Below are 64,452 nucleotides of genomic sequence, written 5' to 3'. Positions count from 1 at the left end.
ACCGGCCGCCCGGCAGCGCGCGCCGCCGCGGCTCCGTGCCGAGGGACGGGACGGGACGGGACGGGACGGAACGGAACGGAACGGAACGGAACGGCCCCCCCGCCCCTCGCCGCCCGCCGCTCGGGCGGCGCGGGCGACCCCGCTGGCAAACGCCGTTTCAAACTTTCCGCTCGCACGGGCGGGAGGGCGGGAGCTGTCACTGCCCCGCGGCTGGTGCCGCCCCGGGGGGCGTGCGGAGCTGCCTCCCGGGTGGGGGCAGGAGCACGGCCGACCCCAGCCGGTGCTGCTGCCGGTCCGTGATGCCCCTGCGGGACGGACCGGCCCGATGTGGCGGGCCACGGAGAATCAAACGGCTGAGCCCCTGCCGGGTCTGGGCACAAGCCCCGGAACGGGCCGGGGGGGTTGGGGGGGGAGGCGGTGACGGAGGTGGTGAGCGGGTGAGCGGGGACGCGGCGCTGGCAGAAGGGGGAAGGAAGCTGGATGGTGAACCTCACGCTGAATTAAAACGGTTTTGGTAAAACGCGTCCTCGATAAAATAAAGATCCAGTAAAAGGCTGGAGAACGCGGCGGGCAGGAGCAGCGGGATGTCGCGGGGAGGGTGGCATCTTCCAGCCGGCTGCGCCTGGGCTGGGTGCCCGGGGGACCTGGCAGGAGGAAGACTCGCCGGCCTGAGTCGCCCATCACCCAGCTTGCAGGACACCGTACAGCGCCTCGCTGGGGCGAACACCACCTTCCTCCTCCTCCTCGCTGCCCCATACGCCCCAGCACTGGGAACCGGTCCAGTCGTTAATCACGCGTGAGGTGCGTGGGAAGGGGAGGCTCCGTGGGTCCTTCAGGCGGCGATGTCGAGGATCTCTATCTACAGCTTTGTGAGCTCATCTCCGTTAGCTGTTCCATCACCCAGTGGCAGATTTTTCTTCTTTGTGAAAGCTTGGAGTACAACACGTAACGCAACGATGGGAGGTCGCGTTCTTGCTCCTCGCAGGAGTCTTGGTGAGGCTGGGGTCAAAACTTGGTCCTGTTTTTAAGGTACTGGGATTTCATTAGAATTTCTTCTTTTTAAGCCTGCCCAAAATACAGATGTGCAAAAATCTGTACAAAACACCAAGCGTCAAATCCAGTGAAGATAATCAATGCCATGTATTTAACTCACAGTTGATTAAAATATGAATTTTTATAGTGTAAGTCATAGGTAGTGCAGATAACAGAAAAAGGATGAAATGGGGAGGGGGGGAAACCAGTCAAAAAACCCAGCCTCAATAAAACATGCCTGTCTTTTAGGCAACATAGAACCCTTCCCATAGCCAGGAACACCTGTGGCACAGGGGCTCCTTTCAGATTTCCGTGCCTTCCAGTCAATACCTTAGCTATCGGAAGGCAGCGCTGCAACTCAGCTCATCAGAGCAGGGACTGACCAGCCGGGAAGCAGAGTCACGGACTGACTCTTTCTTTGGTAACCACCAGGTCCAGATAAAATTCAATTTCTCTTTCAGTTTTCCAAATATCTACTGGCTTTGTAGTGTCTTAGTAAGGAACCTACAGCAAATCACTGTCATGTGAACTGCGTAAACACATCGGAAAATTAATATACGATCTAGGAACAAAGTTTTAAAAGACGCAGGACTGCGTTCTGGCTAGGGAAATGCAAGAGTTTTTATTTCCTAACGTTTTTGTGTCGGAACACCTAAACTCTAAGAACTTGCCTTCCTGCATGGGCTATTTTCCCATTTTTCACTTCGTTGTGACCATCGAGCTAGTCACTTTGCGTCAGGCCTGCTGGTGCGGCCGTGGGGAAGGGCGCAGGGAGGGCTCGCGGAGGCACGGTCAGCCCAGCCGTTGCCGGCAACTGGAGCGACCACGGTTGGATCCTCGACTTTGGGGTGTTGGGATCCAGCATCCTGACGGAGCAGGCGAGGAGGCAGAGGCAGCTTTTCTCCCTGGCGTGCCGTGGTTCCCATGAGAAAACTCAATTGCGCATTGCCCGGCAAAAACCACAAAAATGTTCGCAGCGCTGCCTTCTCTCCTCCCACTCAAAATGTTTTTGCATACGCCTCTGGGCACTACAATCATGGTAATTAAAGCTGTAAAATATTAGTAGTATGGTGCTTCTATAGGCTTCTGCTCCTAAATGCTTTCTATACCATGTATCCATATCCATATATATATACACACACACCATTCCAGTGCAACAGAAACGCAACCTCTCCGCCGGAGAAAAGGAGTGGGGATAGCATGCGTCAAGACGGGAAGTCACATTTTCACCAGGGATGCTTGATGCAAGTCTCTCCTCTTGCAGTGAAGCTCCCAGGACACCTCCGAAGTCCCACCTTTGGGACTGGGGCAGAGATCCTGCGCACCCGGAACCATGCATGCTTGTCCTAGAACAGCTAACGTCACTTCTTCGGGAGCGTTCAAGTGGGTTTGCCAAGATGCTCACAACGCTTCACTCTGCTTCCGATGGCTGTCGGCGATCGAGGTGTAACTTGGCCCAGTCCTGGGCTACTGAATACATCTGGGCAGGTGCAGGAAAGGGCTGAGTAGGCTGCAAGTCCCTCCGTGGCACACGCTTAGACCAGGAATGGTGGCATATCTGCTCCAGTCTGGCATCTTGCGCTGGGGAAGAGGAATAGGACAAACGTGCTCCACTGTCTCCCTTCACCAGCAGATCTGAGAATGCCGGGCAAAAAGCCAGAGGAGGCCGACGAGACGAATTGAGACTTCCCCAGCAAAAAGCAGGGAAGTGTTTTTCCGGTAGTTTTTTTAGCACTGTCCTATCATTAAATTCAAACACTTTCCTGCCTGGGTAGTGTTTCTGTTTACATCCCACAGAGGACAAACCAGTGCCAAGTCTGATCCCTCTCCCAAATGCCCTGACATCTGGAGGTAAAAGTCTCCTTCAGAAGATGTCTGCCCTGCACAGATGGGAAGGGTGGGATGGAGAGAGTTCTGGTAATTTTATAGCTGTTTTCATGCTTTTTATTTTGATTTTGAAATGGTTGTAGAGTACTGGGAGCGGGTAAGTGGAAGCAAGAATTGTAACCCTAAGAAAGTGAATAAATTGGGTGGATCCAGTGATGGGGATAGCAGAACTTCAGCTCAGAAGACAACCTCTGTTTCAGACCTCCTTTCTTTCCTAAAATGCTTGCAAGCTAGGGAGTAAACACATAATTTTAAGACCCCTACCTAGCATGAGGACTATCTAGTCTGATCCTCTTCATGACACAGGCCCTACACAGCACTGAAAAGCTTGTGATGAGCATTCAATGTAAGGCACAAAGAGCATGTGCACCCTTGCACCCGAATAAACCCACCCCACCTCCTGCACATGCTTGTTCTACCACCACGTGAAGGTACCTGAGTGGATATCATTGACACACAGAAGAGAGAAAAAAAGCCTCTGCTCAAAATTCTGGCCATTTCCGTGAAGTGTTTTGGTTCCTCAAGACCTCCGAAGAATGTGAAACGGGCTTATCCACGGCACGTGCGGATTCCCAGGCAGACATGCTGAAAGACTCCCTGGAGCCGTTGCTGCTTGAGCAGTCCTGCCCCAGAGGACTCTGCGAGAGAGATGATGCATGCTCTGCCATAGCAAATTTGCAAGACTGAGCAGCGTGGGACACAGAAGGGTAAAGCACAGGATTAGAAAGGGGGAAGCACTAGATGTGCTGTCACCTCTACGGAGCCGGGAGCATCTCTGCAGAAGTGGCTCCTTCCTTGCCCACTCAGTGCGCCTTGCTGGTAGGGTCTGGATCGCTGACATTCTGTCTGATGAAACAGCAACAACAAAAAAGTTTGGAATCACCTATGGCATAGGGACAGTTTCATAATATACAGGAGAAATCTGCAGATGATGGATTCTCTATTTCCTCAGACTCCTCAGATTGCAAGATCGACGAGGAATCTGAGTAGGGTACGAGTGTCACAGGATCAAAGGGAAAGAAGAAAAAAAAAGAAAAAATAAATCAGCAGCAAGCAATTATATTCATGGAGACAAGACGGCAAGTCAGACCCAGAGGCAGCTCCAAGGCTGCCAACACAGCAGCTGGTACAGCTCCCTGAGGAGCTCCACGCAGAACGTCTCCATGGTCGGTCCCCAGCCTCTCCCACTGCCACTGGAGGAGCGGAGGGGTGGCGGAGGAGGAAGAGGAGGAGGAACAGAGCGAAGCACAGGGGCGTAGGTGCCACCTCTTCCCCCTTGCCTCAGTCTGCCTCCTTCCAGCAGGTCACAGCTGCTAGCTGCGTTGTAACGCGTGCAGGAGTATTGCTGAAAATGCGTGTTGAAACATATTTCTCAGGGAGGCTGTTAATGCCTGTGAAGAAAACACTCAGATTGTTCGTTGTTAATGGAGAAGACAAAAATGTAGTGCATAAACATGAATTTTGTTAGCTGTCCTGGAGGAGGCCTCAGGGTCCAGTGGCTGGAGCGTGTAGAAGTGTTTCTCCTCAGAGCAGCCCTGAGGAGAAGGGCTTGGGGGTGTTTGTTAATGAGAAGCTCAACATGAGCCAGAAATGTGCACTGGCAGCCCAGAAAGCCAACCGTTTCCTGGGCTGCATCCAAAGAAGTGTGGCCAGCAGGTTGAGGGAGGTGATTCTGCCCCTCTACTATGCTCTCGTGAGACCCTCCTGCAGTACTGCGTTCAGCTCTGGGGTCCCCAACACAAGAAGGACATGGAGCTGCTGGAGAACATCCAGAGGAGGGCCACAAAGATGATCCAAGGGCTGGAGCACCTCTCCTATGAAGACAGGCTGAGAGAGTTGGAGTTGTTCAACCTGGAGAAGAGACAGCTCCAGGGAGATCTTCTAGCAGTCTTCCAGTACCTAAAGGGGCTACAAGAAAGCTGGAGAGGGACTTTTGTCAAGGGCATGTAGCGATAGGACAAGGGGTGATGGCTTTAAACTGAAAGAAGGGAGATTTCAATTAGATCTAAGGAAGAAATTTTTTACAATGAGGGTGGTGAGGCACTGGAACAGGTTGCCCAGAGAGGTTGTGGATGCCCCATCCCTGGAGGTGTTCAAGGCCAGGTTGGATGAGGCTTTGAGCAACCTGGTGTAGTGGAAGGTGTCCCTGCCCATGGAAGAGGAATTGGAACTAAGGTATCTTTAAGGTTCCTTCCAAACCAAACCATTCTATGATTCTAGCTCTCCTTCGCTGACATTGGACAAGTTGTTTCACCTTCCGCCACCTCAGTTTCCCTATCTGGAAATTAGGATAATGATTTGACTCCCTCCTGGTGAAGCAATTCTAGATCTGCTGACGAAGAGTGCTGGGTCAGAGGCGAGGACTATTATTTAGCATCATAAGTATTCATACCACTGTGCAACAGGCAGGACTCACTGAACAGACGACAGTACTTGTTGGAGACCATGCCCCAGAAACTTTACAGTCTCTGAAACACGATACCTATAAATTCATCCAACGCAACGCAGAAGAAATATGGAGCGGGATGTATTTTTGGCAGCTACAACACCTGACTGATGCATGGTTGGGAAAAGAGTTCTGAAGAAGAGCACGTCCTTCGTGCAAGTAAATCAGAAAGTGGCAACTTGACAGAAGGGTGAAAACCAGGAGAACAGGGTCAGGGCCGAGAAGCATAGATTATCTCATCAACGCTGCAAGTGATATCTTTCTATTGATTTCCAAATGAATAGATTTCATAGCCAGGAGCAACTCTTTAAAGTTGTCATCATCTCACCTCTTGTACCCTGAAGATCAAGGAATTTCATCTAGTCATTTGAATTAGATTAATCCTATGTAAATAAAATGGCACACTAATTATAATCAGTTGGAGGATACACATTCCTCACTGACAGAGACCTGTGCAAGTCTACGGTTTGTAAACCAAGCTTTGTCTGGCCACCCCATGCACCACCACACTGTTTTTTGCGAGGGAGACAAGGTACCAGTGCTCGCTCTACTTTGGTATCACCTAAACACTTGGGAAGAGCTGGGCAAAACATCTGATGGCTGGGAAATGTGATGGAACATGGAGCCCTGGAGGAACTGAACATCTTCACAGGTTCAGTCTGTGTCTGACGAAGAGCTTCATCTGAAAAGCACAGGGGGAAGGAGGAGGAGGAACTTCTGAGATGTCAAAATATACCATTTCAACATTTTCAAAATAGCAGAGCTGAACTTTTTGATCTGAAATGGCCTGTTGCTGACAAAGAGCACCCCAAAACTTAAAACCAACAGCAACAAAAACAACGGGCGGGAGGGGAATTACTTTCGACAGCTCAGTACACCAAGTGTTAAATGGAATCATCATCTTGGCTCAGACCCACTGCTTTGGTCAAATAAAAATAATTTCATTTCATTTTGTATCATACTTACAGACACAGGAATAAAAATAAATAGTATTGTGGTTTGGGACACAGTTTTACTTCTGTGCCTTTCAGCCATAAAACCAAAAAGGCCCTTCTTTGCCCAGTCCTACTGAAGACACGGGGGAAAAAAAAAGTGAGAAAATACACTACCAAGCAGCAGAAAGGAATATGAAAGTGTGGGCATATGTATAGGTTTGATAGGACAAGACGTCTACAACACCTCTCTGGAGGGACGGGAAAGCATCTAAGGCCTTGACTTGCGACCCTCCCTGCATTGTTGCCACCATCGGTGGCTGCCAATTGCCACCTGTGCCGCGTCAGCCCTGGCCCTCATCCCAGCCAAGGTGGTCCAGCGGCCAAGACACCAGCAAACCAGGTGCTGGTGGAGGCTGCAAACCCCAAAGTCTCAGGAACGTGATGAGAGGGAGCATAAAACCATCCCCTGAGCCCCCTGGGTATTGCTGAGACGTTGCTCAGGACCCTCCATCAGGGCCAAACAAGTTTACTATTTAATTCTCAGTGGGTAAAAATAGCCGGAGCCGTCAGCAGGAAGGGATGGAGGGAGCCGACAGCTCCGGCGTGAGCGACAGCACACGTGGCACCACACCTCCGGAGTGGGAGTTTGGCTCCGCAGCCAGCCGCTCGGATCTCATCGGTAGCCCGAGGGGGTTTTCAGGCTGTAACATTCATCTTTGCACTTGGCTCCCTCCGAGCGCGCGTGGGCGAGGAGCGCGCGGTGGTGGGTTCCTCCTCTGACGCCTCTCCCTTGCTCCGCAGCGGACCTGTGTTTAGGACACGAGATGAAAACCAAGAGCGTGAGGCAGCAACGGGCCAAAGGGAGCGGGGAAAGGGCCTTCGGCAAACAAGGAGATGCGGCACCCCAGGTTTTCCCTAGGACAGGGCAAGTCAGGGCCAGCAGCGTGCCAAGGCGGAGACGTGAGCACCAGGCGATCATTAACAAAAAAATGGTAACCTGGCAATAAAAAAACCCCATACATGACTGCAGCTGGCGATGTGTGCTTGCAGTTGAGACCAGGACGGCCCTGCCCATGCAGGCAGCTGGCAGCGTCCGCCAAGAACGTTCGCCCAAGAGCAACATCCCGAACTTGTGGCAGGAGAGCCCAGTGCACGCTCACTCTGCAGCTTGGCATGAGCCTCTTGCCACTAACCTTTGAAGACAGAAGGCAAAATTTTGGCCTCGCAGAGATCAAGGAGTTATTCATTGACCACTTATTTTGCTGTGGTTAAGGAGGCGTCTGAAGCCGCGCTGAAGTCCCTTAAAAAAAAGTAAGGTGGCTTTCAAATGCACCATGCACTCATCTCCTGAGCTCCCGGTGCCTTTATACAGACTCGAGTGCCCAAACATTAGATGCACAAATTTAAATACTCAATGCCTTGTTTTATCCATCTCTCAATGATGGCGGAGGTTATTCACATGACGGCGTTTTGGGAAGCCAAGCACTTGCAAAGAAGCCCAAAGCCCACAGGTGGAAGCCTGCGGCGAGGGGAGTGATGATTATCCTCCAGGCCCTTTTTCCAAGTAAGGAGAAGGCTTCTGCGCCTTCCAGCTCCTCTCTTGGCAATGATCTGCGCGTAGGCAGTGGTCATAATCAGGAAGTGCCTCCTCCAATTTACAGCTGGTGGTACCACCTGTGCCTCTCCAATTCCAGCCAAAACAACCACCTCCTCAAACCCACTTGTAAGGAAGGGCAGAGGATCCAGCAATGACAGCTCAGAGGGAAAAAGCAAGGCTCGGGTTTAAGCGCTGACATTTTCCCTAGACATATACTGCTGTTTATCAGTAGAGCATTTTCCTTCTTCTCATAAAAAACATTGCCATGTCTGCCCAGAGAAGAAGACCCTGCCATACCTGGCTGAAGGGTGGACAAGCCGCAGCGGTGAGCGACCGCCTGGTGATAGGGCAGGTGTGGGGCAGCAAGAAAAGGTTAAGAGGTTCAAATTTGCTGGCCCAGTGAAAGACCAATGTATGTGCCTGTGTGGCAGCTGGAATGGAAGAAAGCAGAGTCATTACTCATCACTTCGAGTCTGTCAAGGATTTTCTTTCTGGAAGGAAAATAGCGAGTTAGTAACTGCTGGCGAGGAAGAGAACATCTCTGATAACTGAGATATAGCTGTATGTATGGGTGTATGTATGTACACATACCTCATTGGTATTACTCTTTTGTCCCCTGCACTGGTTTTTGATTGCTAGGTCCTCCCTGGCCTTTCACTTCATCGTGGTTGAAGCCACCTCCCTACTCGTGGAGCATCTCAAGAACCAGTTCTGGATTAGCAGTCACCACTTTAGTCTGCTCCAGACCTTGAGCTGAGCTCTTTCACTTTGAGAACTAGAAACCGGAGGCGATTTTACATTACAGAAATTGGTAAGAATTACACCCCTGGTCAGCCAAAACTAATACCAGAAAGGGAATTCTTGCTGTTCCCATTGATGCAGCCGACAGCAGGGCTTCCCTGGCTTCCACAGATGAGATAATCTGGACAAAAAGAACAGAGACCACCACTTTATGAGCTGGCATTTGTTCTAGGTGGCTTAATTTTTCCAGATATATGTTCTTTGTGTGGCATTTACTCTGTTCCTGCTCCGATCCTGTACACAACACTTAAGTTGGCTTCTCGGGAGCATGCAGGGCAAGGAGGCATTGATTTTCACATTTACTAAATGCCTGCGTTTCCAGTTAATCTGGAGCCGTGGGTGCCAAAACCTCAAGAGAGTCACTTACCCTCTTTGCAAATATCATTTCAGCCTTTCTGATGCTGCTGGAAAAGTAATAACCTTTTGAGACAACTTAAGGGCACTTCAAAAACTACGTACAGAAAAAAACCAAAACACAACAGGATCAGAACAAAAGCCAACAGTTTCTGATATCAGATAAAACATTTCCTTTCATCAGCTTTTTCCCCTTTTCATTAGCTATTTCTTTTCACCCACTTTCTATAGCCAATAAAAAAAAAAGTTGGTTTTGAATGACCTGGTTGCTGCAGCTTGCCTGAAGAGCCCCAACCATCTACTCATCTTTGAGAAAGCACCTCGCTGTTGCCTGGTCCTATAATTACTTGCATCCAAATGTAAAGTGGGCAGGTTCTCATCTTCTATTTAGATTTTTTTTTTCAGCTGTACAGCTTCGCAAAGCTTTTGATCTGCAGCTTTCCCAGTCCAGTGCCATGGTGACAAGCCAGCACAGGGAAAATCCGCTGCACATCAACCGAGAAATGCACACTGTGTTTCAGAGAGAGAGTGCTCTTCACCCAGCAGAACATCTGTCCAAAGGTATAAGGAGGGCATCTTGCTGTCTTTTAAGACAGCCTCGCCACAACACCTACAAGTCACTCTCTTTAGGAAAGGGGGATTTCATTTTTTCTGCTAAACTCTGTAGCTGTTCATCAGACTGATCCCCACCATCTGTACTGCTGAATCCGCGCATGGCACGCTCCCATCTCCTAAAACTGGAGTTGTCTTGTCAACGAGATGCAGCACAATGGGGTTTTGACCCATGCTTGGGATGTCCCAATGCTACTCACACACGAACAAACCACAGCTTTTCTTTCTCTAATCCACAAAGATGGCTGGTCACCTCACGCCCTTGTGTCAAAGCAAACCCCTCCGCGACAGCTGGAAGCGTGTATCACAGCATCACCGGCTCCAACAGCTGCGACCAGTCTCATGACTACCTCCACTGGATCTAGAGTAAGGAGTCCCATCATTTTCTTTTTCTAGCTGCTTCCTGCATGTAGAGAAGCAAAATTGGTCTTCTCCTGCTATATGACCCAGGTGGTGGTGCCTCAGGGAGCAACTGACAGCTGGATGAACTGGAACAAAGACTAGCCGTGTGATCTGCTAGAAAGTAACTGGTGGCCAACATAGACGTGTGAGACCTGGAGTTTAGCAACAACCAAACACAAGCAAAGCCTGGGGCTTGCTTTCCTCTGTGCAAGTTTGACATCAGCGAGAAAGGTCCCGTACATGCAACAAACACAACTAAAATACAGGCAGAACCTCTTCCAAGGGGTCTGCTAAGAAACAAAGCAGAAAAGACGTGGTGACCTTTGAGTAATACACGGATAGCTGCAAGGTTCACTCCCGTAATTGCTGTACAGGCCTTTCTGTTTTCAAGCTTAGCTGCCAGCTTTTCAAGGACAGAATATATGATCTTCTTAAGGTGCTGATCCTTCTTAAGGTGATGATCACTGGCAGGGCTGAGAGCTTCATCTCTTACCCAACATTTCCAGTAACAGAACCCTGTTTTGAGATGCTTTGATCATGCTAAACTTTTACAATTTGGATTAAAATTCTCCATGCCAGGTATTCACCTCAAGTTGATTTTTAAACATGTTACATTTTTGTACCTGTTTTCAGAAGTCTTACGTCAGAATCCTCACTGTATAAGACATTACAGTCCCTCACTAGACCCACTACCTGTAGGAGCAGGGTAAGTAAGCCTGGTGTTACTCCACCAGAAACAGAGAGCTAGAGATGTTACATGATCAGATGTTTTTAAAAACAGATGATTTTCTTTTTTGTGGGAATGAGCAATTTTACTCATTCCATAAGCCTTTTCTACATTGAGACTTATTTCTAGCATCTACAAGACCTAGCTCACTAAGTTAACACACACGAAAGATATTTTACAATAAATTAGTATCTCAGTTCATTACAACGTGTGGAATGTGGCAACCATCTGAAAGCAGGACACCTTTGATTGTACATGGAAGGATGTTTCCGGGATGTTATTGACCTTCCACATGTGCTGCTAAAGGGAACATCGGATGGCAAATCCTACACAGTGGTGGGGAATAAGGAAGAAGCTGAATGCCCAAAAGATTGCTGCTGTCTCCTCTTGCATTGCAAAGAGAAGTGGATTAGGCTCTAGATCAACTGCCAGGAGATGCTAGAAGAGGACCCCATCAGCCATGCATGGTGATGTCCCCACCACGTTAACTGAGGATCAGGGTCTGGGGTTCCCTGCTGACCTTGAACGGCTGGTGGCAATGATCTAGCTCCAAGGGATGGCCCCAAAGACACTGTGTGCAGTTCTAACTTTGTGATTTACGGTGATTTGGGTTACTTTCCTTTTCTTTTTTTCTTTTTCCATTCTTTTCTCTCCAGCAGGAACTGGTTATAGAGAGGATAAAGAAAGTGGGAAAGAAAAAATGTGTGAAAACGGGAACAAGATGAAAGTAACAATAAGAAGCCATTAGAAATCTATTTAATAGCGAGAACATTTGAGGCTGGTTGAGAAGCAGAACTATTCCTCTCCATGCCACAAGACAAGTTGCTGAACTATGCTATTTTCCCTCAGCTAAAAACCAGTTTAATCATACAGATTTCAACCACGTAAGCAATGAAAAATAATTGTTTCCTGTCAATTTTTTCACAAAATACTGGCAAAACTGGCACGTTTTTCCTATTAGTTGAATTAACTTTTGTTTTTGCCAAATGTAATTTCTGACCTCCAACACGTCCTCCAAAAATAGTGACTGAAATAGAAAGTGAGACTTTCCCTCTGATGATGGTTTATGGTCACGTAAGGCCCCTTGCCTAGCGCTTTCCTTCAGTTCCTTCTTGGTCTTTAGAAATTCCTGGCCAGCAAAGAACACAACATCTGGAATGTCTGAACCTGAAAAAAAACAGTGTTTCAGGGAAAAGAAATTAGAAGGAGAAGGATTTAAACAATTACAGTAGCATTAGAATATGGAGGGAAAAAAAAGTTGAAAAGCCATCCCAGCACTTACCCACAGATCCCAGCCATAATTCCAGGCAGGATATATTCTAGTAATAAAAACATCTATGGGATATGGGGATCCTAACGCTACAGAAGTAGCAGCACTGGTAGAGCAGAGCATACAGACACGGTGTCACCTCCCACTTGCCTGCCCGGATCGCTCTGGGCACGGAGCAGGTTCCGTGGGATCACAAATGGGTAATTATGTTAGCAGAAGACTTGGGAGCAGATGAAAGCTTGGGTCCACCATCCCCCAACATACCTGCCGGAGAAGTCGAGCTGGTCTAGGGTGGGGAAATTAACTGTGCTAGATAAGGGAGTGGTATTAAAACTTCTGTTTGCCTGGAGCAGTGAAGAAACTGAGAGAAGGAATAGCGACTCTCCAAGGGATGCAGCTGCATGCCACTCCTATTTGAGGGTGAGCTGTGATGCTTCGCTCTTACCTGTTGAATTCATGCCCAGGGAATCAAAAACTAGAAGAAAAACTAGGGGGTTTTTATTTATTTAGTCTTACCAACCTCTCATGCAGCGTTCCTTATCTGCAATTTAATAGCTCTTCTACCGTTCCTAACTTCTGTAATTCCAACCAGAGGGAGAAACACGATAGGATTTTGCATGACTCGCGAGTCTTGTGAAATACTTAAAAATGGCTCATCTTTCAGGCTTTTTTAACCAGATTGGAGGAGAGTAAAAACCTGAATTCTGTAAAATGGCCTGGACGCTGATCTTCTGTCAAGTATACTTTGTGCTTTTCAATGGCGATTTCCTTCTGAACGTACAAACTCTTCTGGAAAAATTTGGCAAATATCTACCTGATTAAGCCCACAAAGGAGTGCTTCTACATTCTTGGGTACGGGCTTACATACCTGCACAGAGCTTCAGGCTTTTTTAATCTTCTTTTTTTTAATATTTTTTTTTGTTTTTAAATCAAGGCCAAATTTTCAATCAGCAAAGTAGATCTGCTGGTTGCTAAGGCAATGAGAAATATCACCTGAAGCTCGCCGGCACAGCCTCCACTCTCAGTTCCCGGGGTGACTCTCAGCTGGCCTGAATCTGCTTAGGGCCACCAGGAACCTGATCTCCAGAAATCCCTCACCTTTATTTTTACTAAGCAATTGCCATATGGATTTTCCCTTCTACTTGTGTCCTTTCTCCCACTGCCTTAAATCCTTAGCGCTTATGGCAGAAGGGCGGGTAATTGCCAGGACCTCCTCGATGACGATGAGCAGCAGACTAAGCACAGCTGCCAGCTCCTTGTTTGTGCCTTTCCATAAGTGTTTTTGCCGCACAAGCGTTCTATCTGTTGCGACAGGGATGCTCCGTGCATCGCAGGCAACGAGCCCGTCTTCTGTTCACTTCCTGAGATGCCAGAGTCCACTACGCCCTCTCAAGCCCTGTGCCGTCTTCTTTGATCATAGAATCACAGAATGGTTTGGGTTGGAAGGGACCTCAAAGATCACCTCGTTCCAACCTGTCTGCCACAGGGGGGGGACACCTTCCACTACACCAGGTTGCTCAAAGCCTCATCCAACCTGGCCTTGAACACTTCCAGGAATGGGACATCCACTATGGATGGATGGATCTTTCCATCTATCTCTCTGGTCACAAGAATGTGACTTTTGAGCTTTCCAGCTGTCAAACACTTGCGTTGTTCGCTGCGCTGCCAACACCAGCCAAGGGCTCAGCAGCTTCCCCTCAGACAGAGGCGTTGTAAAGGAGAGGATGGACTAAAGAGACGGCAAGAAAGAGCAGAAGCATGTCCCTGGAGATTGTCCTTCACCGCAACTTCACAAAAGAAAACCTGTTCCCAACACGCAGAGTAATAGATTACAGGCCTCAAATGGTGGCATCTGAAAATCCTGACCTCTCCCACGGTAGGCAGAATCGTTGTGCTGCTGTTCCAAGTAACTCCTCTACCAGGCTTGCTAATAACAACAATTAGTAATAATAATAACGGGTTGCAGAACAAATTTTGGTTTCTGCCTATCATTCAGCAGGGAACGAAATGTACCACAACTGTCTCTTTTAAAAGTGCTGGGAAAACTTGTCATTGTTAAGAATGAAAGTATTAGGCAGATGTGACATTTAATATCTGAACTGCCATCAGACAGGAAATTGCGTTGTTAAATTGCACTGTTACCCAAGTTAATATAAAAAAAATAAAATAAAATACAAGGTTGAGAGTGAGCACTAGGGACCAGCTTCATCCCTAGCACAGCACCATTTGCCGGAGCCCCCGACATCCGACGGCAGTTCCTGTACCACGACATCCCTTTGGTGGCAGCCCCAGGGTGGAGAACGTGAACAGGCTTCACGCAGGGTTCCTGTACAACTGCGTCAAACATGCTGCAAATTTCTAGACCAAACTATATGGGATGACAAACCAAACAAAAACTGTGAAACTTTCCAAACCAAATTAATCTCTTTTTCCTCCCTGCCCCCCTCCCCACCCCACCTTGAGTCTTCTCCCTGAAACGTCTCACTGTTTGTTTTTGCTTCAACCTTTCAGTGCTGAAAAGGCTGGAGTACAAAAGTAGCAAGCTGCAGGCGGATGGACTTAGTTCTGGCAGAGTTGGAAGGAGCAGGAAGGAAGTTAATAGGGAAAAAGTTTCACTTTTCAGTAGGCAGATACAACCATTTCTCTGTAAGGCAACTGGATTTGTTGTCTTGTATTTTAAGCTTTGCATGCAGGGGGGTTGGAACTACATGATCTTTAAGGTCCCTTCCAACTCAAACCATTCTATGATTCTTCATAAAAGACTGAGCTCCCTTTCTCCTTCCGACACAGTGCATCGTGCTGCAGATAAAACCCTTTTGAAGGATGCACACGCAGTATAATCTGACATTATTCCAGTGCTACAGGGAACATCTTGAACATAATTGCACCACATGGAAGTTGACTTGCTATGAGAAAAACACACAAAAAAGCTTTCACAACAAATCTGTAAACACATTTATGCTCCCAATAGCCATGATAAATCCAATTAAACAGCCAGGATTTGTGCTACAAACTGTCACTAAAGGAGTTAATGCCATTTCTGCAGCAGGGGATGTACCAGCTTCAAGCAAGAAATCACAGTTCCCAGCTGCCTGGGGTTCACAATTTCGTAGTCAAGCCTCACTCAAGAGTTCTAGCAGCTGAACCTGAGCTCCTGAGACCCAGCTCACTAGTATCCCACCCACAGTGGTACTGCACTGCCTCACCCTCGCTCTGCCGAGTCCTGGCGTTGCCTTTCCTCTGTCCCAGCTAGCTCCTTCAAGATGCTCTAATGGCTCTTCCAGCAGTGCTGGTAGTAGGACCCAGGACATTGGAACGAGGTTTGCCTGGTTTTGTTACAAGCATCGTTTCGTTTCAGGTACGACACTGACACTTGCGATGACAAAAGAGTACCAAAAGTCAAACATGGTCCTGCAGATACAGGCGTCGTGCGCCACGTGACACCAGTAAGCCCAATTTCAGGACACAACAGTACGGAGAACCAGTTTTAAGAGCACAGGTCTTAGATGTGAAATAACTCATTTGCCAAGGTGGTGTTCAACTTCCCCGTGGTTGTTAAAGAACATGGTTAGTGCTAATAAGCACACTTCTAAAGCCAATTGAGCAGAAGACCTGGTTCCAGACTGATGTCCCGCTCCCAGTACACCGAAGGGATAGAGCTACCAGAAAAGAGAAATTCTTTCAGCCTGGAACTGAAGATTTTCTTTCCTGCAGATGCCAGTAGAGAACGAAGGAGGAACGCTGCCTTTGCACTGGAAAGAACACGGTGTATTGCAGGATCAGGGAGCGAGAAACTGTCCAGAGAACATCTGCTTCTGAGGAGCATCAAGCAATGCACAGTGATGTTTGCATGGGCTACCTGCTAGTGATGTTGAGAACGAACACAATTAAAAACAAAACTAGTGCAGTATCCCTAATACCATTGCTCTGCGTGAAAAAAATCACCCAAACAATTTAAAGTCTCATCAGTATTTGTCACGAGGGAGGAATTCAGAACAAGAGCAGCAAGCTTGTCCCATCTGCAGCACAACAGCAGAAAGCCCGAGTGGTGGTGGGCAACTCAGCGCTCATCTCCTTTTCTCAGCATCCTAACAGCATGTTAGCCATCTAGGTCAGACTTCAAAGCTGAATTATCCTTCAAATAAAGGGAGTGCAGTGAGCCCACATGGGCTTCCTTCGGCTGGAAGAGGCTGAGGAATGCTCTAGCCATTGCCCCTGTGCAGCCTCCCCGTCGCTATTTTCCCCTGACTCCTAGTTTCCACGCATACGAGAGGCAACTCCTTTGCAACGCTCCGGTTTCTGCTGTTCTTCTTCCAAGGTTTCCAGCCTCTGTTTTCAGTGGACGTAGCAATTGTGTCTCTCAAGGCTGCGGCGCTATGACTCACAGCAAAAGGAACTAACATAACACCCGGCTTGAACGCGCAGCAGGAAGGAGAACCAACAACGGGAAACACCTACAGACAAGCGTGTGCCTACGGAACATTGGCCGATGATTTCGGGTGTTGCAGGTTTCAGTCACTTGGAGATGCTTTGAAAGCATCTGATTCTCAAAAGCAGCCGTACCTCATCTTTCTCCAAAATTAATGTTCTTCTAAAGGCATCCCACGGCCACGCAAGAGTGGTTCAGAACACAGGGGCATGTGGGGCTGGGGATGCAGTTGCCGGCAGTAGGCAGGGCAGGAGCAGAGCCGTACCACCAGCAGTCGTGACCCACCTGCAGAGTAGGATGTTTCTGAGCCTCTCCTGACCTGATGCCAGCAGGCATGACTTTTTCCACTCCCTCTTTGAACACAACCACAGATGTTTTTATTCCTCTCCTTTCTGCATCCAGGTACCTGGAAAAGCCGGGATCTTTTCTCCCTATGCAAGGGCTACAGAGGCATATATACGAACAAATTAAGAAAGGGACAAGTGTTATCTGCGTGATTTTAGCCTGCTGAGTTTCTTTGAGTATCTGAAGCCACACCAGTCTGGCTCAGACATCGCTCAGACCTTCACAGAGATGCTGGACACCTTGGGCAACAGCGATGAGGCTCAAGTGCTTTATGAGTATTCTCAGGTGTGTCCGAGTCATTTCTGACCTCCTTAGGCTGCAATCTGCTTGGCTTATGGAGCTGGCAGGATCCCCTGGTGTGTTTGGTACTTGTACCTCCTTTGAAGCAGGGAACAGTGTTGGCCAGCTCACCAGTTCTGTGGTGCATCTCCATGCCAGGAAACTTGCTCAGAGCTACGAACTGCCCCAAAGGTCCAAGTCAGCTGGCAACTAACACCTGCCTATGGATGCTTTCCTTTGGAAATATGGTTCTGGGAATTCAGGCTTGAGGTTTAACAACACATAAGAAAAGCTGGTGCTTCCAGACTGTGCTGCTTTTGAGAGTAAAACCTTAAAAAGGCTTTTTTCAGGAATGAAAGAAAATGTCCCAGTCAGAAGCTCACTCTCCAGTTGACTTTAACCCCCTGACATCAAAACGGACAGGCAGACAGACGTATAAAAGATCCCTTTGCTTTAATACCCGTGTTAATCAACTGGAAAGGCCAGAAGAGTGCTGTGCAGTTAAAAAACTGGCATCTCATGGAAACAAGAGTTTTGGCTTTCAACCTGGAGTCACTCTCGTGCCTCCAGCTCTCATGCATTTCTTATAGTAAACATATATGTAGTCCAGCAGGCCTGATCCTGAGGTGGGACTGTCCAGGTGCCAGTGCCTCAGAGGAGCCCACTGCTGATGCCACAACCTTCAGCAGATTTATAGCCAGACTGAACACGGCTCCACATGCCAAGGAAATGAGAGTACGATACAAGGTTGGTCATGAGTAGATGGTAGGAAGCACAGGGACCAGCCCAGCATCTACTCTAACTTTTGGAAGGTAGTCTCAATCCACGGGTCACTCAGTCTCAACTAGCCAAGAAGAAATCACAGCTCTTGCTAACGGCTTGCCCTGCTAACAGCGTGGACAGGGCTCTCCTGCTCCTTCACGCTCCGGAAATGTGTCCCACAGTTGGGAGCAGCAAGATTATCACACAGGCTCGGCACCAGCCTCGGCAGCACAGGAACGCCACTGACTCCAGCAGAAGCAGAGCAGCAGGACGCAGACAGCACGGTGTGATGCTATAAAGCCCCAGGACAAGTCCCATGGTGAGGGCATTTGGCAAGTACCTTTGTTGCATTTGGCAACCAGATCAGAAAACTAAACTTCAACTGCTTTGAAGAGAACCCCTCTTTCCTCACCTCACCACCCCATTTCTTTAAGTTATTCTTTCTTCTCCTGGCAGAAGAGACGCCAGAGCTGCAAACGCTCACTTTGCGAAGAGGATGGAGCAGGCAAAAGTATTACTTTATGCTCGTTTTGTTCTTCGACTCCCTTGAAGCTTCTCTGGCCACTGCCAGAGACAGGAGCCCGGGCTTGTTCAGCCTTTCATCTGAGTCAGTACAGCAAGTCTTTACCTTCACTTTCCAGCTGGCATGAAAGGAGGAGAAGAAAACTGCTGCAGTCACCGTCACAAAAATCCTGTTGTTGTCAGCAAGAGCTAATACGAATGCCGGAAAAGGCTGAAATGACTGTAGCAGAGAATATTTGTAAAGACCTATTTGGGGCACATCCTGCATTCCTCAAGTGCCTGCAGGAGTGGCTGTGGCTAGCAGGGGCAGAATGACTGTACGTCCTGGCTCTCCCCACCTCGACGTTCACACATGCGCCGAGTATCTCTTGCTTATCAGTATTTTACAAAAGATAGCCCTTTACCTTGTTTTGGGGGAAGACACTGGAAAGCTGCCTGTGAGTAATGTACAATGTAAATCCATTAATCAAGTGAAGCCACTGGCGTACCTCTACCTAATCATTCAATAGCACTTATTTCTTAGCCTCTCCCATGTTGATATTTAGATAGGAAAAATGCAGCAGTCAAAAAATTCTGAGTTGACGAGGAAAAAAAAAAAAGTAATTCAGCAGCCTATTTGGAGAAGTATAGAAACTTTATAATGAATGAGGACTGCATCTGAAAGCAGGAAAAGCAAAAATTTAAAAACACCAGGCACGAAAATTTAATTTCAAGAACCGTTGGAAAGAGAATAATTTTTTTCACATTTAACACTGCTAGCAATTTGTTCTTCCCAGAGTGCTTCGTCAAATCCCAGGACAATTGCTGGAGCCTACTGTATAAATGTAGTAACAAGCAAGTACAGTTCATATGAACGTGAATCTGAAGGTGCGAGACGGACAGACAGACATGCTGTTACCCTTAGACCAGACATTGCTCCGGTGTTCTCTTTACAAAGCCGTACCACCTCCTGTGGTTTGTCAGAGCAGGCACGGGCGGGTCAGCTTTGTCTGTTCCTTCCCTTTCCTTTCCAGGGTCTCAAGGTTAGTTTTTAAATGAAGTACAGAACGGTGTTTTTAAGTCGAGGACAGTGAGGAAGCCCCTCTCTTTCTCCACAGGAGGGGTGCAGGAACAAAGCTGGCCCCACAAGGCGATGGGCTGCCTGTCTGTGAGTGGTGAGGGCTGGTCAGCTGCCAGCGAAGTCCTGGATACATGTCCGAGACCACCAGTCGGGATGCTGACATTAGTGGTGGGGCTTGGCTCTTGTGAAGTGGTTCTTTGCCAACTAAAGACCGGGGTAGGATCACCCATCTATTTACCACAGATCATGTGTAACCAAAAGAAAGCAACAGGTTTTGGTAAGTCACGTATAAAGTAGCGGCCTAAGAGCCAAAAGCGCTAATTTCTGAGCCAGCACGTACAACCACACGCTATTTTCCAGCATCTCCATCCACCAGCTTAGTGTACCCTTCCCACATCTTTTCAGAGGGAATGTCCTTCGTTACCACGCTGGCACAGAGGGGCTGGCTCACAGCGGTACCACCCTCCTCCCATCCTACATGCAGCACAAGCCTCTCCTAGGAGGATATATTTCATCCTAGGATTTTATTAGTAAGGAAATAACCAACCGTAAATGGACATTTTCTTTTCTTTGTACTAGATGTCATTAAAGAGTATCAGCTCCTTTCAAATTGTTTGCTCTACTGTGGGAGCCTCCTTGTAATTTTGGGACCTCTTCCCACAGATAAGTCCGTGTAAGGTATTAGTGCCTGCACAGCACCACAGGGCAATCTCACGTCGATGCTCTTAGGCTGCATCTACGCTCCTTTAAAGTAGTAACAAGATCCCTTATGCTCAAAAGTGGGAGTTAAGAAGCCCTTGAAAAATGAAGTCTTCGACAAACTCACCAGAGCAAGTTTACCATAATAAATAAGAGCTGGTGGTCAAAAAAAAAAAAAAAAAAATACTGCCTCTTTGTTGCAGATTCAAAGTGAAGGAGGAATCCAGTCAGATTTGTATCACTGCTTCCTTGCTACATAAAAAGCTGCAATTGGCATGCTAAAAATAAACCGGCTAAATATTGAAGGCTCACTGCTACTTAACTTACTGTTCTGCTTGCTTACTTACTGCTCACTGTTGGGTAAATCAGGAATCACATCAATGAGTTTACACCAAAACGCTTTGCTGAAGTCAGAGGGAGGGACAGCGCTTCCAGCAATTGCAGACACATCCTCCCGTGGATGTTTTACCACCAGCAGCCTGAGTTTTCCTTCCTCCTGACCTACAGGTCCCTGTGACAGCAACGGGAAAATGAGCATTAAGGTTAAACGCCAAGAAAGCCGCGTAAATCGGAAGCCGTACAAGATGGAAAAAGTTGGCTTACTCACAGGGGTTTGTGTAAAAACATGGATTTTGCCTGTATCGGACGTGCCTGACCCCCGCCCCCCCCCTCGCCAGTGATACAATAGGAAAACATGTGGGTTTTTTTTCTGATTTTCAAATTTTGAAAATTTGAATTTTCAAATTCACGGCACCCTGATTTTCAAAAGCATGGAGAGCTGGAAGAAGCATCTTGTGCTTAGAATAAATAGGCAAAGGTTTAAGATAAAACAGTATAATGAAAAAATATGGTCCTTTTGCCTAATCAATAAGATAGGACACAGGCAACTTTTAACAAAATAATTTCTCACATTCATTTTTAAGCTTAGCCTGAACAAGGACTGCGAAGGATACCTACTACCTAGAGCAGTCTAGGAGAGAGAAATATTCCTAGTAGAGCAGTATCTAGCTCAGTATCTACACATGTCAAATAAAACAGCGATTACCATAAAACTACTGTAAAAATAAGTAGCTATACTCTTCTTTTGTAGATCGTTTTTCTTCCACCAAAATAACTCCGTTTTGCCTATGAAATACTTCAGACTAATGCATTCCTTAAAAAAATAAGCAGTCGGAGATGAACAAAGTAGTCTCAAATGGCTCTTCTGTCTAATTTTAACTCTAAGAGACTATTTCACATCAAATAAAAAGACAATATAATGTACCTGATAACAAATCGCATTATTTGCGAGGGCACTTGCAGAACACAAGTTATTTGTATTACTGAAATAAACATTCAACAGACTCCACAAAAACACGTGAAACTAGTTAAAGGGAAATACAATAGTTCTCTGTCCTGAATAAACCAAGGCAAAAGAAAAAAATAAAAAATTCTATGCTTAAGCACATATAGGTATTGTGTTATTCTGATTACATGGGAAAAACACAAAGGCTGCCTGTTTTGCTATTTTTTTTTCTTGCTTTTCCAGGAAGCCAAATATTAAGTACCTGGCTTACAAACCTCCCCCAGCAGTCAATCCCACTCCCTTTGACGTTCACCTCCTACAAACGACACAATCCAACACCCACATGCCAGCTGGAAGAAAGCAAGAACACCGTGGCTTTGACAAACCCCCATCCACTTGGGCTGGCCAAAGAAAGACAAAACACCCTGGAACTCTGCAAACAAATTACACCCATTGCTGAAGTAAGGATAGCGAAGGAAGAGCAAAAAAGGGGGAAAAAAATTTAAATAAATCAGAGGAAGCATCCTCAGTCGTTCAGAGCACATGTTGAGATTTTAACAGCACACATGGAAATTAACAGCCTCTACTAGCTCTAGGCAGGAAGTAGACAGGAGGCTACAACTGGGTAACAAGCATCACCTTGAGAAGTGGGAGCAAGGACCCCAAGTGCCTTGTCCCCATCGTGGGCTTGCAGATGCTGGTGGGGAGAGGAGCTGACTCCAGCAGCACCAGAGCCCAAGGTGGGTGAGGCTTTGAAGAGCCCAGAGGACCTCCCCATTGATCGATGGATCAATCACCTTACATGGCTGTAGCCTATTCCTGTGGCTGCACAGGCCAAATAAACCATCAGCAGTGAGGTGCTGGGGTCTTTGTGGAACAAAAAGGATTCGGTGTTACATCAAATGTTGCACTCAGCTGCTAAGCAGCGGGACAAGGGCATTGCAGATGGTTAAGGAGCATTTCAGGGGTTGGAGTATTGGGTGGCATAATGCAGAGGTCCAAGAGGAAAGCGCACACCAGGGACATGGCTCTGCGCCACTCACCTGCTGCCTTCCCAACTACTGAAGCGGCAATTTGTCAAAAGCATTGAGGTTTAGAGCCCTGCACACTGTGTCCCAGGAATGTGACCCATTCCCAGTACCACCAGCATCACTGCCTGTTGCAGCCAGGTCTTCCCCCAAGCTCTCCCCACCAAAAGCTGGTCTTGCTCAACTCTCCCCAGCTTACAAGACTTGGGAAGGGCAGAGCTTCTGTGAGCTGAGCTGTACCTGTAAGCGACCTCCCCCTTCTCGGGTTGTATTTGTGAGTAAACAGTTGAAAACGCCACCTTTAAGCTCAGAACCCGAGCTTTGGCCTAAGCAACATCACCATTTAGGAAGTCAAACAAACAAAGGGAAAGCATGGAAAATGCCACATAATTAATCAGAGCTGCCCTGGAAGGAGGGCTGCAGCGAAAGCACCGAGTCTCTGTTATTAAGGATTTCTTACTGTGGCAGAACGCCGCCTAATAGCTGCTGTATCCTGCTTGAGCGAGTACCTTCTCCTCGGAAATCAAGCAAAGGTTTCTAATAGCTTTTGACAGAGTGCGGTCCCCTAAAGCTACATTTTCTGTCTGATTCACGCTGACTGACTGTAACCCCATGACAGTTATTGAAAGTTAATTAGCGGTGAAGCGCAAAGAGCTCTAGGAACGAAAATGCAAGCGAGAACTGAACATGGAGTGTCTCCTCTCCCAGAAAAAATACTGAAAAGAAGGTTAACATAACCGAAAAATATTGCAAATTGAAAATGTGAAAGGGATTCCTCTAACAACTTGGCTGTGATTGTCCCTTGCTGTTTAGACACACAGCTGAGAGGTAACATGTTTCTAAGGGTTTATTAGGGAAGCGGATAAACACAGAAGTCCAGTGTTTATTTCTTCACCACATTCGCTAGAGAAAGTGCCCGAAAACTTACATAAAGACAACGCCCGAATTACATACAAATAAAGATATAAATCAATCGCTGCTTCCGTTGGAGACTGAAGTTTGTCAGATGTTGCACACGCTATCAAACCCCAACTATTTTTGCCCTTGTTCTCCACTTCCTCAGTACTTGCGAGGAATAATCCACAGTTACAGGCGAGCCGAGCGGGTGTAGGAGGTGAGGCGCGGCGCGGCCCTGCACCACCCACTCCCCGCAGATGTAAGTGCCGAGACAAGGTGCGAGGCAGTGGGCAGACCCCTTCAGGTGTTAAAAAAGCCCATCCTGGCACTCCCGGGAATCAGACCCAGCCATAAACAATTGAAAATAAAACCAAATGCCACCTTCGTGCGGAGAAGTGGCATAGTTTTAAGAACAAGGAAGGGAAGGCGTTGTAGCAAAGTGAGTAGGTTGGAAAGGCCAAATGTAGGGCTCAGTGTAAAAATAGACGCCGGCGATGCCAGAATGCCTTGGCAAAATTGTGTTTATTGATTTTCATAGAATAGGAAAAAAGCTCCAGCCCTTTCCACCCCACGACTGCTGACTGTGACTCACAAGCAATCTAAACCGACTGCAATGAGCAAGCGGGGACCCGGCTGAGCTGGACCTAGCTCGTGTCTTCACAGCACTGACGGGGAAATGGCGTGTCCTGCTCCAGGCTCTTGGAAATACAGAAAAGCTGTGGACGTCCACCTCCCTCAAAGCATCTAATACCGTTTCACCCAGGGAATTCCTCTGGGTGGGCAGAGGGTCTGACTAACGTGTGCTGTCCACGGGCTGACTCAGCCTCTGCTGGTTGCGCGGTGACCCGGCTTGGCCTCTCCCTCCGGCCAGGTGAGGAAGGGGCACTCGGGAACAGGGTGCGTAAGGAGGCAAATAGGACCTCTCTCCGGTTCAGCCGGGGTGGCTGCCTTGGCTGAGGTCTGGAAGTGTTGCAAGCTGTTCACACGAGCCTTTGGGTTTGAACCAGTTTGTACCCTGGCCGATGAGGGCAGTCCATGTTTTTGGTCAGCCAGGCAGAGACGGGACCACGACCCACAGGAAAACGCTTTTGCTGAGCTGTTATATTCCCGCCATTTTTCTTTTTCTTTCCAAACACACACTCTTAACTCCACGGAAGCCCTAAAACACAAGTAAGAGGAACAGAAAGTAGGATGTCACAGAGGTGACAGAAGAGCCGCTTCCCCGCCGTCAGCGCCGCCGTGGGGACGCTGCCCGAGGCCGGGGCTCCCGCCCGCTCCCCGCACAAATATTTAGGATAAACCGGGGCGGAACCCTGCCCCGGTCGCGCTGCCGGCCGAGCGCGGCCCTGCGGGGGCAGAAGGGCGGCGGGGGAGCGCGGCGCCCGCACCGCCCCTTCCCCGCACCGGAGCCCGCCCTCCCCGCCACCGGTAGGGGCGAGGCCGGAGCCGGCGGCCGCCACATGAGTCCGGCGCGGCCGCCCCGCCGCTGGCGGCCGGGCCCGGGGCTGCTTCTCCTGGCGCTGGCGGGGGCGGCCGCGGGCAGCGGCGGGGCGCCGTCGGCAGGTACCGGCCTTCCCTTCCCGCCCCCGAGGGGCTGCGCGGGGAGCTCCGCCGGCGGCGGCGGGGCAGGGCGCGCGGCGGGCGGGGCGGTGGTCCTGGGGGGCCCTTTCCCGTCCTTGGGGGGTCACAGGCTCGGGGGGGAGGTGGTGGTTTCCTCACCCCTCGTCCCTTGGAGAACAGGGAGCGGGGGACACGCTTTCCTGTCCCTGGTCTCCCTCAGTCTCCATCGCTCCCGGTGCTGCGCGCCCTCCCGCCTCCGCCCAAAATGGCGCTGCCCCGCGAAAGGGCCGCGGCCGCCGCCTCCGTCCCTGCTCCCTCCGGGAGCTGAAGTCATTTCTCGGGCCAGGCGCGTCCCCGAGGGGCCGTGCTGTGTTCTCCTGCTCGTCCTGTCTCTTTTTCCACAAGAAGGTTGTGAGCGGTACCGCGCGGAACGCGCGGGCCTGGCCCGGGACAATTCCCACGAGCAGAGCAAAGCGCAGTGAGCGCACGGAGCAAGTGCCTCTCGCGTCTGTGCCAGGAGTTGGGAACCACTGGCATGGGAAGTTGGCTGCGGTGTGCTCTACGTTACTCCCTCTGGCTTTCTCATTAAGCCGGTTCAGGAGGCTTGGGTGCAGAACAGATCTTGTATGAAACGCAGGCAGTGGAAACCCTAAAGGTTATTCTCAGCTGTAGGAGTGACACCTAAGCCAAGAAACCGCTTCCCCCGTTGCCTTGATGCTCCCAAGGCTTGGGCATCCTCCGGATTCTGCAGCAGCTGCCGGTTTTCTTCACTGCTCATAATCTCAAAACTTGAGAGTTACCCTCTCCGTGTGTCCTCACGGCAGCTAACATCCTCCTCCATCTCACAGTTACCTGTTCAGAAGCATCTTTTCTTCTGGAATTTGATTGTTTCACTCTACGGAGTTGATGTCATGTTTGAAGCAAATTATTTTTCTCAAGAAAATGCCTTAAAATTAAGGGAGGGTAAGAAAATATTTGCTAGCGTGGTATAGGGAGGACATTACTTCTAACGTGAATGGATAGTTTATCCTTAGCGGCAGAAAATCCTAACACACCCCGCAGGGAAGGTGTGGGCGCTCTTGTCTGCGCTGTGATCCTACTAGTATTGCCATTTCCTGTTGCTGGATTATGTTGGTCTTAGCCCTGAGTAGTGCCCAGCCTCACCTGCCTGCTCTGTCAGTCGGCAATGCGTTTCAGACACCAGTGAATCCTTGGGCAACTTCATCTGATGACTTTTATGGAGGTGTCTGTCGAGAGGTACAGCCAGCCCTGGTCTGAAGGGTTGTGCTCCCTCCTGCTGGATTTGCCATGGATGAAAATTAATCAGATGGTTAATTTTTCACAATAAAAATGCCCTAGATTTTAAGTTTAGACCAGCTTACTTCAGCAGGATCATCTGTGGATGCTTTAATTCTGGAATGACTTAATAAACTGATGCAAGAACATCCACACAAGTATTTTTCATTGGCTTAATTAAATTGGTTAAAAAGTAATTTAGCCTGAGTTCAGCTTCCTTATAGAGACAGGGCAGGTTTTTACCTGCAAACAGTATCTCCTTGTCCAGATTGAGACTGTTTTGCACATACTCACTTTGCCGTTCTCAGCGTATGACAGTGTTTTAACAGTTATTACTGAGCTTGGCTTAGACCTACATTCTCTATTCAGTGAGCCAGATGATTCCCTCTGTTCAGATCTGTAATTATTTCCTTTATTCTTCTCTTTAATTATTTTCCTGGATCACTGCGGTAATGTACTGTAGGGTATATTTCACACACGTATATAGATCAGAACGTATGTTATTCTGGAGAGTTTGTGCCTTAAGCCTTTTAGGTGCGTTTCTGCTCAAAAGCGCAATCTAATTCAGAGGATCACAGGGGGTCACTAACATTGCAGGAGAGCATCCCTAGTTAAATGACTTATGACGAGCTGTCAGTGCAGTTGCCTTATTACGTGTCATGGCCAGACTACGTCAGGAAAATCTGTTTTAAACAGAAGAGTTCTGCCGTTTAACATTAGAAACATTTCCGAGGGAGAGGAGTATGATTTCTGCGATCAGCAGCCATGTCATGTGCTAAGTGACTATTTTAATATGTAAGCCTGTTTACCTGCTCAGACTCCCACAGTTGCATTCACCATTGGAATAAGCATCGACTCCGGTGGAGTTACACCCACTCATGCCAGCAGTGAGTTTGGCCCAGAGACCCTATTCCAGTGCCATCAAAACACTGATACCGAAGCCAAGCTTTTATGGATTACATTTTTTAAAAATATCACCCTAAATTATTCCCCCCCCCCCAAAGGTGTTGCAGTTTACTCTGGAGCCTAAATGACTTGATTAGAAGTCTAACTTCTATAATTAGAAGTCTAGAATTTTCATCTAAGTCATCCTGAACGTGCTGCATAGTTTTTACATTTGTCTGTCTGCAAATCGCTTGTGATTCCCTCAGCACATACAACAATGATACGGAGGAAAATTGTGCGTTTGTATTTGATACATGCTTCAAATTAACTTTTCTGCCCTCTCCTTGCCCCCAGGTAGAAACTGCAGCGTTTTGCAGGAAATGGATGTCATCCAGAAACGGGATGAAAACTGTTACTGCTACGTGCAAAACAGAACCATTCACTTACAGTACATTTGGTCAACTCTTCAGGTAGGAGGCCGTTTTGGGGATCGTTTAGAACGCAGTACATTTCACGTGAACTTTGGCCAGCAAAGCGTATGATCAAAGCGGTCTCTGTGTGTAATTAGTCGTTTGGACGGTGTACAGGTAGGACGGTGTTAAAAATACAGCATGATGATCCTCCACTTTGGATGCAGTGAGGTTTGGTCTCTATCAGAAGGATGTCAACCAGGCTTCTAGAATGATGCCACACATGCGTGTTATTTTGTTGCACACCTTTTCTACTGATGGACCACTGTTAACCTCTGCAACAAATGTTTTTGCTCATCACCAAACACCTTTATAAAACTTAAAAATTTGAGCATAAAATGGAGTTCTGTGACTCACTCGCTGTATGGGAACCACCAAAGGTGTATTAGATTGTGACTAATGGAAAAACAGCAGTAACAGCGTGTTTCTGTTTTTCTGAGTAAGAGGGTCATCTTGGAAGAAACATATTTAGAGATCAGCTCAAAAAAATATTAAAATGTATTAACAGTGGAAGCAATAATAGCTGAAGGAACAAGCTGACTATCTGTGTGGTTCCTTTTTTTTTTTTTCCTGGGAAGTATGTCTCCGGACAAGGGAAGGAAACAGTTTCACTTCATCTCTGTTGGAGGAATTCTCTCAGATAAAAGGAAGTGGAACATGTCTTTGTTCCCAGGCCTGTTTTCCTCAGGAACATGCTGCAGGTGTTTCTATGAATGGTAGCAGACTTCAAGGTGGTGAAACCCTCCAGCTTTCCTGCAGTAAATGTTTAAAAGCAGGAAGTTGAAGATTTTTCCCACAGCAAATTGCTTGCTGACGTGTTGTCTCTTCTTCTAGTAGAAGCCTGTTTTATTACTTATTGCATCACTTTTTTGTAGCTGGGTCTTTGTTGTCTAATAGGCCCTGATCAAGAGCACACAATGAATCACGTATCTTCAGGAAGATCATCCCATCTCGGAAGGTGGACAAGATCTTTTACCAGTTTGGTGGAGGAGGGTGCTAGGAACTAGGAAGAAACCCCAAAACACCCATCAGGAATGTGCTTATATTTACATTTCTGGTTATGGTGTCTTTCATTTTCCTTATCCCTCTTCGGTCCCCAACATGACGATTGCATTATTAACTACAAGAAAAGCAAGTCCAGTTTCTTGCAGTTCAGGAGGGGAATGGTGAAGCAATATGAACCTCCCCTAAAGAAACCGTCATCAGTCAAATATTACTGGTTTTGTTAGAAATTTGTGTGTGGGCAAGTGTCATGGTAAACCGACCCACTGAGCTTTAGGATGGATTGAGGCCCTTCCATAGAACTTTGCTGACACTTGAGTTCTCTGAATCGCCTTGTAAGGTCTAAACAATTAATCTTTGCATAGTATTAATAACCAATAGTAAACAACTGGGAATTGCACTAGCATTTTATTCCTGAGCTCTTTATACTGATTTTCATTATCACATGTATGGCTTATATGTTATGTAGTCCAGAAAAACAAAAACAGCCCAGTGACTCTGAGCTACTTCTCTGTGTATTATGTTGTTTGTCTTTAGGTAAAAGTTGACAGCAGAGAAGCGTTCAGGTTTGAGCCTATTTCAGAAAAAAGCAACTGTCGTAATTCAGAAACTGTTTTTGAGTTTGCGGCATGTGCTGTTCAAATCTTCTGGAAACCAGAGACATCTACAGAAACTGTCCTAAACGTAAAACAATATGGAGAGGATATTTGTTTCAAAATACAGCCCTTCAAAACCGAACCGTACACCGTGAGCGTGAAACGAGAAAGTAAGTAAAAAAAGCTTTCAGTCTAGATTACAGATGGCTTGGTATTGCCAGTGTTACTGAAAGTACCATCTCTTCTCTAAGAGGCTTGGGGCTTTTCTGTTCATGTTGTATGTAATCAACATTTCAGACTGAAGTGGTCTGAAGTCCATTTCTTTTTCTTTCCCCCTTTTTTTTAGTGCTAGATGGAAAGCTCTTGGTTTTGTTTGTAGCTGGCATTCTTCTGTTCCATTTTGCAAACAGCCTGAGCAGGTGAGTACTAGCTGCTGGTTTTTGACCTTTCCCAAAGCCTTTGCGTCTTTGGTCTGTTTTCTAAGCTAAAGAGGCGGCTCTTTGGCAAAGTGAAACACAGAAACTGAACGTATATTTAAAACTTCTTCATACCGTTTGTGTTTGGACAGATTGTGACGTATCTTGGAGTTCTGCACTCTATTAGTCACTTAGCTGTGTTGGGTTCTTATATCCAAGTTGCCTGTACTGGGCAACACCAAGACAATCCTCAGTGAGCAAGTGTGGATTGAGAAGAATTCTCTCTCCCTTTTGTTGGGCAGTGAGGTTAGCTGAATGGTAAATAATGCTCTGTGTGTTATCAACGCTTCATTCCTGCAGGCAGAAATGTTTAGGATGAGGTCATCTGGGTCCTCATCTGCCTCCACCTTTGTGCCAACCTTTCCCCATCCTTCTTTTGATGCACGTGTTGCATAGCATGTAGGGGAGGATACTTAATTATTATAGCAAAATATGTGGCCCATGACTTCAAAGCAAAATGAGTCACAAATTAATTGTCAGGAGGCGCCTCTAAAACAAGCAGAGCAGCAATAGGTTTTATGGAGTTAACTCTGAATTAAAAAGTCAGACTTTATAAATGCATAAACTTACGTCCTAACCAAGACAGCTTAGAAAAAAACTTTAGGGTTTATAGAGGTCTTTTTACACTCTAAATTAAAAACCCAGTACTTTTCATGCAGTACAGAACCATATCGGTACACAGAAGAAAATAAAATTACTAGAAACTAGAAAGTCAATGAAATCAGAAATGGTGTGAGCTTTAAAAAACCCAGCACGATCTCCTAGCCTGTAACAACTCTAGTGACCTTAAAGTATCTGTTGGGAAGTTTTCCTTGCATGGACTTAACACCTAAACCGGGCCTGTTAACCATGTAACTACAACTGTAACTTCCAGCTGTTAAGTTCTTATTGAAGATCACTGCTGTTTTTATAAATGTTAGCATCTTAACCAATTACGAATTACCCTTCTCAATGTGTTCTCTCTTGTTCTCTTACAGGAGTACCAAGTTCTTTTACCTTTCTGGAATAACACTGGGTGTTCTTGCTCTGCTAGTCTTTATCCTGTTGACACTTAAAAGGTTTATTCCAAGGGTAAATCTGCATTTATAAAACAAAATAATAATCATCATCATCATCAACATCGTAATATAGGAAGTGAAGAGTACAGAGCCAGATTCTCACCTTGCTCTGGTTTTGTGGCCAGGTAACTGCACTGAAATGACTGCAGGATTGCCTGTGTCAAGTAAATATAATTAGGTCACAATCAAGTTCTTGTTAGCTTGCTTTCGAGTTTAAACTAAACAGGAGATTGTTGATGTACAAGAAGAGTTTATTCTGAAACATAAATTACTTTTATTGGACTGGAGCTAAGCTTACTTTTGAATCTATGAATCAATCTAAATCAAAATGTAGTTTTAGTGGCAACTGGGGCAGATTCTCCTCGTTCACCAGAGACAATTCATTACAAGGCAGATGTGAATTTTCCCTTTGCTTCTACAAAGTCTGTGCATTCCCACAATATTGCTGAGATATGTTAATTGGGAATACAGTGCAAGAGGCTTATACCATGACACTGGCACATGACACACAAGTACAGAGATGCAGTTGCTCCACTTCGAAGTGATACTGTTTAGTGGTAGCATGCAGAGCACTGTACAATGGAAGCCTCACACAAATCAGAAGCCCTGTAGGTCTACTGAACATCACATCTGGTTTTGCCTGTGAGTTCTCTTGCGCCCAATGGTCCTGATTCTGACTTGAAATTTTATTTTTTCTTTTTTTTCTTTATTTCCAGCACAGTACCTTCTGGATCTTAATGAGCGGCTGCTGGATGTCCTCTCTCTATTTTGTTTACTGCTTCAAGGAAAACATGCAGTGGTTGTGGTCTGAACACAGAAACTACTTGTTGGGTAAGAAAATTATCAAAAAACTTGCTGCAGACTTTGGTTTAATTTAGTGGTTAGATACCTGCCCATAAAAACCAAAATCAACTGACATATTTATGGAGTACTTTTGTCTCCTAAGCCATAGCTGTTGGAATATTCCAGAGGTTCCTAATCCACTCAAATGAGCGTTTACTCACATTGTATCATTAAATAAGGAGTTTGATATAGTGGGCCAGTAGCAGCTTTAAGAGCAGATTTTGCCTGTATTATTTGTTCATTGATTTGCCATTACATACTCTTCCTGTAACAGAAAAAGGGCAGCTACATTCGTTTGTATTTTGCTGGATCTGGGAACTGGGTGTGTGAATTGCTAACTGGATGTGGCTGCAGGGGCTGACAAATCTGTTGACTTGGCACCTGCCTCAACATTCTTGTATGGGAGGATTGATGTGCAGCTCGTAGCTTTAGCTTAAAGGCTATTCACAGATCACCTTGTGAATGCTTTGCACACTTTTGAAGCATAAAGCACATACAACATAATGCAGGTGGCTGTAAGACAACACAAGGAACAGCAGGCTGTTTCACAGAAGTTGCAAGCTTTGTGAACTAAACTAATGAAGTTTATATGGGTAGTTTGCACCTCTTTCTCCATGTCCTTCTTTTCTGTTTCTACAGGGTATTTTCTGGCTGTTGGAATTGCCAGCTTCGCCGCTTGCTACCAGCACGGACCGCTTACCACTGAACTGAGCATAACCTTGTTCGCATGGACGCTACAATTAACAGCCTTTGTCCTGATTTATTGTGGTGTCACCATACCTCAAGTTGCGTACGCAGTAATAGCGGTCAGCCTCTGTTCAAAAGGCCTGGGTTACCCCCTCGGTGCTGCTTGTCACATAGGCAGGTTTGTATGGATTTCATAGAATCATAGAATGGTTAGGGTTGGAAGGGACCTCAAAGATCATCTAGTTCCAACCCCCCTGCCATGGGCAGGGACACCCTCCACTACACCAGGTTGCCCAAAGCCTCATCCAGCCTGGCCTTGAACTCTTCCAGGGATGGGGCATCCACAACTTCTCTGGGCAACCTGTTCCAGTGCCTCACCACCCTCAGAGTGAGACATTTCTTCCTTATATCTAATCTAAATCTCCCCTCTTTCAGTTTAAAGCCATCACCCCTTGTCCTATCACTACACGCCCTCGTAAAAAGTTCCTCTCCAGCTTTCCTGTAGGCCCCCTTTAGGTACTGGAAAGCTGCTATAAGATCACCCCGGAGCCTTCTCTTCTTCAGGCTGAACAGCCCCAACTCTCTCAGCCTGTCTTCATAGCAGAGGTGTTCCAGCCCTCAGATCATCTTCGTGGCCCTCCTCTGGAACCGCTCCAGCACCTCCATGTCCTTCTTGTGTTGGGGACTCCAGAGCTGAACGCAGTATTCCAGGTGGGGTCTCACGAGAGCAGAGTAGAGGGGCAGAATCAATGTCCAAGTCCCTGCATCACCAGGAAATACTGGAGGCTGATAGTAAAAAAAACTCTTACACTTCAGTAATGATTTATGAATTTCTAGTACTAGTTGGTATTTTTACAGCATATAAAGCTGCAGTGGAAAAGGTTTAAAGCCCAGAGACACAGGAATTCAGCTATTTTCCATTTGACAGTTTTAAGCATGAGTTTTGTTCTAAGGAGAATGGAAAAATCTGACGTAGCACCTTCTAGTCTGCAGCATATGGTAACCAAAACATTTCTGTTTGGTTCATTGATTAGACAGCAGCAATACTGCCTTGGTTTCATGTGTAGTGAGAGAATCTGCAGGTAACTCATACTGAATCTTACGGGATAAAAGAGTGTACTATCACCAAGGAAGCAGATCTTAAAAAGTGACAGTCCTTGTAGGCTAGACAGCGTAGAGTTCAGAGGCTAAAAACCCATGTCCACAAAAATAATAGCTTCCATTGATTGGAGTTTTCCAAGGTTACTATCCTAGATGTACACGTGTACCTTTAATTCATGAAAACAATCTGTTATCACTGTGGAAGCATTGCCCCGTATCCCCAGAGCCCCATTTATAGTGTGGCATTTGGAATGGGAACTGCTGGCAATACGTAGACCTTAGTTTGTTAAGTATTTTCATCAGCAACATGGGAACGTGTTTGCTCATCCTTGAATTCGAAGCATGTTTTATCACAAATACAACACTCAAATGAAGATGGTAAAAAGTCCTGCCAGTTTACATCTGTTTTTACCTTCAGTGATGGCATCCAGATCAAGAGTCTTTAGTGCAGCCTGTTCTGTAGCTGTGGACTTCTGCTGAACTGCAGAGAACCAGGAAGAGGCAAAGGCTACAACCCAGCACAACCGAAAGAATAAAATCAAAATAATTCATTTTTTGGTCTTTTACACATTGTTTAGTTTTGAAGAACATACCACTTTGCTCTTCCGCTCATTTTAGATGTTGAAGTGTGGACTGGGTTGAAGCTTTTTATTTTAGGTAGAACTTGCCATTTGTTGAAGACTGATTTTTGCCTGCAGCTGAGAAGCACCAGCTGTTTCAAAAGCAACATATATGACCAACACTTACCTGCTGTAAGCAGGTTCAGCTCACTCTGAAACCAGTAAGATTTGGCTGCGAGTTCACAGAAGTCAGAACATACCTGTTTTACCCTGGAACACTGTAGTTTGTTCTTCCAGTGGACCTCTTTTGTTTTTCATTAACTGATGTGTCTATAGAGCCAAAAAGCACCAAAATACAGCTCCTACAAATCTCTCTTAGGAGAATGATGAGGGATTTTTCTTCTGTTTCAAAACACTAAGCAGTAACACTGAACTGTGAGGCCATGATGCCAGATACACAGTTCAGAGCAGCAGGTATAGCAAAATAACGAAGAATCTTCCATTATTTGTTGTTAAGATCAGTACTGATCCCAGTGAGCCAGAAAGACCTTTACCATTTGCCCTGAACAAGGGCTACAGTTCATTCTTGCTTTAGGGAAATAAGGAGGAAAGTTGAACGCTGCTGGTTGGAGCAGGTGTTTTTATACAGAGCTGAAAGTTTTATGGGCATGCAGCCCTTGCTTATCTCAACTCATCACAACATTTAAATTGAAAGCAGTTGACAGAAGGGAACAGAACATGGCACGCTTTCTAATTGATATCTAATTATATTATACCTCGCTACGCAGCAGCTAAAAAAACATCAGATTGTAAACATTTTGGCCTCAAACTACTCAGTTTTGTAATTTAAAGCAAGATTTAGGAGAAGCGATCTAGTAAACAACATGAACAGCTCATAACAGACTTAGAGCGTTGCTTATCTTCAAAGTTACATATGCAGACTGGGTTTTGATTCAGCCGATGTCTCTGCACAGAAGCATTTTGCATATTGCACCTAAAAACGGCTGAGCAAGCAGCCATCTATTTAATTCTGTGAGATTTTCGTCCATGCATACAGAGTAAGGACCTGATCCAAAGCTTATTTGAAGCTCATTAGATACCATTCTGTGGAGTTCCACAACTTCGGTTAGGACCTAGGGTAAACAGGATAGCAAACATTCGACACTTTGTCTTAAAATTTTAATGCAAGAACGTCGCTTGTCCTCTTAAAAAGACAAAAGTGATTAATGCATGTTACTAGCAGGTGGAAAAAAAGGACAGGCAAAAATTATGTGCCTGAAGACTTAGGAAATACTAATTGTTTTCATTCCATTCTAGAAAAATGAAGAATCACTTTAAATCAAAAAAGTTAGTGTTTAAATACCTCACGGAAGAGGCGTATCGAGAACAAGGTGAAACAGAAACTATCAGAGCTCTGGAGGAGCTACGCTCATTCTGCAGGAACCCTGGCTTCCCGTCATGGTTAGCTGTATACAAACTCCAGTCCCCACACAGGTAAGAAAATCTGGTTTCCCTAAACGAGGAAACAGAGGCTGTGACACAGCAGACCCAAATGCTGCTTCAGGCACTGTTCAGGTGCGTTTATCTTGCATGCAGTCAGACGTGCAAGTAGCTTTATCTTCTTGAGTAGTCCCACTAAAGATCACAGCCACGCCTCTCAAGGATATTACTTGCTGGTGGTATCAACCCCCCTGTTTGTTCCTCCTTGACCATAAATTACTCAGAGTTTACAGGCGTTCACAGCTAATTCATGATAATGGCGGCTTTCCTTAAAACTTACACGCTTCCTACAATGCCTCTGTAAGCTCCTACACAGTAACCCAGGTGGCTGTCAAACCAGTGAAATGCCCCTTTCTTCAGTTTTTAAGAGCAGTACACTTGTGTTGTGTAAAATTGGAGCAGGCTGAAGATACGTGCTCAAATATTACCTGCATTAAGCTCTCCAGCTGCAAGCCTGAACAGACAAGAAATCCTATTACTTGAAGTATGAACCAATACAGTGAAAAAAAAATCAGTGCCTGCACCTAGGAAGTGTAACAGACTGAAGAGCAGATACAGCTTAAGAGACAAACTTAAGGCAAATAAGGGTTGGGAAGGGTCAGATAAGTGCAGCCAGAAAAACTTGCAGAATATAAAATTAATCATAATAGCAGTGTGTTTCCATCAAAACCAGAACTTCAAAATAGCAGAAGCAGAGTTTTGACATTAGCCAGCCACAAAGACTTGGCCCTTGCCACAGAACCAAGTGTCGCAATTTCAAAGAAGCCCCAGTCAGTTTGGCATTTAATCAATAGAAAGTTAAAAGTAGTTTCAGAACCTTCATCTTCCCTGGACGGGCACACAGACAGCCTTTCTGCCCGGTTTTATACGTGTACTGTTAAACCGTCTTGTTTTCTCAGCTACTTACGTTCTATAGCATGATTGAAAGATACAAAAAGTGAAAACTCCCTGCAGTATTGTAAAACAAAATACTGCCAAAATGCACAAACAGTTGAGACACATGTATTTTCTGCCCATCACTTAGGTTAATATAGTTCTTACAAACTGTTCGCTATAAAAATACAAAAATAAAAAGGAGAACCAACAGAAGTCTGATTGAAAGCTGAGTACCCCTTCAAGCTTCCGTTAAGCATCAGAAGATAGTTCAACACAAGGCAAACCTGTAAAACACAGCCAGTCCATGCTGTTCCCCATTTAGACTAACAGGGCTTCCAAGAAGAGTGCGTCAACAACATTCATCTCTCAGAAATGTTAAGTCTAAAATGTAAATTATTGATCAGTTTACCAGAACTCCAGAATGTAGCTGCGTTTCCTTTTTCTTACATTTCGCTGACGCTGTCGACATGTACCCAGGTGTCAGAACTGGCGTCTGTTTCCACAGGCTTGCCAGAAACCTCCAGCTCCTTTCTGTCTCTTCAGCATATGTCCACTGAAAGTAAGATTTGTGGCGAATTGAAATGTAGGGACAGTGCAAAGCTCATGCTTTCTTCTGCCACACCTCCAGTTTGGCACTTACTTGGAGCAGCTGCAGAATTCCCAGCCTGCAGCTCCAGGTTCAGCAAAAGCAGGAATTCTTTGGCAAGACTTTAGTTCAGCCTGCCCAGAGTGTGCATGTGGCACCAGAAGCAAGGTGATGGCACAGCACTGTAGGAATGTGAAGTTCTCACCGTTTTTCCTTTCATTAGCAACGCCAACTTATCTGAATTCTTACAGCCTTTGTCTCAAATACGCTACAGCTTTAGTGTATTTTTAGAGGCTGCAGTACCACCTGTCCAGCTGTGCGAATGCTTACTCTGGATTATCCCAAAAGTAATGACAAGATAGGAACATGGAATTAGATCTTCTTGCCTAATCACAAGACCTTGCAGATGGCCTCCAGAAGAGCAAAAGTTACTTACATGGAGAAGACTGAAAAGATGAGGCAGGAAACCAAATCTTCAGGGTTGTTGCCATCCATTGCGATTTACTCGTTTTTTCAGGACTCCCTAGCTCATGCTGCAGCTTCCCCTCATCTGTGCTGCCTGTGGGCACGTCCTTACAACATCCCTTCACAATTGGCACTATCCCCTGCATTTACAGTATTTTTTTCATTTCTCAGCTGATTACTTCTCCTTTTAAAAATCTGGCAGGTTTGCAGGTTTTGTTCTCGGATCTCCCCACGTCTCACGTGCAGAAATAAAGGCACATGAGGAGGAATACGGCATTGGAAGCTTCTTCCTGGAAGAGCAGCTCTTTGAGATGAGGGCAGAATCTGAGCAAGGTGATCCAGCCAATTCCGTCCATGAAGGAGATGTGGAGGATGAAGATGAAATGCATCAACAGATTTCATTTCCATATGCTACTGAGTTGCTCTGAGCTTTGGGAAACAACGAAAAAAAGGAGAGGGAAAACATATTCATCCTAGAAAGGAAGGATAGAGACTCACGCTTGGTGATTTCTTGTGGTTGCTGGTGGACAAACAAGGATTTTTTAAAAAACTGTTTCCTGTATCACTGATGATGCCTGATCAGAGCAACAGAAGGAAACCATAGGGCTGTTCCAGTGAAGAGGACTCTCACACTATTGGTACTTTAACCGGTTAAAGTTTAACTTGCTTATTTCCAAAGCAAGTACTGGCAGCAGCCTGTTCCACCAGGATGCCTTGTTTTTCCAAGGATACTACCTCTAGAAAACAGAGAATCTGTTTTGGCCCTTTTCATTGTCAAGTCCTCTGTGCTGAGCACTAGAGGGAGGACAAGCCATTATTAATACTCTACTTTTACTAAGTACCCTAAGTGTCAACAATTTGAATAATGCTGTTAGTGTGCTGATAAACTATTTTTATTGTTTGTGAGACTTCTTGGTGCTTACGATCAATAGAGAGTTAACACAGTTGAATGAGGTTTGTTTGCTCTTCTGGCTAGGTTTGCTTCATTTTGCCTCTCCACATTTGTTTCAAGCACCTCGTAGCCTGACTTTTCACCCTCTGCTTGTGTTTTCCTGTTCTTGGTCTCTGCTCTAGCTACGCTGCACTTCGTTCTTTCCATGTCTTTGTTTCTTCACACACTTGTCTTCCCTCTTCTACAGGTCCCGCTGCTGAACCTTTCTTCAGCCCTCTGCTTCTCCATCTGTGGCAACTGCAGATGATTTAGGAGCGGATTTCCATCCTCAAATGTATTTTTACTATCACTTTTGATTTCACTGTCACCTTACCTCGGACAGGTGCTGCTGTTCATTCCAGAAAAGGGTGAGGCTGTTTCAGCTGCTCGGAGGAACTGTCAGCAGAGCCAGAGTGATGCTGTAACCGTGTAATTGAAATACAGATAACCCCATACAGCTCCACTGTCCTCAGAGTACTCCGTAGTTTGCTCATTCAATAAAAAACAGAAAGTAACTCCTGGGAAAACAAGGAGGGAGGGATACCTGGCTCCTAACTCCCCTTTGTCCGCCCTCTTTGGGACCTATTGCAGGAGGCATGTGGGGAAGAAAAGAAAACAGGAATTTAGACAGTCAGATGTCTTTCACCTTATGTAGTACACAAGCCTAGGCTAGGGAGTAGATCATTTCCCCTCAGTTCATCCACCTGCAGAGGTAATTTCCTTCTTTTGTTCTTTAAACTATCGCTATATTCTTCTGTCCTCGCCTTGCTGTTTTCTTTTACTGTCTTCCAAACTGCAGAAAAGACCATTAATTCTGTCACCATCTGATCTTACAAATCCACCAGGAATTGCCAGTGGTGGGAAGTAGTTAGCTCTCCAGAGGGGCACGTCAGACCAGGATGTATTTGCTTTAAAAGGGGTATCTTTTCTTTGTAACGTGCTTAGTGATGCAGCACGACGTCAGCAGTGCATGCACTATCGTGGTTTCTCATTGTCCATCGTTGGACAAGGGAGAACATCTGTTAGCTCTAACAGTGCTAAAAAGTGCTGCTGCTGTACCACATTCCAAGAGCTTCTCAGTATAAAACAGGACTCCAAGCTGGTGCTCGAAAGCCTTAATTACGTGGTCCTTCCTCCTTTATATTGCTTCAAATATGCTTCATTTGACAAGGAACTCTTCCATTTTAGAGTAGAGAGACACTTCACAGCCTTTTGTGCTGTAAATCTATAAATACACATGCAGAATCTATAGCATGTTTAGCAGAGAGATGCCCTGTCAAGCAGGTGATCCAAAATGCACTCACTGCTCAAAGTCCACAATGTTCAAAAATGGAGCAAGAGCGTGCTGCTCAGGAAGGCCACAAGCAGCGAGACTCACCTCGAACAGAGGCTGCTGCCACCAAACTCACCGTTAAATTGCCACCGACTCCCTGGAAGTCAGGCATGGGTTGGGGAGTTCCATCTCTAGCAAGACGCTGGAAGCGTTACATGTGAAAGCAGAGGAAAGGCTCATTGTCTTCGATGGTTTGGGAGAAGGATGGAAACTCCTCCCCAACAATGACCTTAGTAGACTGAACATTTGTTTTACCTTTGCCTGTATCGCCATCGTGAAAAGGAAGTACTTCAGGTTAGATTAGTCAAAAAAGGATACTTGAAGAGATGCCTTAATGCTAATGGTTTTTGCATGTTTTCAAGTACACAGGTTTTTTCAGTGCTTTGTAGTTAGTTAAGAACTCCCATCTATGTGATTTGAGGCCAAGAGGGAGAATCAGATTTGTCCTCGCTTAAACCCACAGTTTTTCTGGATTTCCTCTCTTTACTGAGGTAGTGATGATTGTCCTTCCACAAGTACATACTATGTATTTTTATACGATAGCCCAGATAATGCATTAAGATAATATTTTACCTAAGCAATATGTTAAATGGAAAAGCCTCCCAAAAATAGGCAATTACGTTTTCCAGACACTGTCCCTTTTCCCAAATTATTTAGAACAGCAGGTACACCTACTCCAACAAGGGAAACAAAAAATTTAAAAATCAACTCATGTTTTATGTAGTTGTGAAGTCTGTCATTTGCCGGGGATGGGTAAGTAGTATCCAAAGGAGAGCAGGAAACTGCTGAGTATATCCAAGACAGAAGTGCAGCAACATATGAAAATGATGACGACTACTTCAGTGGAGAGCTGATACTGACCTTAAAAATCCTCCTAAGCCTGTTCCAACACTGGAAGCATTTCATAAACAAAACCCGCCAAAACCAACTGCTGTCATTCCAGCCCTCTGCCAACAGTGAGTCTACTTGCACAAGTGATACATGGACATTACTTAGGTTCACTGAAACACAATTGTTAAGTACTGTCCAGTGTTCAGCCAGAAAATCTGGGAGCAGAATCTAGATGTTAGTCCATTGCTTTAACCATTATAAAAGTCTTTCTGCCTTAACGAAGGATGTTACATTTACCTTCTGTTTCACAGTGTTTAAAAAAAAGCTAGGATTTCGTATTTATTTTGTATTCACACTGCAGCATACTTGATACACTGTCTTGTACCTTCAAGACTTTTTAAAATAAAAGTATTTTTCAGTTATGTGGTTCTCCTCCCGTATGTATTTACTGTCTTCAGAACAGCAGGACACATGAAAGGAGGAGCCAAGCAAATGGGGTGTGTTTGTGGCCCGAGTTGCTGATGCAAGAAACGGTAACTGTGCATTAGCCGTGGTTGTTCCAAAACCAGAGTCTCCCCTCTACCTCGAATGGATGTCCCTGAAGGAAGCTGCCATTCCCATGCCCTGCTCATGACGGATCCGAACCACCACAAAACCAAACTGGTAAGGTGACGAGTGAGGTCTGGCAGTTACATACACGCATACAACAAAACAAAACTTAAGATCACTCCCTGTCATCGCTTTAGTATGCATACAAGTTAAGCAGCTGAAATAGTAAAAATCAACTGTCCTACACCTAGGATAAAAATAAATTCCAGACAAACATGCCACTGTGTAGGGCAGGAGCAAGAGTGAAATATATTTTGTTGATCAGAAATAGAAACTGGCAGTATTTCTACACAAGCTGACATGACCTGCGCTCAGCAGCCTCTATCTCAAAACCGCTAGGTGACAAATGTAACCTGAGCTTGACTTTCACTCATCATGTCCTGCACACTTCCCTATCAGCCTGTTAATGATGCACGTGGGTGTGCATCCCTTACATTCCCCTCAGAAGGGAATTTGTGCCTACGGTCAGGTTTTATTATGAAACAGACTGCAGGAGTAGTTCCCAGGCTCTAGGTTTGCTATCCTCCAGGCACTACCCTACAGCGAACCTAGCCAAAGGTCATCATCATTGAATCATCTTCGGTTCAGGTGATTTGTTCACTGCTGGCACTGTAACATGAGCAAATGTAATAAAAGTTCAGATTGATACTATTAAGTACATTATGGATACTTTATATTTCTGACCACAGTTTTTACAGTTTCACAAATATCAAAACCCAGGTGTACATGTCCATTTTGCAACACAGAATGACTATACATTTCCAAAAAGAGCAGGCATTTCAAATACACAGTTCTGAAGTGTAAACACAGTGTACAAGCTCTTCACCTCGCAATCCAGGTGCTATGCAGTAGCAGCATGAACTCAACAAATGGTTGGTTTGCCTCAAGATGATTTTTAGCATCCTTCTGTCCTGTCACCTGTTCAGTTTTTAGTTCTCCCCCAAGTCATACAAACATACAATAAATACATTTCTGATTTTAAAGGACACTTAGACAAGTCATGAGGATTTATGTGAGTACAGTACATTTAAGTTCAAGTGCAAAAAAAGTAACTAGTGGCTAGTCATTGATGTTTCTTTTTATCATCTATGGTGTTGGTCCCAGGCACCACCAGAACATGGGCTGTTCTAAAAGCACAGCTGAAGCACAGCTACGGGACGCCCCTTTAGTCAAGCTAACTGGATGTTGAAGTGGGTAAAACCACACACTCCCTTTTCTGCTTAGCTGCTGCCACCTTCCTGTGCTCCTGTTAGTCTGGCCTCTGGATCAATTGTACCGCCCCACAGCATGCTCCTTCCCCACGGAAGGCCTGACATATCGCATACATCGGGTTTCAAGGAGGGCTGATTCAGTCCTGTAGAATCTGAGCACTCAGAATCTCCCAGGAACAAGCTGTGAGTATCAGCACACGGGCCAAAACGCTATCCTGACTGAACCCCCCAGACTCCTCCCTGAGCCCAAGGATTTCCCTCCAGCAGCAATATTCACTATGCACCAGCAAGCAAGCTGGCTGCAGTTAATATTGGAAAGCTAATAAAACATAATCCAAAGTCTTCCAGTGTCTTGACATTGGGTAATTTCCTAAACACACTGCAATTTAGTTACGTTTGCTTCCTCCTGAGAATCCCTCACTCGATTTCTGCGTCAACAACTTTGCCCCTATAATTCTAATCACTAAGATTTTTAGGTGATTCCTCCCCATCCCCCCCACCTTCCCTAGGCACTTAAAGCTTACTGTTTTCTTAGTAAATAACTACACAGTAACTACACTGCATTAAATAAACCATTGTATAGATGATGAAATAAAAAAACGAAAGTGTGTCCATTGAATCCCTTGATCAGTCTCAGGCTGTGCAATCTTGATCCAAGATTCTTGCCTCAATACAACATCGAACCTAAAATCACCCAAACACATACAACCTATGCCCAGCTGCAGGGCTGCAAGTGCAGAGGTTAACTTCTTCAGGAGCCTTCCTCTGGCTTCTTTGTTTCACTAGAACACCAGTTCAAAACCTTTGCTTTGCAGAACTCAACTTCCATCTCAAACAAGATAACATTAGCTTCAAAAACATATTCTTTGAATATGCGTGTGTTTTACTTAATCCATCACCATCACATGAAGATACGCTTCCTAAAGCTACTCTGTTTCTGAGAAATCTTTACAGAGACAGTTTCATGCTGTTCCTGTATTTATTGAATCTGATATTTTCTAATAGACTACACAGGGAAATCAGTGTCTCTCCTGAAAAGTATTTTAATTTTGTCTTGGGAACAAATTCAAAGAAGAAAGTTATCCAATCAAGTCAGACACTCTGCCTCAACAAGTGAAGAGTGAACTCTCTTTTTTCTACAGATTGCAAAGAAATCTCATAGCGCTTGACTCAGCTTTAGCGAAGCAGCCAAGAATTCCTCCTACTGTTAGATCCGGTCACATCACTTCCCTCAAGAATTCTGAACTTTTGGCTTCCCTGCTCATGTTGCTCTGGGTAGTCATATGAATATTCTTTATATAGTGAAAAGCTTGCACTGCATCACATTAAGATGAAGGAAGTCCTACTTTTGAGCTCCTACTCCAGCGTTTCCCAAGTGAGAAGCAGAATTCCATGCACTGGATTTAATAAGATGAGCGCATCTCAGGGCCCTGCAGCAGCAGGCTGAGCATCATGATCCAGCACAACGCCGTCGCCGTCTACTCGGGAGTCTGATGCTTCTGTAAGTGTTGGTGCTGAACAATTTCCAGACTGCCCAGAATGTGTCGGATTTTGGGGTTGTCTTGCTGAGCTGGCTGATTCACTGCAATTCTCATTGATTTTCTAAAGAGAGGGGAAAGGATTGCATGCAAAGAGTAAGTACAAACACTGATGACGTTGTCCCCAGTGGTATACCCCCAGATGCATTCAGGCACGTCTGGAAATTCACAAAGCACTTACTTTGAATGCCCGCAACGTAACAAATCAAACTTAAAGAAGCAAAGCAAAAGTAGTACATTTAAATCCAGATGACACTAAGAGCAAGCAGATAGTAACTTACCTTCCATCTCTTTTCCTAACTGCATTTTCCCAAGAAGCATGCAAAAAACAAACTTGTTGTGTTTCAAGGGGAAAAAAAAACAATTCACTGGACTTCAAAGTGTTCATACAAGATAATTCTTTTGACCAAACAATTCTATAAATTTTTTTTCATGCTCCTTAAATATAGCTTTCCTCAATAGCTCCCTCCCTCCCCAAGATACTGCTCAGACTTTTGTGGTACTGATGTATGATTCCATCCCGTCTGGGTAACCAGTTCCATCCAAACAGGTCTTACTAAGGAACATAAGAGCAAGTTTAAACACTGGTTACCATTCCCCAGGTTTGAAACAGAAGTCTTCACACTAATACATTTCACATTAGAAGATGACACACATCTATGATTATTTGTTTTGCACTGAAGAATAGAGAATATGGCAAGTATGTCCCTTTGCTTGAAGGAGTATAAGCAAGCAATAGCAAAATCGAGCCCAAATCTTAATGAAATAAGGAGGAGTAATTTTTGTCACTAATTCCATTTTCTGTGCACTGACCCTCCTTCCAAATGATCTATTTTCATTTTAAGGAAGCTATTTAACAAATTTAATAAGAGAGCTGGGCAGCCTTTTTCTAGTTTCAGTGTTTTAATATCACCAGCCTAAAACAAATGACTGAGCACAAAACCTGATGTTTTGGAGCAGGTTTGTCCTTTTGGGGCACTGAAACAGAGGTTAGAGATTTTGGAGAATACAGATGATGAAGAAAAACAAATACAATGGGATCCACTGAATTTTGGCACATCAAGAACTACTTTTATATCAACACTGAAGATTTACAGGAAGGAAAGAGTAACAAAGAGATCATGTGCCACAGAAGACAGGCATGAAAGCCTTTATGGCCTCTTCACAATTCTCAGTGAAACGGCTGGGTTGTGTCCAGCAGTGTTGGACAAGTGTCTCTCAGACACCACACAACTGCAAAACATTCTTTTCTTGCCATGTTCATTGTGCAAGTTCTGTGTGACTGCTTTTCTCTGATTTCAGAGGGGACAGCTTACACTAACCAAGACCCTGAGGACATTTACCAATGGGAAACTGAACGGTTTGTCTGGACAAATTACTTTGATGTCAGAGACCCTGTTAAATCTTCAGCATCGCTATAAAAAAACATCTTCTTTGACTCAGGGAAGTTCAAAACCAAAAAACCCAAACGACCTAAAGCAGGCATACCTGTAATATATTTTCAGTAATGAAGACAAATAAGAAAGGCAGGAGATCGCTGACCAGGCGAAATTCCTACATGCTCTGCTCTGCTGATTCACACTCAAATCCTGAATTACCCATTTCTAAAGACAGCAGGTGTGGAAAAAGCGTTTCTGTGTTTACACCTACCAGGTGCATAAGAAGGAGCCTCACCTACTCCTTCCAGGCAGGTAAACACAGGAGTTTTCACATTAACCGTGCTGTTCTAAAACTTGCATTGACAGCATTTCCCTGCTTTGCTCAAGCAGTGTGCTTCAGCTCCATGCTGAAAGGCTTGTCCAAAGCATTAGAAGATAGTTCAAGATCCAAGCCCATCCAATCATTGATGAAGCTATTAAAAGGTATTTTGGGAGGAGACTGGACAGAAGGGAAATGGTGTAAAGTAAGCACCCGCAATCAGACACTTTAAGTCACAGAATGGCTCTTGATCTGGTGTAACTCTAGATGAACTTTATTTGAACAGAAGGCTCTGTCCCATCAGTAGCTGTCTGGAACACCTATTTCTGCAGCCATGTAGACGTTGGACAGCATCACCCAAGGAAGCAAAAGTAAGTTGAAATAATTTTACAGTCTGTTAAGCAGTTGTGCATCCTTATGTTCAATTATCACCTTGTAAAACTTGCAAAATGCATAACCCGCCCATTCCAACTAATTTGAAAACAAATGTAAACTTAAAAGGAATTCAAGTATATCCAAGTCTGCAGAACAGAGTCTCTTTCTATGCCTCTCCCTCTCCTCCCATCTTAGGAAGGTAATACTTGCAAAAATAGTTATTTCTGCTGTACTATACACAGAAAACAACTCTATTTCATGTAGTATTTCAACTACTACGTCACAACTCCAGATTTACTACAAGCTGACAGACAACACCTGCCAGGTACTAACAGATTTACACACCTATAAAGGCTTTCAAGCATCTAACAAATACACAAGAACTTCCTGCACATTAGAAGATTACCTGCAAAGGCTGATTCTCGGGAGTTGGATTGGTTTTGGATAGTTTAACCATCTCTTTTATCTGGTAGATAGCATAAGCTAAGGTGACCCACGGAGAAGAGCTGATGCCCCAGGCAGGTTTGTTAACATCCTCCTGCTCTTCTTGGTGTTTAGTTTTCTTTAGAGGGAGTCTGGGCTCAGTCCGAGGCATGATGTCTTCCGATTGCTGTTGTACGATGTCAATAGTAGCTATAGGAACAGGACTGGAAGGCACTGGGATCCTTTCCGCCAGCATTGTCTTTTCTGAAGTTTAAAAAAATAATCACTGGCAAAGCCAACGAGCTTAAAAAAACCCGCGAAGCAGACAATGAACACAAAGTGTTTCTTGCTTTCGTAACACGGTTATTACTGCACTGAAAGCAGAACACTGGCACAAGCAGACAGGAGCGAGACATGCCACAATCTAGTTAGGGAAACACAACGCGGATGTTGCCTTAGAGCAAGGCTGTTCTGCAAACGCAGCGAAGTACTTTAGATCTCTGCATAAACAGGAGGGGCTAAGGAGTATGTGGTCTATTTGTTCACAGGTAGCTATTAGAAATTCGTTTTCATGTTATGTGCAAGAAGCCATTTTCATCTCATATGCAAACTGAAAATAAGTCTTTTAAACTTGCAGTAAACTTCTTTCTCTGCATAAAGCCTGCATCTTACAACTCACTCGTACTCACAACTACACAATGGCTTCAAACAGGAACCCTTTGATGAAATCGCATGGCTTACATCATCAGAACAGCTGCTTCTGATCTTAAAATCTCTAAGCCTACAGATGTTGTTCTACATCTTCACCACTTTTATTTAAGAAACAAACCAGCCTTCCATAGTTACTATGGAGTTATGCAGTTAGTGAGAAAAGAACAATGTTAGTGGCACACTGGAGGAGACAAAATATCTGCCGCAGAGTTTCAGGTAAAGTAAGAAATCCTCCCAACAAACCTTTACCTCTAAGGTCTTCTGATAATCTGAAATAGTCTTCATGACTGTCTTGGAATGTCATCCATAAAAGGACTGTCATGACCCAACACAACATGCCTCACAATCTTGAAGAGCCAGAGTATTTATATACGAAACGTAATTAAACAGCTTGTTAGAAACTGTTGGATGTTTTAAGTAATGTTCTCTATGAGTCTGTAAACAACACATTAAATAAATTTTGAGAAAATATGGGGTTTTAGTAGAAATATTTTACCGATTAAAAAGGTCTTTTTTTCAAAATTATAAAATCATATTTTGTTTACAGACTCTTAGATAGTACTGGATATTTTAAGCAATGGCTGGATGTTATCTAGTAGCGAAGAAATGAAGAGACTAATCCTGCACACACTTAACCACACACTTAGCTTTACTCATCCAACTGGTCTGGTTGAAAGCAACCTCATTACTGCCCCGCTTAAAATTAAGATACTCACTGTTAAGATCGGTAGTTTGTACTAAATGAAAACCAAAGACTGAAACAAACTAAATAGAAGGCCACTAGAACAAACTATTCTTTTGTAGGTTCACATGTAATTAACCGCAAGTTGATGGGAAACTGAAGCAGCAAATCTCCTTTTCACCTTCTCATTCTTTGCCATTACCATTTGAACCAAGGTGAATACAAAATAAATATTTGAACACTTCAGTACAGGCAACTTGATAACTAGTCAAGGGCAATTCATTTAATGTTCCAGCTAAAGAAAATTAACTTTCATTTCATACTCAAAGCTCATATTGGAAAGTAACATCTGGGTGAAAAGCAGCTCAAAAATTCCTGACTTTCCAGAATTTGCCAGGGTTTTATTGTCATTGTAAGAATTAGGTTTATGCTAAATCCTCAACTTTGTCCCAAGTTTTTAATTTCTGATTAGCCTTTATATTAATAAAGGTGGAGATGAAAAAGTTCAAGTTCCACCCAAGGGAAGATTTCTCAGGTGCCAGAACAGAACTGAGGCAGCTATTAAGGTTTGTGTCCTCTGAAGCCACCTCTACAGTTTCTGACAGATGAGAGCATGCAGCGGTCAAGGTGACCTTAAAGAACTGATGCAACTGAAATGACTCACTACAGCTGCTAAGACTAACCTAAGGGATTCCCAGAACTGACAGGACATACAGGTAGTAAAATATGGATGCCGACAGGAGGAAAGCATAACAAGAACACAATGCTGCCCTTCTTACAGCAGCAGCATGCCACTTCAGTTTCTATCACTGCTCAGGAAAAAACTTCTCGCTTGAAAACAAACTGTTTTGTCAAAATCTGAGTAAAGACACCAAACATACAAAACTAAAGCCACAGGGAGCAGCTTCAGAGATACTTTTTTTCGAGAAGCTCTAATTTTGTAGTGTCTCAGTGACATGAATATTTACCTTCTTCTTCATCAGGAACCAACAGCCACTGGATCAGTGCAAACAGAAGAAGAATCACTAAACAAGCCATCCCTATTCCTCTGAATGTGGTAGCAGGACCTGTAATGAGATTTTTTTTTTTTTCTAAATTGAGAAATCTGCTTACTTAATAAAATGAGTCAGCATTATGCACTCCTTGGCTATGTATTGTCCCATGTAGACTCTTATTAGCTTGCTTCATTACATTTTCCTCCCCAACACTTCTTCAACAGGCTTTGCAAAGGATTTTTAACCAAGTAATTAGATTCTCATTTGTTCATCGAGAGACTGCATAGTATCAACCTATTCTCTCACAAAGGATTCATTCATCTCCCTGATCAGGTTGGAGACTGGCTCACACAATACTAAAAATATCCAGGCATAACGTACTTAATCAATCTGCTATACTGACAGGACAAAGCCATAAGCAGCCTGGTCTGAATTCAGTACTGACCTTGCTTCAATCAGAGGCCTGGAACGGAGATCTCCCGAGGTCCCTCCCCGCCTGAGCAGTTCTATAATTCCATGATTTATACAATGTGCATTACTCTTTAAAACATGACAACGCCTTAAGCATACATACATTTAAAGCTGGTAGTTCATTAAAACCAGAACTTCAATAAATAAAATTTGTCAATACAATTTTTGCTTACCGAAGTAATTGACCAAAACCCCTCCAACCATGGCCCCGCATCCTCTGCCCAGACCCAAGTGGAGACCTTGCAGGATTCCCTGGGCTGACGTTCTCAGCTCCGGAGGCACTGCCGCGCTAAGGTACGAAATACAAGCTGCCCATATAGCTGCATGCGTGACACCTAGAGAGATGAAACATCATGAAGAGTACACGGTTCGGAGCATACAAACACGACCTCACAGCAACTGCGCTCATCAGTTGGAGAAAAACAACAAAATCATTTCACCAACAAACGTCTGTGAAGTACAAATCAGCTTTTGGTAACGTGATACTGGCAACCAAGCCACAGGGAGACATGATGACTCCTTCTGCAGAGGCTGTCAATAGCTCTTTCTACCTCTAAGATGATCTCACTTCTCTTCTAGTTACACAGTCCCTACGAAGACTAAATAAAGTCTGTCTGCCAGATCCCTCATCCCTTCAAGAGCGATCTGGGGCCTCTGAAACATCGTCCTGATTTCATAAGCTGCAGGCAATTGAAGCATTGATGCCTCTCAGCAGTCTCCTTACTGCCACAATGAAGGCAGTGCAAAGGTCATAAACCCAAACAGTATCAGAGATACCCATATCATTTCAGAGGCAAGAATTAATCCCCCTCCTGCCCTTCTCACTCCGCTCCAAAACCAACCGCCTCCAAGCAAACTCCTTCTGAACTCAACACCAACACGCTCTGCATTTAGCACTGAACGGTCTGGATGGGAAAAGCACGCAAGCTCCTCAAGGCAGGCCAAAGATGCTGAATTTCACGCGTGCTGTTCAGAGGCAGAGTCAGCACGCCCTTCCTCCTGCTATGACTACATCCTGCGTAGGCGCTGCCGCACGCTGCTGCCTCCTCGCATTTCACCCGCTCCGGGGACTGAGCACGGCAAAGGTCGTCACTGCTACAAAAAACGGCCACATATCTGAGGCAGTCCCAGCTCCCCAGCAGAGATTCTGGAAGTCTCCTTCTGGCACGTGCCTTGTAGGTTCAGGGTTATGAACATTTTTTCCTACTGCAGAGGAGGACAGCTAAGGGGAAAGAGAGAGAATGACCATCAGCATGCAGAAACAGGCTGCAGGCTGGAGCCCTCGTCTTCGTGCACCCGCTTGGTGGGTTTTTGTGGAGTGAGGAAGAACAGGACAGGAAAAGGCAGGGTTGCAGAGAAGTCGGAAAAACAAAACAGTTTTGTAGCTCATCATACATTAAATAAGCCTGAACTATTTTGCCACCCTCAGACTGAGTGGGAATATTTTTTTCTTTTTTGAGTGGTATTAAAAATAGTCATCACAGCTTACCAACGCCTAAACTCTACTGCCTTGGTTTTAAAAAAGTGTTGGCACAACTGATGATTCAGTCAACATGTTTCTGTCCTCTACACTTGACTTATTAATGAACAGTTGGACACTCAGTAATTACTCAGGTATTTAGGCTGAAACCTCGTAAGAGCAAGAAAACATGATTTTGTAACATACAAAACTTGGATTTTGCTTTGCTGTAAAATGATAAATAGCACTGTATGGAATTGATACAGTTCAGGTATAGACATGTTGGTGTCCGCAAGGCTGTACAGTTCAATCTCATTCCAAATCTAAATAAAAATTTCTCAAGCTTTGGGTTTGTAAAGGCTACCTTTATACACTGCGGAGCTGGTTTTGGTAAGAGTACATTACCTTGCTGAAAAATCAACAGCTTACATTAGGATAGTGCATTTTACCATTTACTGTTTAAGGCTTTAAGTCACAGATTTTCCATGCAAAAAGCTCAGAGTTCTAAAACTCACTATCTACTTTTTTTTTTCCATGCAAATCCAAGTATACATTGAAAATAGCAACCTAGAACTGTCCCAATAACAAAGCAAAGCTAATCTAATATAAATAATGTGGCTGTGTTTTAGAGAGGATATCAATTAACGTAAAACATTCAGTTTTACCAGCTATTAAAGTCAAGTTTTAAAGCCAGGCAAATCAAAAACACATCAGAAATCATTTGAAGCGTGAAGCACAATACCATTGTATTTGTTTGAAAACACGAGGCCATGACTTAACCAACAGCTTTTGGATGTTTTCACCTTTACTAGGCAATGCAGATAGAACATAGTGTTCCCAGCTCCTCTGAAGACAAATCCATAGCTTTAACCCAGCTTATTTCACTTGCCTTTTAAAGGTATGAGGGTTGTTTTGTCTTTTTTTGTTGTTGTTGTATGTGTACATTACTAATGTGATTTGTAGTATAAGTACTTATATAATAGTGACTATTTGGAACAGTTTTGACAACGACTTTTGTAAGAAGTCTGGTCTGGATTACTGCTAACCACAAATTCTTTTAAAAAGAAGTTGTTCACAACATATATACTGTGAGATTATTCGCTAAAACCACTAACCGCCATTTCACCATCAGGTATGTATCCACCAGATGTAGGACCTTGCATTTGGCCTGGTTAAACTTCATGAGGTTGGTACGGGCCCACCTCTCCAGCCTGTCGAGGTCCCTCTGGATGGCATCCCTCCCTTCCAGCGTGTCGACGGCACCACACAGCTTGGTGTCGTCGGCGAACTTGCTGAGGGTGCACTCCATGCCACTGTCCACGTCACCAACAAAGATGTTGAAGAGGGCCGGGCCCAACACGGACCCCTGAGGGACGCCACTCGTGACCGGTCTCCACTTGGACATCGAGCCGTTGACCACTACTCTCTGAGTGCGGCCATTGAGCCAATTCCTTATCCACCGAGTGGTCCATCCATCAAACCCATGCCTCTCTAGTTTAGAGAGAAGAATGTCGTGCGGGACAGTGTCAAAAGCTTTGCACAAGTCCAGGTAGATGACATCCGTTGGTTGACCCTTGTCCACCGATGCTGTCACCCCATCGTAAAAGGCCACCAAGTTGGTCAGGCACGATCTGCCTTTGGTGAAGCCATGTTGACTGTCACCCACCACCTCCTTGCTCTCCATGTGCCTTAGCACGGTTCCCAGGAGAATCTGCTCCATGACCTTGCCAGGCACAGAGGTGAGGCTGACCGGCCTGTAGTTGCCCGGGTCCTCCTTGTTCCCCTTTTTAAAAATGGGGGTTATGTTCCCTCTCTTCCAGTCATCGGGGACCTCGCCAGACCGCCACGACTTCTCAAATACAATGGCCAGTGGCTTGGCAACTTCATCCGCCAGTTCCTTCAGGACCCGCGGATGGATCTCATCAGGTCCCATGGACTTGTGCACCTTCAAGTTCCTCAGATGTTCTCGAACCTGCTCTTCAAGTACAGGGGGCGGTGGTTCATCCTCACAGTCCCTGCTAGTTCTTTCCACAGCTTGGGTGGTAAGACAAGAGGCTTTACCAGTGAAGACTGAGGCAAAAAATTCATTGAGTACCTCAGCCTTCTCTATGTCCCGGGTAACCAGAGCACCAGTATCCTTCCGGAGGGGGCCTACATTCTCTTTGGACTTCCTTTTATCCCCTACATACCTATAGAAGCATTTCTTGTTGCTTTTTATATCCCTTGCCAAATTCAATTCCTTCAGGGCTTTAGCCTTCCTTACTTGATCCCTGGTCACTCGTACAGCTTCTCTGTATTCCTCCCAGGCTATCTGTCTCCACTTCCACCCTCTATAGGCTAACCTCTTCATTTTCAGTTGGTCCAGGAGCTCCTTGCTCATCCACGCAGGCCTCCTGGTCTTTTTGCCCGACTTGTTCTTCATCGGGATGCACCTCTGCTGAGCTTGGAGGAGGTGCTCCTTGAATGTGGACCAACTTTCCTGGGCCCCTCGTCCCTCCAGGGCCGCCTCCCACGGCACTTTGCCCATCAGGATCTTGAAGAGGTCAAAGTCCACCTTCTTGAAGTCTAGGGTACAGAGCTTGCTGAATGGTTTCCTTGCTGCCCCATGGATCTTGAACTCCACCGTGTCGTGGTCACTGCAGCCAAGGCTGTCCTTAAGTTTCACATTGCCCACTAGTCCCTCCCTGTTGGTGAGCACAAGGTCAAGGCACCCCTCCTTGTTGGCTCCTCTATCATCTGCAGGAGGAAGTTGTCATCCACGCATTCCAGGAACCTCCTGGACTGCCTGTGCCCTGCCGTATTGCCTCTCCAACAGATGTCAGGGTGGTTGAAGTCCCCCATGAGGACCAGGGCTTGTGACCGCGAGGCTGCTCCTATCTGGCTATAAAGCGCCTCATCTACTCTGTCCTCCTGGCCAGGTGGCCTGTAACAGACCCCTACCATAACATCCCCTATCCGTCCCCGTCCTCTAATCTTGACCCATAAGCTCTCTGTCAGCTCGTCCTCCGACCCCAGGCGAAGCTCCACGCACTCCAGCCGGTTGCTGACGTAGAGAGCGACACCCCCCTGTAATTAGAAAGTTCCTGTTTGTAATTTAGAAAGTTCCTGTTATGCAAATTGGAGAGCTAGCATAGCTGTTACCAGAGAATTTGGACCGCTGCTTTGGAACAGTAAGTTGCAGCTAACTAGAATATCAAACCTTAATCTGTTAAGTGAAAAATGAACAAGATTGCTCGTGTGTTTGCAGATTGATGACATACATATAAACTACATGCATTTGCCTTCGAGGACGTCCCGAAATTTTAAGTTATTAAATACTCAGTCTAAGCTGTTACACCCTCATACACTGCATGTGCAAGTCAATACAGCATACAGGTTCAAAACTCTAACCTGAGAAGTGAGTTATATGTCCTTATTTACCCCTTTGAGAGTGCAGTGCACTTAAAGAGTCCTCCCCACCCCAGTTACAGACAGCAACCAAAACACAGCATGGTTCTTATTACAATCAATAGATGCAGTTTGCAGAGTCATCTTCCAGAAATCTCTGCGTGCCCTTCAGCACACCACATGAGGATAATCCTTCTTGTATTGCAGAAACACATTAGAAAGAAAAATAAATTCTTTATAAAAGTCAGCTGAAACTGTTGCTGTCCTTAAAAACCCTCCACTGGATGGAACTGGAATTCACATAGAATTTGACAGCTCCCTTAAGAAAGAGTTATGTACAATTGTAACAAGGACTTCACCAAGGAATTTAAAAGACCTACCAACCTGATGCAGCCATGTGGCCCATATGGTACCCACATGTTCTGCACAATCTACTCTTTTTGTTTTTAAATACTTCTAATCCTTATATATGCAAAGCAGCTACAACTCTTACCTCCCTCAGTCAACAAACTCACTTAACAAAAATAATGTGGCATTATTTCATTAAGGTGCCACCTCTTACCCCTACTGACAGATTCAGTGGATGTGTAGGAAAGAAAGCAGAGCCCAAAGAAACAGGATTTGGTAACTGCTCCAAAAGAAATAATGAATCAAGAAGAGATTAAAACCAGTAAGAGCGAGGACAAGAAAAGAATAAAGGGAGGGGGAGCCAACTGTACTTCTAAAATTTAAACTTGATCTCCCATTCGACCACACTAAGTGAGATTACTGGAATGTAACAAATGCAGTGGCAGGAATTAGACACACATACAGTGTACCTGTGGACTTCACGGGACGCTAACAAACCATGTCAGATGCAGGCTGGAAAGTGCACGTAGAACACGAAGAGGCTTGGGGGCTGCGGGGCAGCTGTATGTGTGTGTGTTTTGGTTTTAACTTTCTCATTTGCTGACTATAAATAACTGCAAATAGCACCATTAACCGAAGTGTACATGATTCAGCAGTGGCTAGATATAGAGAAAGTCTGGCAAATGAATTTATGAGAAAGTACTGCTTTGAAAGTCCTCAGTTTTTTCTTTAAATCTTGATTACTCAAGATGATACCACACAAAACACCCACCAAAACAGCTCCCTCACAGTCCTGCTGTAAAGGCAAAGCTACATATTAAGCAATTCATACCGAAATTTCGGCAGAAGAAAAACAAGATTCGAAGTAAAAGAAACTTCTTTATCAGCCATGACTACAGGATGCTTCTGGGCACAAGCTTATGGCTGTATTGTTGAGACACAGGTTTTTTTCCTATATTTTGAGTTGGGGTATCTTGAAAACAGGATTACCTATAAGGCAGTATCCAAAGCTCTGCATTCAGATGTTTAAGCAAGCAAGAGTATAACACATACGCATTCTTCAAGTTCTTTGTAACATTTTCATATTTTAACACTTGGTGTGAACGATAAAGTATCAATTCAGTAGTTGTGGTTCGGGGTTTTTTTTAATAACAAAATTCAGAAGCTTGCTGTTGTGGCAGTTTTAATACAATAAACTGGTTTTGTTAGCAGGGAGGTATGAAGCCAGGACACAAACAGATCTCTTTCTATGTCTATGTAGAGATCTGCACAGTGCTCACCAAAGGCATTTTATAACTCAGGTTAAAATCTACCTTACAAAGATTTCTATAATTACAGTAGAAAAAGCTAATACAATTCAAATTATGCTGCACATAGAAGAGTAAAACTTCTAAGTATAATCTGTGGAAAATTTTCTGAGTAGCATTGTAAAAATCCAAAATACTGGCTTTAACAAAGATGGTACAATTATTTTTAACAGCAGGGAAAATATTTTCTGCATTTAAATTAACCATTCTCTTGCAAGCTTACAAACACGAATATTTCGGTATTCTTCAAATACTGAAGAAATAGAAAGTAAAATAGTTTAGATTTTTCCTGGTTTTGAGAAGTGGTACCCACTACAAAGACACAAAAAAAATATCATAAAATCTAAGTTAGAACAATTTATACTTCAACATCGCAACGAAGGTCTTACAGACTTCTTCGACAACACAACTTGAAAACAGGGCTCAAATTACTTTTCATAGACCACACCTCTGTACTTCTAATTAAATTAGTTAAAGGGCAAATATCTTAAAGAAGCTCTATTAGCACAGACAAAGCTATTTGAAGAAATTTCTCTCTAGCTATTAAAACAACTCACCCTGCATTCTAAAGGTATTGATCAAACAATACCACTGAAAAACTACAAAATATTTTAACAGAGACAGAATGACCCAGGCTATGTTCTTTTTTTTTTTGTTTTCCACGGCATCCTTTCAAGAACCACAACCTTTTGCATTTAATGAAGTTCACATTTACCACCAAACAGGATTTGCAGTAGGTGTGTACCCAGCTCATGCTTCTGTCTCTTTGTTTAGTTAAAGGGTGTGTTGGTCTCGCACAGTTCTGTTTGAATAAACAGAGAACTGTGCACAATCAAATGCGAACCCACCCTTTTGACGTCAAATATTTCCCAAGATAAACAGCAATGTTTTATGAACCTGGGTCTTTTGGGATATTTGTAGTCAAAGAAACAGAGAAATACCAGATTTTTACTTAATCACAGTTCACTTGAAAACAAGATAAATGTAAGCACTTGATCTTATACTGGAAGGCCATTACTGCACTATCCTACCTTGAAGAACTTCCATCGGAAGAACAGTCCAGGCATTTTCCAGATAGGAGATGTAAATGTATCGAGCTGTATTACAGGCAAGACCAATATAAAGCACTCTAAAAAAAGTAAGGAAAAGAGAAGTCAAGATAGTTGGCACTCTCCTTTTTTGGTATGTTATAATATAGCTTACTGCTTCAGAAATCATTTGCACGTGTACGAACACTTTGCCAGTCTAAAGCATCTGCTCGACACAAAATACATTCTTTAAGTCCTACACCAAAACATAAACTCTCCTCTTGCCCACTCCAGACGCATATTCAAACCGAGGGTAAAGTTAAGACTCTCTTCAAAATCCTAATGGAAGAAAAAATGCAAAGGGAGTGCAGATCCACTGAGCTTTCAACTAAGTTGAGTTCTGTGCCACGCTCTACACAGGACTGTATTTCAGAGAGACCATTTCTAAGCACATTCGACATCTCTTCCAAACAATCTTCTTTTCTAATCGTTCAGAGATTCATTCTGCCATTTTAATGTAATGCTGGTGCAGGTTTGTATTAGATGGATTAATTTTATCCCAATTAATATAAATTTATAATCCCAGTATCTGCAAACTGCTCAGAACTACTCTAAAAACACATCCCACAGAAGCAATATGGTTTATAACAATATGCCTCAGGACAAAGCTTAACCACCCTGTTGAAAAGCAGCAGATGCTGCATCTCAGAATGAAGAGGGGAAAAAAGCTCTTGTAATGGTTTTTAAACAAAGAAGCATAAAAATTATTTGTGCAGTGCATTTCCCATTGCACATTTAACCTGATGACTTCCCTTCCAGTTTTAGGATTTAGCTTAGCGAAGTTCCAGGGTACTTATTCACCCAGCTTCTTTCTCTCATTTTTAGACGGAACATAGGAAACAAAGACTTAATTCAAACCGTGTTTTTAGTTTGAGAAAAGATGCTCTTGCAACCTTTAAAGATTTTTTTCAGAGACAAGGATAATGTACTCTCTGAACATGACTTCTTGGTTGGGCCCTGGTTTGGCACAAGTGAAATAAATGCAATGATAATTAGGTGTAAGCATACAGTCATTATTCTTTGTGCTGGTTTTTTAGTTAGTTATTCTACCAAGATGTAATTAAATGGTATATAGCCACTGAAAAATCTAGAGTGAGTTCCAATCATAAAAATGCATCATCTTCGTAACATTTGAGGTCTCCAAATATACATGTTGACAGCTAAAAAACCAGTATCAGTTTTCATCATGTTAGTGACATCAAAAAACATTAAAAATTACAAAGACAGGCCTGTGTATTTCACAACAACCCAGATTTACAGAAGACAATGTATTTTACTTTCAACAAGTTGGGTAAGCTTGCAGGAAGTTCCATGCCCCACCTTCCATCCACACATAAGACCAAGCTGTGTTGCTTCCAGATACGTGTAAGGTCCGTGAATAGCTGGTTTAAGCTGCCTTTAGGCAATGCAAGCCCAAGCATTCATTGAAGAAAACATGGGAAGCCATGAAAAAGTTCATTATACAATAAAGAGAAACTTGTTCTTTGCACCATGCATCATAAATTTCATCTCCCCCTTTAATTAATGCCTTCTGTTCCAGACAAATAACTTAGTTCCTTTCACAGCCACAACTTACTGTAATTCTTATGTACGATCATATTTCTGAAGGGTATTAGGACACACTTGCCACAAAAGGTGAGCAAACATACAAGGTCTGCAGGCTCCTTCCTACATTCCCCTACTAGTAAGGCCCAAGGTGATGCACAATCCTGGGGATACAAAGGATACCCTGGGGATACCCTCACCACATACTTGTTTTTCCTCATCAGCAGTACAGATGCGCCCAGCTCTCTGCTTAGGATGAGTCCTTGCCAGCTTAATTTCACTTCTGTCTAGAAAAAATGTTGCCTGTGCACCAAGAACTTTCTTCCCATCTCAGCTGTTCTCTATCACAGCCAGACCAGAGGTGTCCTCCTACCTTGTAGTTTTTCCATCACCAGTTTTCTGCTATGTTACACTTGCAGAAAGATTTGGATTCAGAGTTTAAGAGCAGCAATTTAGTCAGGTTCTTCCTTTTAATTTGTTAGAATATGTACAGAGTTTTAGGTAACTTATAGTTATGAAGATTTCTAGAATTATGCTTTTGGAGGGGTACGTCACATGAGAACTTTCCTGTATTTACAGAGTGTTTTCAAAAATGTATTCCTAATAATCCCTTAGGCTCTTTATCAGATCTAAATGGATAATGTAAACAGATGCTCCTTATGAACCCTATATGCAGTATCCACAGAGACCATATTCAATTCACAGGTTAAACATTTAAAGCTCCGAATCTGTATTTATGTTAAGGAGACTAAGCTCTTCACAGCCATAACTGCTTCCTATAAAAACTCACATGCTGGAACTGTGGGCAAACAAACACATTCAGGCTTAACCTCCAGTAGGAGGTTATTTTCAGAGATTAACATCATCTTCCTAAACAAAATGGCATTTGAGTACTTCTACACAGGATACCGTCCAACAACAGTACCTAAATATTTGACAGCAAGTTTTGTATGCTTTTCCATCGCAATATCCTCTCAAAAATGTGTGGCCTTCACCACACTTTCTGATAACTTATTTAACTCTTTAGTTTACTTTAAAAATGAAAATCTACTCTGTCATCTCTCAGAAGGTGGCTGGAGGAGGCAAGGTAAAAAATACCCTCCTAACATCTGCAATATTCCCTCCCCTCCTAAATCCATACAATCACAGAACAGCTTTCTAGCTAAACTGGCCACTGTCATTACTCCAGATTCATCTAGTGACCTGCTAACACACAATGTCAGAAACACTAGCAGCCATGTATAACACATGCACACATGCAGTGCACATGTGTCTGAACAGTAAGGCTAATGAAGTCAGAAATCAGGCATTTTAATTAGCACGTGTTCAGCATCATCATGCTTAAAATGCTTGGACAATAATTTGAGTATTAGTTAAAAAAAAACACTGTGAAAACAGAATAGGTTTCCAAATGTTGTAAGGCTCTTAGATGTGTACAACAGTAGAAACAGAAAGCTTTACAAGGCTAGAAAAGGAGAAGCGAACTTCAATCTGACAAAGCTGCAAAGCCTGTTTTCTTGCAGTTCTACAAAGGACACTCAATAGCCTTTCTTCCTGCTACTGTGACAGTGCATGCAATTCTGGTGCTCATGCCTGTCTTCAAAGAATCTAGACAGGAGGGAAAGATTGAATGTTAATGTTCAAATAAATACTGCAGAAAGACCATCTACATCTAGGAGTCTAACAGTCCAGAAGAAAGAGTGCAAATACCCTTTAAAAAAAAAAATAAATTAACATTAGCGACAGAAGTCAATTGAAGGTGAGACAATCTCAGAACTGAAGTCATCTTTCCAAAAAGAGATGTCAAGTCACCTTCGCTCTAACTATGAAATACCCTGTGAAATGTTCTCAGCTAGCTGTGGATTAAGAGATACTTCTATCTTATTTCACACAAGACCTTATACCAGAATTCCCATAAACATGTAACTGCTCTTATGCCAAAAAAATGGTAAACAAGGAATTTTGAGCTATTAAAAAAATAATTTAAATTTATAAAATACCGATCCCAAATGCTTCTGGCTAAGATGGTTCCAACCAGGATATACAGTTGGAGGGTATGGTTTCTTTCTAACGGGAGAATGAATATCTGTACTATAAGGCAGCTGTGTATGTCTGCTGCCATATACAGCACTATCAAAGAATATGAGGTATGAACTCCTATACATTCCTCTCTCAAAAAAATAAAAAAGTTTATCTCCTCTTGAACAAACCATGCACTACACAAAGTTCAAAAACTGTAAGACGACAGACAGCCAGAAGGAGACATCTCAAACTGTGATGACTAAACACATGTAAGCACTAGATAACATTAAAATATGACTAATGCGCCTTTTCCAGGTGTATATATAAAGAATGTTGTTTCATTGCAAATAGAAGCTAGTGTTTAAACGACTTAATCTTGGTCAATCTTGGCTTCATATTCATAGGCTTAACAGCACAAAGAAAAAAAATTTTAAAAAGAGGCCTTAATCCTGTACATTATCTTTCTTTTTACTGGTCAATGCTCCTATCCCTCTTCTATTTCATCTTATTCACAAGTCTACCATTCTTCTGGGTTTTGGTCTAAGCCTGAATTTTGTACTATAACAATATACACTAAAAAAGCATACTCGAGCTATCTTTAGCTATCAAGACTGTGATCTGTTCTCACCACTCCATCATCATATCCTTCCTCTACTCTTTGCATGCAGGGTGTCATATTTTCTCATACTAATTATTGTCAAATTCAGAGATTAAGACTGACTCAAAGTAAAGAGATCCTCCTCAGTTTAAAGGAAGGAAAAAAAAAATAACCCTTTAAGTAATCTCCCAAGTTACTGTGCTAAGCATCCCAGACATTTTTAGTAGAGGTCAAATAAATCAAAAAATTCATCCCAATAAAAGCAAAACAGAAGATCGAAGAGCAAAACCACAGAACAGAATGCACAAGAAGAACAGCTTGGACAGGTTAAAAACCACTTACATCTCAATGACTGCATGATTATACACAGGGCATTCGGAAAGGCCACGACACTAAGAGCACACAGAGCTCTGTGCTCAGTTGCACAGAGTACCTGAGTAAATGCAGAAAAAACCCTTTATGACTTCATTAACTCAGATTCCCCCCATCTTTCCTCCCCTGAGCTCTTTTTTTAAAGAGTAGTGAAGGCATTTAGAATGTGCAGAAATTAAGTCAATTGTGAATTTGGTGGAAAACAATGTTCACTAGCATGCTGGAAGTACTCGGTTTCACTGACACAAGGTAAAAACTAGGGGAGAAGCCCTGCACAGCCATCTCACTTCAGCAGCTAACACACGCACTTGCAACTGAAGGAAGGGAGCAGGGAACCGAACCGGTAAGCAACACTACCAGGCTGCAACCTCATTCTGCCAACACCCAGAGTCTGAGTACAGGGCATGTGCACAGGAGGTGTTCTACCTTGCTTCTTCATCTCATCCTCCTCCTCCCCTCCCAGCGTGCAAGTGACACCTCTCCAGGCTACTGTGGGGGTAAAGAACTGCCCCACAAAGAAAAGCAGGCTAAAGCAGGAGGTTTCCAGAACGATGCTACTCAAAGGAAAAAAACTGTAAAATTACTGATATTTATAGGTCAAAGCAATCCTTGAGTGGGGGGCAATTTGTAAAGATCTCTAATAGAGCTTTGCATCAGTGAACTAGGATGTCTTCTGGAACCGTCTGCAAAAGGTTATGGTGCCAGGCATAATGCACATACTAACACGCAAAGGAAATATTTCAGAGCATTTTCAACTCCTAAAATAATAAAACACTCCACCAGGCAAGCTACATAACTGAGCAGGGTTTGGTATTTTAAAATAAAAGGATTATCTTGAATTTCACTTTGTAACACACGGCTAAGCCTGAAATTCAACATTTTTTGTACAGCTCTTCAACGATTGCTAACATCTTACCTGATATGACCAACCAATTCAATCAATTTGTGGCTGAAGAAGTAGGCAGTCAGCTCAGACACGTGACTGAGCACAGAGCAAACTCCAAAGAGAGTGGTGGTGCCATTCAAGTCTTCCAAGTGCCAGTAAAGAAAGGTGAACACGAAGCCATATCCAAAGCCCATGAACCATGCCACAAAGAGCACTGAGCTGTATTGGATACTACACAGCAGTTTTATTAGGTCCCAAAACCTGAAAGACTGCGACTGGCTCATACTGGTAGGAGTGTTATCAGAGGATTCATTGGAGGCACTTCTGTTCACCTGTGGGATTGCTACATCTTTTCTCTTGTTTTCGTCTTGCTTGAAGTGTGCATAACGAAATCGAAACTGGGTGGCCACGATTAATGCCACTGTCATCAGAACACCAAAAACGATGAAAACTATCCTGTAGTTCTTGTACTCGGGAGCTTTGCATCCTTGACCTTCAATGCTAACTTCTGTATGGGTATAGTCAATGCCAATTCCCACGGAGAGCATGGCCAGCCCCCAGCCCAGAGAGCCCCACATACGCTGCAATCCATACCGGTCCCTGTGTTTGCCGAGGTACTGCAGAGTTATGGTGTCCACAATAGTAACAGAGGAAGCACTGAAAAATTCTCCTATTATGACGACTAGCAGAATGAGTAGAAAGATGGCTTCTACTTCTTGTTGATCATAAACGAGCACAGCTTGGTCAGAACGCGTAGGCTTTGTGGTGATGGCAGCTGGGGTGGTAGTCGGAGTCACGTTCCCTGGTGACACTGGGCTAGTGGTGGTGTTTTTCAAAGTAAAAAGAGTAGTGCTGTTTTCCAAGACAAACTCCGTACCGTTGCTCTGTGTAGGTAACAGAAATGTTGTTTCAGGATTAGCTGTCCCTGTTGTTTCCAAAGTGACCGGACTGGAAACGAGCAGGTCTCTCCTCCTACGAGCTTTTGGGGATGCAGTACTCGCCAGAGTTAGCAGAGAAGACATCAAGACGTTTTGCGGAGCTGTTGTTAAAAGGCTGCTTGCGTTGGTGGGATGTGCTGGGGGAGGGCCCTTTGGTACGCATCTTAAGGTGGCTGGTCTAACAAATCCAATCCCCAGGTTAAATAAAACCCAGCATAAAAGCGAAAAGAGGAGGACAATCTTCCCTTTCTTGAAGCGATCTGCCACCACCCCCCAGAAGGGAGCGCTGCAGAACTCAATAAAATACCTGATGCCCACCAGAAGTCCACTCTGACTGGGTGACATGCCCAGCTGCTTGTAATACACAGGCAGCAAGGGGTAGAGAGAGCCGTATGCAGAGTAGAAGAAAAAATAAAAAACCTTCGAGATCAGAAGATCGTTGTTTATTTTGACGCAGTGCCTTTCTAACCAATCTAGCTCTTCATCTGGGACAGTGGTTGCCTCCGTGGACGGGGATTCATTATGGGGTGGCAAGTCTTGATCCTTGGAAATGCCATTGAAAGGATCAGCAAGCACATACTTTCTCTTCTGTTCTTCTTCATCATCGGTTAAAATGGCAACCTTATCATCGGCTGCCATGGTTTACCGTGAGCATCAGTATCTGGTGCACTCTCAAAGAACTAGGGCTACCCTGTGAACAAATAAAACAGAACACAGTTAAGGTACCACACAGGAACAGACCTGCAATGCCAGTCATCAAGGACAGAGACAGCTTCTTTTTTGTAAGTGACATTCCTGAGCAATAAACGCAGTATCAGGGTGGGGAAGGTCATTTGTCTAGACTAGTGGTATATGGTAGCATCAATAAAAATGTGTTTTATGACCAGTTCTGTGAAGTTCTCCCAACAGCAGCTTTAATATTGTGCAATAAAACATCTTTCATGTTTAGGACAGAGAATAATTTATATATTCAATGTTAATGTGGCAATTAAGTGCTAGCATTTGCAAGTCTCTTCTTTCAAGTTGTCTCTTCTCCCTCAAGGCTAACTGCTTTATTTCCAGTACTCCCCAGTATACCAAAGGACAGACATGATTTTGTAATTAAATAATGCAGCCACACATCCATCCGGGTTTTTTTAATTATCAAAACAAATTATTATTTGAAGCTTCATGACAGCCTTCAAAAGGTTCATCAATCTCCTCTTGAAACGTGATTTTCTAAGCACTCCGTAACCACAGCAGAAATTGGCGGGAGGCTTGAGCTTCTAAGCTGAATGGGAAGAGAGGTGGGAATTAGGATGAGGCTTTAAGATTAAAACAAGGGACTCTCAAAATCACCATAACAATCTCAAAGGCATGAGTCT

At 44.4% G+C, this 64,452-nt stretch overlaps 2 protein-coding genes across 2 annotated transcripts; one reads left to right on the top strand and one right to left on the bottom strand.

Moving 5' to 3' along the window:
- The first annotated feature begins 24,829 nt into the window (after positions 1-24,829).
- Positions 24,830-37,782, top strand: NEMP2 (nuclear envelope integral membrane protein 2). Its single transcript, XM_086615923.1, has 9 exons — positions 24,830-24,932; positions 27,465-27,580; positions 29,120-29,348; positions 29,525-29,597; positions 30,632-30,725; positions 31,429-31,543; positions 32,195-32,420; positions 35,221-35,397; positions 37,533-37,782. The coding sequence occupies exons 1-9, from the start codon at positions 24,830-24,832 to the stop codon at positions 37,756-37,758; spliced, it is 1,359 nt and encodes a 452-aa protein (XP_086472049.1). The 3' UTR covers positions 37,759-37,782.
- Positions 37,783-43,667: 5,885 nt separating this feature from the next.
- Positions 43,668-63,727, bottom strand: MFSD6 (major facilitator superfamily domain containing 6). The gene is made up of 6 exons (XM_086615766.1): positions 62,181-63,727; positions 56,671-56,768; positions 49,312-49,473; positions 48,641-48,739; positions 46,263-46,543; positions 43,668-43,847 (listed from the first exon to the last, which is right to left on the bottom strand). The coding sequence occupies exons 1-6, from the start codon at positions 63,725-63,727 to the stop codon at positions 43,668-43,670; spliced, it is 2,367 nt and encodes a 788-aa protein (XP_086471892.1).
- Positions 63,728-64,452: the final 725 nt, after the last annotated feature.

The sequence above is a fragment of the Tauraco erythrolophus genome, chromosome 8, assembly GCF_009769465.1.
Source record: "Tauraco erythrolophus isolate bTauEry1 chromosome 8, bTauEry1.pri, whole genome shotgun sequence".
Classification (NCBI taxonomy): Eukaryota; Metazoa; Chordata; class Aves; order Musophagiformes; family Musophagidae; genus Tauraco; species Tauraco erythrolophus.
The sequence above is the reverse complement of the archived record's forward strand: the minus strand, read 5'-3'. Positions and strand labels throughout refer to the sequence as shown.

Coding starts and splice junctions, on each gene's coding strand:
- NEMP2 (XM_086615923.1), top strand. CDS start 24,830: ATGAGTCCGGCGCGGCCGCCCCGCCGCTGGCGGCCGGGCCCGGGGCTG. Junction 29,598..30,631: donor TTTGCAAACAGCCTGAGCAG/GTGAGTACTAGC, acceptor GTTCTCTTACAG/GAGTACCAAGTTCTTTTACC. Junction 30,726..31,428: donor TTAAAAGGTTTATTCCAAGG/GTAAATCTGCAT, acceptor CTTTATTTCCAG/CACAGTACCTTCTGGATCTT.
- MFSD6 (XM_086615766.1), bottom strand. CDS start 63,727: ATGGCAGCCGATGATAAGGTTGCCATTTTAACCGATGATGAAGAAGAA. Junction 49,474..56,670: donor TCCGATGGAAGTTCTTCAAG/GTAGGATAGTGC, acceptor TCATCTCTCTAG/GTGTCACGCATGCAGCTATA. Junction 46,544..48,640: donor GGTTCCTGATGAAGAAGAAG/GTAAATATTCAT, acceptor TTTAAACTTCAG/AAAAGACAATGCTGGCGGAA.